The 72089-nt window shown below is 38.1% G+C and overlaps 1 protein-coding gene across 2 annotated transcripts; it reads left to right on the forward strand.

The window, feature by feature from the left end:
• The first annotated feature begins 18597 nt into the window (after positions 1-18597).
• Positions 18598-38362, forward strand: stard3 (StAR-related lipid transfer (START) domain containing 3). 2 transcript variants are annotated; one of them, XM_058377813.1, is made up of 16 exons: positions 18598-18722; positions 20945-21061; positions 25325-25465; positions 25586-25663; positions 25826-25903; positions 25989-26042; positions 26222-26339; positions 28777-28878; positions 29241-29296; positions 29624-29716; positions 29881-29943; positions 30049-30144; positions 36587-36666; positions 36795-36899; positions 37106-37199; positions 37377-38362. In XM_058377813.1, exons 2-16 carry the CDS (start codon positions 20984-20986, stop codon positions 37470-37472), a joined length of 1332 nt encoding a protein of 443 aa, XP_058233796.1. In that variant the 5' UTR covers positions 18598-18722; positions 20945-20983; the 3' UTR covers positions 37473-38362. The 2 variants fall into 2 exon arrangements, 1 of the variants encoding a protein (XP_058233796.1); XR_009203448.1 differs by lacking the exons at positions 18598-18722; positions 20945-21061; positions 25325-25465; ... (9 more) ...; positions 37106-37199; positions 37377-38362 and adding an exon at positions 30151-34849 and having other exon boundaries at positions 36795-36855.
• Positions 38363-72089: the final 33727 nt, after the last annotated feature.

Consider the following 72089-nt stretch of genomic DNA (forward strand, 5'->3'; position numbering starts at 1 on the left):
CAATACACCACACCACACCACACTACAATACACCACACCACACTACAATACACCACACCACACTACACCACACTTCAATACACCACACTACACCACACTACCCCACACTACACTACACCACACCACACTACACTACACCACACCACACTACAATACACCACACTGCACCACACCACACCACACTACAATACACCACACTACAATACACCACACCACACTACAATACACCACACCACACTACAATACACCACACCACACCACACTACACTACAATAGACTACACCACACTACACTGCAGTACACCACACCACACTACACTACGCCACACAACACTGCACTACACCACACTTCACTACACCACACCATACTACAATACACCACACCACACTACAATACACCACACTGCACCACACCACACCACACTACAATACACCACACCACACTACAATACACCACACTACACTACACTACACTTCACTACACCACACCATACTACACTACGCTACACCACACTACACTGCACTACACCACACTACACTACACTACACCATACTACACTACACCACACCACACCACAATACACCACACCACACCACACTACACTACACTACACCACACCACACCACACCACACCACACCATACTATACTACACTACACTACACCACACCATACTACACTACACTACAATAGACTACACCACACTACACTGCACTACACCACACCACACTACACTGCACTACACCACACTTCACTACACCACACCATACTACACTACGCTACACCACACTACACTGCACTACACTACGCCACACTACACCACACTACACTACACTACACTACACTACACTACACCACACTACACTACACCACACTACACTACAGCACACCATACTACACTACACTACACCACACCACACTACACTACAGCACACCACACTACACTACATCACACCACACTACACTACGCCACACCACACCACACTACACTACACCACACTACACCACACCACACTACACTACACCACACCACACCAGACTACACCACACCACACTAGACTACACTACACCACACTACACTATACCACACCACACCACACCACACTACACCACACCACACCACACTACACCACACTACACTACACCACACCACACTACACCACACCACACCACACTAGACTACACCACACCATACTACACCACACCACACCACACTAGACTACACCACACCACACCACACTACACTACACCACACTAGACTACGCCACACCACAGTACACCACACAACACTAGACAACACTACACAAAACCACACCACACTACACTACACCACACCACACTACACCACACCAAACCACACTACACCACACTACACTACACCATACCACACTACACCAACCACACTACAATAAACCACAATACACCACACTACAATACACCACACCACACTACACCACACTACACTACACCACACTACACCACACTACACTACACCACACTACACCACACCACACTACACTACGCCACACTACACTACACCACACCACACCACACTACACCACACCACACCACACCACAGTACAATACACCACACCACACTACAATACACCACACCACACGACAGTACAATACATCACACCACACTACACTACACTACACCACACCACACCACACCACACCACACTACAATACACCACACCACACCACACTACACCACACTACAATACACCACACTACACTACACCACACCACACTACAATACACCACACTACACCACACTACACCACACCACACTACACCACACTACAATACACCACACTACACTACACCACACCACACTACAATACACCACACTAGACTACAATACACCACACTAGACTACACCAGACTACACTACGTCACACTACACTGCACTACACCACACCACACCACACTACAATACACCACACTACACCATACTACACTACACTACGCCACACTACACTACACCACACCATACTACACTACACTACGCCACACTACAATGCACTACACCACAACACAATACACCACACCACACCACACTACAATACACTACACCACAATACACCACACCACACCACACTACACCACACCACACCACAACACAATACACCACACCACACCACACCACACTACACCACACTAAACTACGCCACACTACACCACACCACACAATACACCACACTGCACCACACCACACTACAATACACACCACACTACACCAAACCACACTACAATACACCACACTACAATACACCACACTACACCACACTACCCCACACTACACTACACCACACCACACTACAATACACCACACCACACTACACCACACTACACTACAACACACTACACTACGCCACACTACACCACACCACACTACAATACACCACACTGCACCACACCACACTACAATACACCACACCACACTACACCAAACCACACTACAATACAGCACACTACACCACACCACACCACACTACACTACACCACACCACACCACACTACACCACACCACACCACACTACACCACACCACACCACACCACACTACAATATACCACACTACACCACACCACACTACACTACACTACACCACACTACACCACACCACACTACAACACACTACACCACACCACATCCCACCACACCCCACCCCACCACACCACACCCCACCCCACTACACTACACCACACTTCACCACACCACACCAAACCACACCACACTACACCACACCACACCACACTACAATACACCACACCACATCACACTATGCCACACTACACTACACCACACCACACTACAATACACCACACCACACTACACCACACCACACTACAATACACCACACCACACCACACTACAATACACCACACCACACTACACCACACTTCAATACACCACACCACACTACAATACACCACACTGCACCACACCACACTACAATACACCACACCACACTACACCACACTACAATACACCACACCACACCACACTACACTACACCACACTACACCACACCACACTACACTACGTCACACTACACTGCACTACACCACACCACACCACACTACACCACACCACACCACACTACAATACACCATACTACACTACACTACACCACACAATACTACACTACACTACGCCACACTACAATGCACTACACCACACCACAATGCACCACACCACACCACACTACACTACACCACACCACACTACACCACACCACACCACACTACACTACACCACACTACACTACGCCACACTACACCACACCACACTACAATACACACCACACTACACCAAACCACACTACAATACACCACACCACACCACAATACACCACACTACACCACCCCACCCCACACTACACCACACCACACTACAATACACCACACCACACTACACCACACTACACTACACCACACTACGCCACACTACACCACACCACACTACAATACACCACACTGCACCACACCACACTACAATACACCACACCACACTACACCAAACCACACTACAATACACCACACTACACCACACCACACCACACTACACTACACTACACTACACTACACCACCCCACACTACAATACACTACACTACACCACACTACACCACACCACACCACACTACACCACACCACAATACACCACACCACACCACACTACACTACACCACACTACACCACACCACACTACAATACACCACACTGCACCACACCACACCACACTACAATACACCACACCACATCACACTATGCCACACTACACTACACCACACCACACTACAATACACCACACCACACTACACCACACCACACTACAATACACCACACCACACTACAATACACCACACCATACTACACCACACTTCAATACACCACACCACACCACACTGCACCACACCACACTACAATACACCACACCCCACTACAATGCACCACACCGCACCACACTACAATACACCACACCACACTACACCACAACACACTACAATACGCCACACCACACCACACTACAATACACCACACCACACTACACCACACTTCAATACACCACACCACACCACACTACAATACACCACACCACACTACAATACACCACACTGCACCACACCACACCACACTACAATACACCACACCACACCACACCACACTACACCACACTACAATACACCACACTACACTACACCACACCACACTACAATACACCACACTACACCACACTACACCACACTACACCACACCACACTACACCACACTACAATACACCACACTACACTACACCACACCACACTACAATACACCACACTAGACTACAATACACCACACTAGACTACACCAGACTACACTACGTCACACTACACTGCACTACACCACACCACACCACACTACAATACACCACACTACACCATACTACACTACACTACGCCACACTACACTACACCACACCATACTACACTACACTACGCCACACTACAATGCACTACACCACACCACAATACACCACACCACACCACACTACAATACACTACACCACAATACACCACACCACACCACACTACACCACACCACACCACACCACAACACAATACACCACACCACACCACACCACACTACACCACACTAAACTACGCCACACTACACCACACCACACAATACACCACACTGCACCACACCACACTACAATACACACCACACTACACCAAACCACACTACAATACACCACACTACAATACACCACACTACACCACACTACCCCACACTACACTACACCACACCACACTACAATACACCACACCACACTACACCACACTACACTACAACACACTACACTACGCCACACTACACCACACCACACTACAATACACCACACTGCACCACACCACACTACAATACACCACACCACACTACACCAAACCACACTACAATACAGCACACTACACCACACCACACCACACTACACTACACTACACCACACCACACCACACTACAATACACCACACTACACCACACCACACCACACTACACCACACCACACCACACCACACTACAATATACCACACTACACCACACCACACTACACTACACTACACCACACTACACCACACCACACTACAATACACCACACTGCACCACACCACACTACACCACACCACAATACACCACACCACACCACACTACACTACACTACACCACACTACACCACACCACACTACAATACACCACACTGCACCACACCACACCACACTACAATACACCACACCACATCACACTATGCCACACTACACTACACCACACCACACTACAATACACCACACCACACTACACCACACCACACTACACTACACCACACCACACCACACTACAATACACCACACCACACTACACCACACTTCAATACACCACACCACACTACAATACACCACACTGCACCACACCACACTACAATACACCACACCAAACTACAATACACCACACTACACTACAATACACCACACCACACTACACCACACTTCAATACACCACACTACACCACACTACCCCACACTACACTACACCACACCACACTACAATACACTACACCACACTACACTACGCCACACTACACCACACCACACTACAATACACCACACTGCAACACACCACACTACAATACACACCACACTACACCAAACCACACTACAATACACCACACCACAATACACCACACTACCCCACACTACACTACACCACACCACACTACAATACACCACACCACACTACACCACACTACACTACAACACACTACACTACGCCACACTACACCACACGACACTACAATACACCACACTGCACCACACCACACTACAATACACCACACCACACTACACCAAACCACACTACAATACACCACACCACACCACACTACACTACACTACACCACACCACACCACACTACACCAAACCACACTACAATACACCACACTACACCAAACCACACTACAATACACCACACTACACCACACCACACCACACTACAATACACCACACTACACCACACCACACCACACTACACTACACCACACCACACTACAATACACCACACTACACCACACTACACTACACCACACCACACCACACCACACTACAATATACCACACTACACCACACCACACTACACCACACTACACTACACCACACCACACCACACTACAATATACCACACTACACCACACCACACTACACTACACTACACCACACTACACCACACCACACTACACCACACCACAATACACCACACCACACCACACTACACTACACCACACTACACCACACCACACCACATCACACTATGCCACACTACACTACACCACACCACACTACAATACACCACACCACACTACACCACACTACAATACACCACACCACACTACAATACACCACACCACACTACACCACACTTCAATACACCACACCACACCACACTACAATACACCACACCACACTACAATACACCACACTGCACCACACCACACTACAATACACCACACCACACTACACCACACCACACTACACTACAATACACCACACCACACTACACCACACTTCAATACACCACACTACACCACACTACCCCACACTACACTACACCACACCACACTACACTACACCACACCACACTACAATACACCACACTGCACCACACCACACCACACTACAATACACCACACTACAATACACCACACCACACTACAATACACCACACCACACTACAATACACCACACCACACCACACTACACTACAATAGACTACACCACACTACACTGCAGTACACCACACCACACTACACTACGCCACACAACACTGCACTACACCACACTTCACTACACCACACCATACTACAATACACCACACCACACTACAATACACCACACTGCACCACACCACACCACACTACAATACACCACACCACACTACAATACACCACACTACACTACACTACACTTCACTACACCACACCATACTACACTACGCTACACCACACTACACTGCACTACACCACACTACACTACACTACACCATACTACACTACACCACACCACACCACAATACACCACACCACACCACACTACACTACACCACACCACACCACACCACACCATACTATACTACACTACACTACACCACACCATACTACACTACACTACAATAGACTACACCACACTACACTGCACTACACCACACCACACTACACTACGCCACACTACACTGCACTACACCACACTTCACTACACCACACCATACTACACTACGCTACACCACACTACACTGCACTACACTACACTACGCCACACTACACCACACTACACTACACTACACTACACTACACTACACCACACTACACTACACCACACTACACTACAGCACACCATACTACACTACACTACACCACACCACACTACACTACAGCACACCACACTACACTACATCACACCACACTACACTACGCCACACCACACCACACTACAATACACCACACCACACTACAATACACCACACCACACCACACTACACTACAATAGACTACACCACACCGCACTACAATACACCACACCACACTACACCACACCACACCACACCACACTACACCACACTACAATACACCACACCACACTACACCACACCACACTACAATACACCACACTACACTACAATACACCACACCACACTACACCACACTACAATACACCACACCACACCACACTACACTACACCACACCACACTACAATACACCACACCACACTACAATACACTACACCACACCACACCACACTACACCACACCACAATACACCACACCACAATACACCACACCACACTACAATACACCACACCACACTACAATACACCACACCACACCACACCATACTATACTACACTACACCACACCACACCATACTATACTACACTACAATAGACTACACCACACTACACCACACTACACTACAGTACACCACACCACACTACACTACACTGCACTACACCACACTACAGTACGCCACACCACACTGCACTACACCACACCACACTACAGTACACCACACCACACTACACCACACTACACTACACTACAGTACACCACACCACACTATGCCACACTACACTGCACTACACCACACCATACTACACTACACTACACCAGACTACACCACACTACACCACACCACAGTACACTACACCACACTACACTACACTACACCACACCATACTACACCACACTACAATACACCACACCACACCACACTACACTGCACCACAATACACCACACCACACTACACCACACCACACCACACTACACCAGACCACACCACAACACACTAGACTACACTACACCACACTACACTACACCACACCACACCAGACTACACCACACCACACTAGACTACACTACACCACACTACACTACACCACACCACACTACACCACACCACACTACACCACACCACACTAGACTACACCACACCATACTACACCACACCACACCACACTAGACTACACCACACCACACCACACTACACCACACTACACTACACCACACTACACGACACTAGACTACAGCACACCACAGAACACCACACAACACTAGACAACACTACACAAAACCACACCACACTACACTACACCACACCACACTACACCACACCACAGTACACCAACCACACTACAATACACCACACCACACCACACTACAATACACCACACCACACTACACCACACTACACTACACCACACTACACTATACCACACTACACCACACCACACTACACCACACTACACTACACCACACCACACTACAATACACCACACCACACTACAATACACCACACCACACCACACCACACTACAATACACCACACCACACCACACTACAATACACCACACCACACGACACCACACCACACTACACCACACTACACCACACCACACTACACTACACCACACCACACCACACTACACCACACCACACCACACTACACTACACCACACTAGACTACACCACACCATACTACACCACACCACACTAGACTACACCACACCACACGACACTAGACTACAGCACACCACAGTACACCACACAACACTAGACAACACTACACAAAACCACACCACACTACACTACACCACACCACACTACACCACACCACACTACACCAACCACACTACAATACACCACAATACACCACACCACACTACAATACACCACACCACACTACACCACACTACACTACACCACACTACACTATACCACACTACACCACACCACACTACACCACACTACACTACACCACACCACACCACACTACACCGCACCACACTACAATACACCACACCACACTACACTACACTACACCACACCACACTACAATACACCACACCACACCACACCACACTACACCACACTACAATACACTACACTACACCACACTACACTATACCACACCACACTACACCACACTACACTACACCACACTACACTATACCACACTACACCACACCACACTACACCACACTACACTACACCACACCACACCACACTACACCGCACCACACTACAATACACCACACCACACTACACTACACTACACCACACTACAATACACCACACCACACTACAATACACCACACCACACCACACTACACTACACCACACCACACTACAATACACCACACCACACTACAATACACTACACCACACCACACCACACTACACCACACCACAATACACCACACCACAATACACCACACCACACTACAATACACCACACCACACTACAATACACCACACTACAATACACCACACCACACCACACCATACTATACTACACTACACCACACCACACCATACTATACTACACTACAATAGACTACACCACACTACACCACACTACACTACAGTACACCACACCACACTACACTACACTGCACTACACCACACTACAGTACGCCACACCACACTGCACTACACCACACCACACTACAGTACACCACACCACACTACACCACACTACACTACACTACAGTACACCTCACCACACTATGCCACACTACACTGCACTACACCACACCATACTACACTACACTACACCACACCACAGTACACTACACCACACTACACTACACTACACTACACTACACCACACCATACTACACCACACTACAATACACCACACCACACCACACTACACTGCACCACAATACACCACACCACACTACACCACACCACACCACACTACACCAGACCACACCACAACACACTAGACTACACTACACCACACTACACTACACCACACCACACCAGACTACACCACACCACACTAGACTACACTACACCACACTACACTACACCACACCACACTACACCACACCACACTACACCACACCACACTAGACTACACCACACCATACTACACCACACCACACCACACTAGACTACACCACACCACACCACACTACACTACACCACACTAGACTACACCACACCACACCACACTAGACTACAGCACACCACAGTACACCACACAACACTAGACAACACTACACAAAACCACACCACACTACACTACACCACACCACACTACACCACACCACAGTACACCAACCACACTACAATACACCACACCACACCACACTACAATACACCACACCACACTACACCACACTACACTACACCACACTACACTATACCACACTACACCACACCACACTACACCACACTACACTACACCACACCACACCACACTACACCACACCACACTACAATACACCACACCACACTACAATACACCACACCACACCACACCACACTACAATACACCACACCACACCACACTACAATACACCACACCACACTACACCACACCACACCACACTACACCACACTACAATACACCACACCACACTACACCACACCACACTACAATACACCACACCACACCACACCACACCACACCACACCACACCACACTACACCACACCACACTACAATACACCACACCACACTACAATACACCACACCACACCACACCACACTACACCACACCACAATACACCACACCACAATACACCACACCACACTACAATACACCACACCACACTACAATACACCACACTACAATACACCACACCACACCATACTATACTACACTACACTACACCACACCATACTACACTACACTACAATAGACTACACCACACTACACCACACTACACTACAGTACACCACACCACACCACACTACACTACACTGCACTACACCACACTACAGTACGCCACACCACACTGCACTACACCACACCACACTACAGTACACTACAGTACACTACACTACAGTACACCTCACCACACTATGCCACACTACACTGCACTACACCACACCATACTACACTACACTACACCACACTACACCACACTACACCACACCATACTACACTACACTACACCACACTACACTGCACTATACCACACTACACTACACCACACCATACTACACTACACTACACTACACCACACTACACTACACCACACCATACTACACTGCACTATACCACACTACACTACACCTCACCACACTACACTACACTACTCCACACTACACTACACCACACCATACTACACTACGCTACACCACACTACACTGCACTACATCACACTACACTACACTACATCACACTACGCTACACCACACTACACTACACTACATCACACCACACTACACTACACCACACCATACTACACTACACCACACTACACTACACTACACCACACTACACTACACTACACCACACTACACTACACCACACTACACTACACCACACTACACTACACTACACCACACTACACTACACCACACTACACTACACTACACCACACTACACTACACCACACCATACTACACTACACTACACCACACTACACTACACTACACCACACTACACTACACCACACCATACTACACTACACCACACTACACTACACTACACTACACCACACTACACTACACTACACCACACTACACTACACCACACTACAGTACGCCACACCACACTGCACTACACCACACCACACTACAGTACACTACACTACAGTACACCTCACCACACTATGCCACACTACACTGCACTACACCACACCATACTACACTACACTACACCACACTACACCACACTACACCACACCATACTACACTACACTACACCACACTACACTGCACTATACCACACTACACTACACCACACCATACTACACTACACTACACTACACCACACTACACTACACCACACCATACTACACTGCACTATACCACACTACACTACACCTCACCACACTACACTACACTACTCCACACTACACTACACCACACCATACTACACTACGCTACACCACACTACACTGCACTACATCACACTACACTACACTACATCACACTACGCTACACCACACTACACTACACTACATCACACCACACTACACTACACCACACCATACTACACTACACCACACTACACTACACCACACTACACTACACTACACCACACTACACTACACCACACTACACTACACCACACTACACTACACTACACCACACTACACTACACTACACCACACTACACTACACCACACTACACTACACTACACCACACTACACTACACCACACCATACTACACTACACTACACCACACTACACTACACCACACCACACTACACTACACCACACCATACTACACTACACCACACTACACTACACCACACTACACTACACTACACCACACTACACTACACCACACCATACTACACTACACCACACTACACTACACCACACTACACTACACTACACCACACTACACTACACCACACCATACTACACTACACCACACTACACTACACCACACTACACTACACTACACCACACTACACTACACTACACCACACTACACTACACTACACTACACCACACTACACTACACCACACCATACTACACTACACTACACCACACTACACTACACCACACCATACTACACTACACTACGCTACACCACACCACACTACACTACACCACACTACACTACACTACACCACACCACACTACACTACACCACACTACACTACACTACACTACACCACACTACACTACACTACACTACACCACACCACACTACACTACACCACACCATACTACACTACACTACGCTACACCACACCACACTACACTACACCACACCACACTACACTACATCACACCACACTACACTACACCACACTACACTACACTACACTACACCACACTACACTACACCACACCATACTACACTACACTACGCTACACCACACCACACTACACTACACTACACTACACTACACCACACTACACTACACTACACTACGCCACACTACACCACACTACACTACACTACACTGCACTACACCACACTACACTACACTACACCACACTACACTACACCACACTACACTACAGCACACCATACTACACTACACTACACCACACCACACTACACTACAGCACACCACACTACACTACACCACACCACACCACACTACACCACACTACACTACACCACACTACACTACACTACACTACGCCACACTACACCACACTACACTACACTACACTGCACTACACCACACTACACTACACTACACCACACTACACTACACCACACTACACTACAGCACACCATACTACACTACACTACACCACACCACACTACACTACAGCACACCACACTACACTACACCACACCACACCACACTACACCACACTACACTACACCACACCACACCACACTACACTACACTACGCCACACTACACCACACTACACTACACTACAGTACACTACACCACACTGCACTACACCACACTACACTACACCACACTACACTACACTGCACTACACTACACTACACTACACTACACCACACTGCACTACACCACACTACACTACACCACACTACACTACTCTACACTACACTACACCACACTACACTACACTACACTACACTACGCCACACTACACTACACCACACTGCACTACACCACACTACACTACACCACACTACACTACACCACACTACACTACACTACACTACACTACGCCACACTACACCACACTACACTACACTGCACTACACCACACTACACTACACTACACCACACTACACTACACCACACTACACTACAGCACACCATACTACACTACACTACACCACACCACACTACACTACAGCACACCACACTACACTACACCACACCACACTACACTACACCACACTACACCACACTACACTACACCACACTACACTACACTACAGTACACTACACCACACTGCACTACACCACACTACACTACACTGCACTACACCACACTACACTACACTACACTACACTACACCACACTGCACTACACCACACTACACTACACTACAGTACACTACACCACACTACACTACACCACACTACACCACACTACACTACTCTACACTACACCACACCACACCACACTACACTACACTACACCACACCACACTACACTACACTACAATACACTACGCCACACTACACCACACTACACCACACTACACTACACCACACTACACTACACTACAGTACACTACACCACACTGCACTACACCACACTACACTACACCACACTACACTACACCACACTACACTACACTGCACTACACTACACTACACTACACTACACTACACTACACCACACTACACTACACCACACTACACTACACTACAGTACACTACACCACACTGCACTACACCACACTACACTACACCACACTACACTACACTGCACTACACTACACTACACCACACTGCACTACACCACACTACACTACACTACACCACACTACACCACACTACACTACACCACACTACACTACACCACACTACACTACTCTACACTACACCACACCACACTACACTACAGTACACTACACCACACTACACTACACCACACCACACTACACTACACTACACTACAATACACTACACTACAATACACTACACCAGACTACACTACACCACACCACACTACACTACACCACACTACACTACACTACACCACACTACAGTACACCACACCACACTACACTACAGTACACCACTTCACACTACGCCACACTACACTACACCACACCACACTACAGTACGCCACACCACACTGCAGTACACCACACCACACTATGCCACACTACACTGCACTACACCACACCACACTACACTACACTACGCCACACCACACTACACCACACCACACCACACCACACCACACCACACCACACTACACTACGTCACACTACACACCACACCATACTACACTACACTGCACTACACCACACCACAATACACCACACCACACCACACTACACTACACCACACCACACCACACCATACTATACTACACTACACTACACCACACCATACTACACTACAATACAATAGACTACACCACACTACACTGCAGTACACCACACCACACTACACTACGCCACACTACACTACACCACACTACACTACACTACACCACACTTCACTACACCACACCATACTACACTACGCTACACCACACTACACTGCACTACACCACACTACACTACACTACACCATACTACACCATACTACACTACACCACACTACACTACAGCACACCACACCACACTACACTTCACCACACTACACTTCACCACACTACACTACACCACACTACACTACACCACACTACACTACACTACACTACACCACACCATACTACACTACACTACGCTACACCACACTACACTACACCACACCACACCACACTACACTACGCCACACTACACCACACTACACCACACCACACTACACTACACCACACTACACCACACTACACTACACTACACTACACCACACTACACTACAGTACACTACACCACACTACACTACACTACACCACACCATACTACACTACACTACCCTACGCCACACTACACTACACTACACTACACCACACTACACTACACTACACCACACCACACTACACTACAGTACACTACACCACACTACACTACACTACACCACACCATAGTACACTACACTACCCTACGCCACACTACACCACACCAGACTACACTACAATACACTACACCAGACTACACTACACCACACCACACTACACTACACTACCCTACGCCACACTACAATACACCAGACTACACTACAATACACTACACCAGACTACACTACACCACACTACACTACACTACACTACACCACACCACACCATACTACACTACACTACAATAGACTACACCACACTACACTACACTACACTACACCACACTACACCACACCACACCACACTACACTACACTACAATAGACTACACTACACCACACTACACTACACTACACCACACTACACCACACCAGACTACACTACAATACACTACACCAGACTACACTACACCACACCACACTACACTACACCACACTACACTACACCAGACTACACTACACCACACTACACTACACCAGACTACACTACACCACACTACACCACACCAGACTACACTACAATACACTACACCAGACTACACTACACCACACCACACTACACTACACCAGACTACACTACACCAGACTACACTACACCACACCACACTACACTAGACTACACTACACCACACTACACTACACCAGACTACACTACACCACTCCACACCACACCACACCACACTACACTACACCAGAGTACACTACACCACACTATAATACACCACACCACACCAGACTACACTACACATAAGAATGTGTTCTTATATTATATAACACGATGCTGGACTCGTTGCTGGATTCGTGGATCAGGTGGTGATTAATTCTCTCTATCAGCAGCTCTGTAGTGCAGGTTCATATTAATGCACTCACTCTGATACCTTATCGTTTCCATAGCAACAGCTCCTTCACAGGGTTGTGTACAGCTCAAACTCCACTGATAATAAACAGTGAAGTTTTCTTTCAGGAGAAATGTGTGTGTGTGTGTGTGTGTAAGGAGTCTCCAGTGTCAGTGCTGTGTAACAGTCAGAGGTAAAGCTGCAGCTTCTTTACCATGTAAAAAGCTGTGATTTTTTTTCCTTATTAACTGTAAGAGAGAGAGAATAGAGAGAGTGTGGTGAGAGAGCGATTGTTTAAAGCAGCTGTAATAGAAGAGAGAACAGGAACTCACTCGTTTCACAGACATTAGACGTGAAAAGTAAAGCTGAGTGCTCTGGTGTGAGAGGAAGAAAACACTGTGGGTTAGGCTGTTAGCTGAAAATAATCACTTCAGGGTGATAACAATGGTGTTCTCCACTTCATCACATCACTCTGTCGTCTATTGATCTCTGATAACATCAACACAGACTTTTATTCCTCATTAAAGTTTAAAACTCTAACTGCTGGAGTTTTATTAGAGACCAGCCGCTTCACCAACAGCTTCACTTCCTCTTTTCACACCTACTCTGGTTCTGACGTTATTTATATAGATGTAGTGATGTGTGGTTTCTCTCAGATCTGTGTGTGTGTGTGTAGATCTGAGGAAACTCCTGACCTTTCACACTCTTTCTGATAAACAGCTGATGGAAGGTTCAAGGTTTTGTTTTGGTTTAATCGGATTCTGGATTTTTTTCTTTTACAGGACGTTTATTCCATATAAGGGATGGATTAAATGCTGATTTGGGGATTATTATATATTTTTATATTTAGATGTGATTATTGTATCATTCTTCCTCTTCAGTTTGACTATTTATTAATGTGATGAATTGATTTATTTTCCTTCACCTCTAATATGGAGTTGTCCCGCCCTGCTTCAACAGCTTCAACTCTTCTGGGAAGGCTTTCCACAAGGTTTAGGAGTGTGTTTATGGGAATTTTTGACCGTTCCTCTAGAAGTGCATTTGTGAGGTCAGGCACTGATGTTGGACGAGAAGGTCTGGCTCACAGTCTCCACTCTAATTCATCCCAAAGGTGTTCTATGGGGTTGAGGTCAGGACTCTGTGCAGGCCAGTCAAGTTCCTCCACACCAAACTCACTCATCCATGTCTTTATGGACCTTGCTTTGGTCACTGGTGTGCAGTCATGTTGGAACAGGAAGGGGTCATCCCCAAACTGTTCCCACAAAGAGCATGAAATTGTCCAAAATGTCTTGGTATGAAGCTGAAGCATTAAGAGTTCCTTTCACTGGAACTAAGGGGCCGAGTCCAACCCCTGAAAAACAACACCTGAACTCTGGAGGGGTGTCCCAATACTTTTGGCAATATAGTGTAGATATACAGAAATAAAGAAAAAAAGACATTAGTTTACTTTGACTGAACTCCTCAAGCTGTTGGAAAGAGAAACAACAAATTATTATCTAATAGAAATATGTTTCCGTTAATTGAATTAATATTAATTTTCGCTGTATGTTTTTCCCTAAAAAAGTCCCGACACGGACCAATCAGCGAAGTGCTCGTGACTTAGTCTATCCAGCCAATCATCACGCAAGGGGAGAAAAGCCCAGCCAATCATAGCGCAGGGGGCGGGGTTTGTTGTACGGAGAGGAAAAATAAGGCGGAACTAGCGCACAGAGGCTAACAGGCGGAGAAAATAATGGCTTTGTTTAGCTAATTTCGGTGAGTATGATTTTATTTAAAATGACTCACTTGTTAAAAGGAAGCATTCTGAACGGATATGTGATGAAATGAGTTTGGCGATGTCTTAGTGAACACTAACAAAGCTCGTTAGTTGAGAGATTTACCTCAGTAAGGCTAGTTATTTATTCAGTTGTCAGCTCGAGCTGCCGGCGCACAATCTCTGATCTTTAAATCATCGATACCGGAAGTGGTGATGCAGTTTCGGTATACACATCGATGACTTTTTCAAGTTTTGGCTATTAACTTTCGGTTTATTGAACCTTGTTGTGTATTTAAGATGTTGTTGTTGTTGTTGTTGTTGTTTTAAGGCTGATGTTTAATCTCTGTAGGATCTGCATGAAACACTGAAATGTGCTGAACTGATGGACTGAGGAGAGGTCAGCTATTGATTCGGTCAAAGTGCACTAGATAGGGTGAAGATAGTGACCTAAGTAGTTTAGAAATATTTTTTATTAAAAAGCTACATTTACATGTTCATTACAGTCTTCTCTGATGTCTGAACTTGTACTGGAATTTCCTCATCCGTGGATGATTGTTTATTCAAATCAGGCTTCATTATAGCTCATTAAATATGCTAATTAGCACAACTGCATTTATCAGCTATTTTTTAGGTTACTAACCCAAAACTTCATGTGATTGGAGTCTGAGAATTTCTCAGTTTACTCATGTCAATTATTTATGATAACAGGACAAGCAAATGACTGCTGTGAATTCCTCTTGTGTGTGTGTGTGTGTGTGTTTATTTTTTTCTGTTTCCTTTAAACACAGTGTTACTCTTTGGTCATGAGGTCAGATATTAAAGATTGATTACTGTATTGTTTCAGTCTGCACATCCTCTCTGTGTGTGTGTGTGGTTTTCCTGTTAGATTGAGATATCTGTGTATATTTTTGTTGTGTGTTATGTGAGTGGAGTTAAGAGAAAGTGAGTAATGTAAATAATCAGTTCCACTTGTGCAGATGGACTGGACTAACGTCTCAGCTGATGCAGCGGGTCACTTCCCTTATTCTCACCTCAGGTGGTTGCTCTGGGTCACTGCTCTTACTTTCATTTTGTCCACCCTATAATCCTGCTCTTTTCTGTAGTTTTTACTGTGTTCATCAGCTGGAGTCATCTCTCTGGTCATCTTTTGATCTGAGTCACTTTTTCACTTTCATGACCGTGTGATTGGGTGATTTGGGTCACTCTTGGTGTCCTGGGCCACTTCTGTTACATCTCTAATGTGGATTCGGTCATCATCTCTTCCTAGAGCTGACTGGACAACTGCAGGAAACAGTAATGAGGCAGCGGCAGGGACCGAGGCAGAGACTGAGACAGAAGCAGAGACTGAGACAGGGACTGAGGCAGAGACTGAGACAAAGGCAGGGACTGAGAATGAGGCAGAGACTGAGGCAGAGAAATGAAATCTCTCACGCTTTTCAACATATTTTACTGCACTGTGTGTGTGTGTGTGTGTGTGTGTGTGTGTGTGTGTGTGTATATGTGTGAGTGTGTGTGTGTGTGTGTGTATGGGTGTATATGTGTGAGTGTGTGTGTATGTGTGAGTGTGTATGGGTGTATATGTGTGAGTGTGTGTGTATATGTGTGAGTGTGTGTGTGTGAGTGTGTCATTGTTGTGTCATTGTGGTTGGGAACAAAGAGCACTTGAAGAGAGAAGTGTAGCATGTGACTGATTTACTTAAAGTGTGAGATTAGTGTTAAATCACTCTGTTTATCACTGAAATACCGACACAGGACCCGCAATAAATTACACAAACGTTACAGAAACAACCTTTTAGTTGATAAGTTCATAAAACTGAGTTCATAAAAAATGATAAAAATGAGTTATAAAAATGACAGATTTAAACCATTTGCTTGGATCACTATGATGACAACACTGTGGGGGATATAGGGGTGGGGTTAAGAACAGAGTTGGGGGTTTAGTTAAGAACAGAGTTGGGGTGGGGTTAAGAACAGATTTAGGGGCGGGGTTAAGATCAGGGTTAGGGAGGGTTAAGATCAGAGTTGGGGCAGGGTTAAGAACAGGGTTGTGGTGGGGTTAAGATCAGAGTTGAAGGTGGGGTTAAGATCAGAGTTGAAGGTGGGGTTAAGATCAGAGTTGGGGGTGGGGTTAAGAACAGAGTTGAGGGTCACATTAAAGAATAACGTTCAGCAGAAATATTCTCACCAAAGTGATTTGATGTGATTCTGTGTTTTTTCCCAGAATTCCATTTGGCTTTGTTGTGTGTTGTTGTGGTGAGGAATGCCAAGCGGTGTGGAGTACGGAGAGTTGGGGGAGAGTCTACCCGCCATCTCCACTCTCAACTCCTCCTACTCACAGGTAACCACACCCCCTGAGCATCACATTTATACACCATCATCACTATCATTACCACTATCATCATCACCATCACCACCATCATCATCACCACCATTACCATCATCACCACCATCATCATTATTACCACTATCATCATCATCACTATCACTGTTATTACCACCATCACTATCATTACCACTATCACCATCACCACCATCATCACCATCATCATCACTATCATCACCATCACTATCATTACCACTATCATCATCATCATCACTATCATCATCATCATCACTATCATTACCACTATCATCATCACCATCACCACCATCATCATCACCACCATTACCATCATCATCATCACCACCATCATCACTATTACCACTATCATCATCATCACTATCACTGTTATTACCACCATCACTATCATTACCACTATCATCACCATCACTATCATTACCACTATCATCATCATCATCACTATCATCGTCACTGTTATTACCACCATCACCACCACCATCACTATCATCACCACCACCATCACTATCATCACCACCACCATCACTATCATCACCACCACCATCACTATCATCACCATCACTGTCATTACCACTATCATCATCACCACCATCATCACTGTCATTACCACTATCATCATCATCATCACTATCACCACCATCAGCACTATCATCACTGTCATTACCACTATCACCACCACCACCATCATCACTGTCATTACCACCACCACCACCATCATCACTATCACCACCACCATCATCACTGTCATCACCACTATCATCACCATCATCACTATCACCATCATCACTATCACCACTATCATCATCACCACCATCACTATCATCATCATCACCACCATCACCACCATCACTATCATTACCACTGTCATCATCTTCACCATCACCACCATCATCACTATCATCACTATCATTACCACTATCACCATCATCACTATCATCATTATCATCACCACCATCACTATCATTACCATCACCACCATCACTCATTACCACTATCACCATCACCACCATCACTCATTACCACTATTACCATCACCACCATCATCACTATTACCACCATCATCACTATCATCACCATCATCACTATCATCACCATCACCACTATCATCACCATCACCACCATCACTATCACTATCATTACCACCACCACCACCACCATTACCATCACCATTACCACTATCATTACCACTATCATCACCACCATCATCACTATCATTACCACTATCACCACCATCATTACCACCATCACTATCATCACTATCATCATCACCACCATCACTATCATCACTATCATTACCACCACCATTACCACTATCATTACCACTATCATCACCACCATCATCACTATCATTACCACCACCATTACCACTATCATTACCACTATCATCACCACCATCATCACTATCATTACCACTATCATTACCACTATCATCACTATCATTACCACTATCATCATCACTATCATTACCACCATCACCACCATCACTATCATTACCACCATCATCACCACCATCACCACCATCATCACCACCATCATCACTATCATCATCACCACCATCATCACTATCATTACCACTATCATCATCACTATCATCACCACCATCATCACTATCATTACCACCATCATCACTATCACCACCATCATCACTATCATCACCACCATCATCACTATCATTACCATCATCACCACCATCATCACTATCACCACTACCATCACTATCATTACCACCATCATCACTATCATTACCACTATCATCACCCCCATCATCACCATCACCACCATCACTATCACCCCCATCATTACCATCATCACCACCATCACTATCATTACCATCATCACCACCATCATCGCTATCATTACCACCATCACTATCATTACCGCTATCACTATCATCACCACCATCACTATCATCACCACCATCACTATCATTACCATCATCACTATCATTACCACTATCATCACCACCATCACTATCACCACCATCACTATTACCATCATCACCACCATCACTATCATTACCATCATCACCACCATCACTATCATTACCACTATCATCACCATCACTATTACCACCATCACCACCATCATCACCATCATTACCACCATCATCACCACCATCATTATCATTACCGCTATCACCACCATCATTACCACCATCACCACCATCACTATCATCACTCATTACCACCACCATCATCACTATCACCACTATCACCACCATCATCACTATCATTGCCACTATCATCATCACTATCATCACCACCATCAACACTATCACCACCATCATCACTATCACCACCACCATCACTATCATTACCACCATCACTACCATTACCACCATCACCACCATCATCACTATCATCACCACCATCATCACCACCATCATCACTATCATCACCACCATCATCACTATCATCACCACCATCACCACCATCATCACCATCATCACTATCATTACCACTATCACCACCATCACTATCATTACCACCACCATCACCACCATCACCACCATCATTACCACCACCATTACCACTATCATTACCACTATCATCACCACCACCATCATCACTATCACCACCATCATTACCACCATCACTATCATCACTATCATTACCACTATCATTACCACTATCATCATCACCACCATCACTATCATTACCACCATCATCACCACCATCATCACTATCATTACTGCTATCACCACCATCATTACCACCATCACCACCATCACTATCACTATCACCACCATCATCACTATCACCACCATCATCACTATCATCACCACCACCACCACCATTACCACCACCATTACCACTATCATCACCACCATCATCACTATCATTACCACTATCACCACCATCATTACCACCATCACTATCACTACCATCACCACCACCATCACCACTATCACTATCATCACTATCATTACCACCACCATTACCACTATCATTACCACTATCATCACCACCATCACTATCATTACCACCATCATCACCACCATCACCACCATCATCACTATCATTACCACTATCATCATCACTATCATCACCACCATCATCACTATCATTACCACCATCACTATCACCACCATCATCACTATCATTACCACCATCACCATCACCACCATCATCACTATCATTACCACCATCACCACCATCACCACCATCATCACTATCATCACCACCATCACCACCATCATCACTATCATCACCACCATCATCACTATCATTACCACCATCACCACCATCACTATCATTACCACCATCATCACTATCATTACCACTATCATCATCATCACTATCATCACCACCATCACTATCATTACCACTATCATCATCACTATCATCACCACCATCATCACTATCACCACCATCATCACTATCATTACCACCATCATCACCATCACCACCATCATCACTATCATCACCACCATCACCACCATCACTATCATCACCACCATCATCACTATCATTACCACCATCATTACCACCATCATCACCATCACCACCATCATCACTATCATTACCACTATCATCATCATCACTATCATTACCACTATCATCATCATCACTATCATCACCACCATCATCACTATCATTACCACTACCATCATCACTATCATTACCACTACCATCATCACTATCATCACCACCATCATCACTATCATTACCACCATCATCACTATCACCACCATCACTATCACCACCACCATCACTATCATTACCACCATCACCACCATCATCACCATCATCACTATCATCACCACCATCATCACTATCATCACCACCATCACCACCATCATCACCACCATCACTATCATTACCACTATCACCACCATCATCACTATCATTACCATCATCACTATCATTACCACCATCACTATCATTACCACCATCACCACCATCACCACCATCATCACTATCATCACCACCATCATCACTATCATTACCACCATCATCACTATAATTACCACTATCATCATCATCACTATCATCACTATCATTACCATCATCACCACCACCATCACCATCATCACTATCACCACCATCATCACTATCATTACCATCATCACCACCACCATCACCATCATCACCACCATCATCACTATCATTACCACCACCATCACCACTATCATCACCACTATCATCATCATCATCACCATCATTGGCTAAATGTTTTAGCACCATTGTGAACATTATTCTCATATTTGATATCTTGTGTGTGTGTGTGTTATTGTGGTAGGCGTCTCTGTCACACTCGGGTCATTACCTCCCTCTGCCCCCTACTGAGAGAAGAAGCATCTCAGATGTCCGGCGCACCTTCTGTCTCTTCGTGACCTTTGACCTCCTCTTTGTGTCTCTGCTCTGGATCATTGAGCTGAATGTGAGTCTTATAACAATGTAATAACACTTTTGGCACTAAATACCACTATAAGACCTCATGTTACACCTTTACACATAGTGTGTATTTGTTAATAAATGTGTGTGTGTGTGTGTGTGTTAGATCAATAAGAGTATCTGGCTGAATCTGGAGAAGGAAGTCGTTCGCTACGATTTCAGATCCTCCTTCTTTGATATATTTGTAAGTAGATTTTATTTATTCATTAAAAAGTTATAAAAATATATGTGATTGATGAGATAAAAAAAATAAATGTTGATGAGACACAGGATTGTACTGTGTCTGTACCTCGACTGTCACAGCTCCATTCACTCATTTACCTGTGTGTGTGTGTGTGTGTTTTAGCTGTTGGCAGTTTTCAGGTTTTTGTGTTTACAGATTGCGTACGCTGCTTTTAAACTGAGACACTGGTGGGTCATTGCGGTAAGACACACACGCGCACACACAGGCCCACACGCCCACACACACACTAGTGTATACTCACATGTGATGTTTTCTCCTTCTGTAGATCACGACTCTGGTGACGAGCGCCTTCCTTATTGCCAAAGTCATCCTTTCAGATGTGAGTCGTGTGTGTGTATGTGTTGGTGTGCGTGTGTTGGGGTGTGTGTATGTGTTGGGGTGTGTGTGTTTTTAACAGAACACTCAGTAGCAATTATGTTATAATTAGTTGTACTATAGATTCAAAATACTGATCCTTATCATGATTGACCCAGCCTCTCTCTCTCACTCTCTCCGTAGTTGTTTACAGAGAATGCATTCGGTTATGTTCTCCCCATCACCTCGTTCATCGTGGCCTGGCTGGAAACCTGGTTCCTCGACTTCAAGGTGCTCACACAGGAAGCTGAGGATGAGAGAGGTGAGACACCAGAGAGAGAGAGAGAGAGATAGATGATAGTACTCTCAGGCCTGTGCTGGTAACAGGAGCATGTGGGGAGCTGTGTGGAAAGTTACTGGGGTAAAAGGGTAATGTGGGGTAACAGCCCTCCACCCCTTAGTGATACAGGAAGTGTGCGTCCGCATCAGCACTGTCCTCCATGCAGAGCAGAACACTCTCATCAATTTCTTTGAGTAACTGCCATTACCATGGTAACCTGGTTACCTGTCGCCATGCACAGGCCTCTGTACTTGTCTTTATACAGTCTGGTGTGTGTGTGTGTGTGTGTGTGTTAAATGTGAGGTTGAGTGTGTGGTGTGTAATAATGTGTTCAGCGTGTTTATAATATTTTTTCCTAAACAAACCCCTGACCTCTTACCGTTTTTCGGTTGCCATGTGACTAACCAGTAGGTTGATGCGAACGCTAGTGCTAGCGGTGTGTGTGAGTGTGGTGAGAGTAACGCGTGGTGTGTTCACTCTGTAAGGAATAGACACGGCCGCCGCTCGCTCCGCCGCTCCCAAGAAGAACACGCTGAATGCTGAAATCCACTTAAACAGCTTTCATCCTGCGTCCAGAAGATCCTCCATCATCACCGACGATCGCCTCATCTAGTAAACTAACTAACCTTTCACTTAACTAACCCGTGCTCTGGGGGTCACTGCACCCCCTAGCAGTCACTCTCACCTGCACATGAGAGAGAGAGAGACAGGCGGGTAGAGAGACAGACAGAAAAAGTGAGAGTGATGCAGACAGAAAACCAGTGAGAGTGATGCAGACAGACAGAGAGAGAGAGACAGGTGGGTAGAGAGACAGACAGAAAAACAGTGAGAGTGATGCAGAGAGAGAGAGAGAGAGACAGACAGACAGACAGACAGACAGACAGACAGAAAACCAGTGAGAGAGTGTGAGTGATGCAGACAGACAGATGGACAGGCAGACACAGAGAGAGAGAGAGAGTGCTGCAGATAGAGAGAGACAGACAGGTGGACTGTGAGGAGAGAGAGAGAGATGTGTATATGGTTATGTCCTGCTCCGTGATTAAACCTCAGACTCTCGGCACATGCGTATGTATAAACGTGTAAAAAACAGCCCGAGTGGCTTGATCCTGACTAACGTCAATAACTACCTCATTAATATTCATTAACAAGAGGAAGTGGGCGGTGTCCAGGGTCAACTTTTGTGATGTCATCAGCTGGTGAGTTTCCAGTGATGAAGAGAAGAGGGAAGACTCAGAGACACACTTCATGTGTAACACACTGTGTTTATTCCATGTTTACTGTCATGTTTATTATTATTATTATTATTATTATTATTATTATTATTATAAGTCTAAATGATTGACCCTCTAACGAGAGAGCCGTGTTAATCCACTCCTCTGAGGAGTTCATCACTGATCTGGGAGTGACTTCTTCATCAATATGTCTTTATAAGATTATTAATAAATAAAGGATCAAATATTAATTTATGTACACCTGTGTGTGTGTGTGTGTGTGTGTGTGAGTGTGTGAGTGAGTTTTGCTTTAGACTTCATAAAGGTCTCTATGATGTAATAAAATATTTCCAGAGTTTTCAGTGTCTGGTGTTTATTCAGACGTGTTCACACACTGTTTCCACACGAACCTCACGCGTGTTTTAGCCTCATTTCTGAGTGAAACTGACCGTCACTGAAGGTCAGACCACAGAGTGCAGAGTTATTGCATCATCAGCTGTGAGAGCTAATCACATTCATTATGCAAATGATGCTGTTTGATTGAGTCACATGACTCATTTGCATATTCATATTCATCCACTCTGGATTTCTGTATGAAGGTAAACGATTCCTCACGTCTCATACTGATTACAGTTTTTAAAAAGTCAGACGCTGCTGGGGGTTTTCATTTGTGTGTGTGTGTGTGTGTGTGTGTGAGAGAGATGAGTGTCCAACCCACACCTTGCTCAGCACTGATAACAGAGGAGGCTTTGATTATCATCACGTCAACAGTGATGCAGAAACGAGTCACTAAACTGAGAGAAGAGAAATGTAGGAGTCATGAAACAGAGGGTGCATTGATACACACACACACACACCCCTCGAGAGCATGAGTAATGGATGTACCAATTCGTTACTTATTTACTTCTCTCGGTTGTCTCTGTCATGTCTGTGCTGTATGTATTTGTTATTTTTATCCAAAATGTAATGTCCTACTTTATGTACAGTGTGTGTGTGTGTGTGTTTTATTACACATTATTAACCCTTTTATTACACCGCACTTCAGGATTAATAATACAGTAATTACTGAGGTCACATATAATGTGCTGCATGATCTGATTAAACTGATTCCAAATCAAGAGCTAGAAACATAAACCTGTGTGATGTTAAAAAAAATATAATAAAATGTAAAAATGTTAAAAATATTTTGTGTGTTTGTGTCAATATAGCGTACCTGGCGGCAGTGAACGCAGCTTGTGAGAGCGGCCGTCTGTTTTACCCCCGAGCCGTCTCAGATGGACAGTTTTACTCTCCACCAGAGTCGCTCGCAGGTATGGCATCACTTCCTGTCTCACCTGATACACTTCCTGTAGGAGACCCAGTACAGTTACAGTCTTATAATCACCAGGAACTCAGAAAGTGTTTCAGAATGAGCTTCAGGTACATTCTGTTTAGGAAACCTCAGCACATTCACAATAATGATAATAATTAATATTAATTAAATAAATAAATAAAAAATAATAATTAATAATAATAATGCTGTGTTCATATTTCTTGTAATTAAATGTATAAATGTGTTAAATATTACTATATTGATAAAAATAATTTCAATCATTGGTTTGCATTAATGCATTAGTGAATGATTTAATAAAATTGTAAGTTTGAAGATGAACTGTGTGTGTGTTTGTATCAGGCTCTGATGAAGATCTTGATGAAGAAGGTCTGGGCAGAAGAGCAGTGACAGCACAGGTCAGTATATATAAAATAATTCTGTACTCTTGTGTTTAATTGCAGATTGATTGCCTTTTCTGGTGTGATTATATTTAAAAATAATAACAAATAATAATAATAACAGTTATAATATCAATAACATGGATTCTGTTTGCTTTGAATCAAACGAGTCAAAGCTCTCAGAGTTACATTAATCGATTCACTGAATCAATGAATCACTGAATCTATGAATCACTGAATTCATGAATCACTAAATCAATGGCGCATTATAGACTTACAGTTACTTTGTTCAATAAAGCTTCACTTAACTTGTACTCTGTGTGTGTGTGTGTGTGTGTGTGTCAGGAGAAGGAGTATGTGCAACAGGGTCGTGAGGCGATGACGATAGTGGAGCAGATCCTCACACAGGAGGAGAACTGGAAATTTGAGAAGAACAATGTGAGTCTTGCTAAATATTATTATTGTTATTATTATTATTGTTGTTGTTGTTATTATTATTTGTGAATGTTATAAACAGGACATTAAAGCATATTTTTTCAGAGTTTGTAAATGCTGATCATGCATTCAGCACAAAACCTTGTTGATGGTGTGTGTGTGTGTAGGATATTGGTGACTGTGTTTATACACTGGAAATTCCTTATCATGGAAAAACCTTCATTCTAAAGGTACTAAAACTTATTCTGTATTATTTGATGATTATATATGTTTTTATTGTCTATTTGTGTATAGCTTCTGTTTGTGTGTGTGTGTGTGTGTGTGTGTGTGTGCAGGCGTTACTCCAGTGTCCAGCTGAGTTGGTGTATCAGGAAGTAATCCTGCAGCCAGAGAAGATGGTACAGTGGAACAGAACGATCTCAGCATGTCAGGTTTCAAATTCAATTTTAATTCAGTTTTATTTTTGTAGCGTTTTTAACAATGAACATTGTCTCAAAGCAGCTTTACAGAACATAGGAAACAAAAAACATACAAAGTCCTAGATGTTAGACAAAATCATCCCTAGTGAGAAGCCTGAGGCGACTGTGGCAAGGAAAAACTCCCTTAGATGGTATGAGGAAGAAACCTTCATGATTAACCAGACTCAAAAGTGAACCGACCCTCATTTGGGTGACAATGGAGTATGATTATAAATTATTCTAAACACCGGAGAGTGTGATTATAAATTATTCTAAACACCGGGGAGTGTGATATGAACAATGTCCTTTCTGCAGTTATGTACAGTCTACAGTGTGATACAGATACAGCAGATGTAGAATGTTAGTGTGTATTAATTAGGAGGTTGTTGTCATCCTTGAAGTCCACATAGGGTCAGCAGCGTTGCTTTGATATTCCCAAATCCTCACGAAGCAGAACCCAGCTGGAGCTGGTCATCTCTGGATGCTTCAGGATCCTCGCAGGGTTGGCCTCTGTCTACTGGAGCTGGTACAATCTTCAGATGCCTTGGGATGGGTAGAAAAAGGAACAGCTGGAAAGGAATTAGCGTAGCTGCTGTTCATGATATTAGCAGCACTACATGATGATGTGCATTTGATCAGATGTACTGGAGTACGAGGTTATGGGATGAATTATGTGTATGCCTGGATAAAGAGATAATCTACGTTTAAACTGGGAGACTGGGAAACACTGTCAGGAAGACTATCCTAAAGTTTAGGAGCTAAATACGAAAACACCCTACCCCCTTTTGTAGACTTTAATATTCTGGGAACTACCAGAAGTCCAGAGTTTTGTGATCTTAAAGAGCGTGATGGATTGTAGCGTGTTAGAAGACTGGAGAGATAGGTGGGAGCTAAACCATTTAGAGCAGGGGTATTCAACTAAAATTTAAGTTAGAGAAAATTTCTTGAAGCAAAGGTCCAGAAGATCATAATGTCTAACTAGTTAGTGTGCTATATATTTAAGTAACCTAGTAGTTTTATCAACATCTGCATGTAATCAATACCTGACTGTCAAATCAAATGAATTCAGTACAATTCAAAAACTTTCTGACAATATTTATTGTCATGTAACATACAACTGAACAGATATGTATGACTGTAGATATGTATAATGTTCTCTCATTAACTAAATAAAAGTAGGGCTGCATTTCATAATAAGAGAAAATAAATAAAATGTGAAAATTGTGTGTTCAAATAAAGTGCTTAACTTCAGAAAAATAAAATAAAGGGAGGAAATCTTGAATTTCCCCTTTTCTGTTTTACATCTTGACTCAAAAGTCTCAACCAATTTTACAAATAATAAATCTTAACACATCTTAACAGTTGAACAGTTTTAGAGTATCACTTTCTTCCCCTCTTATATCCCACTCCCCCACTTTTTTGCTCAGTGAGAGAATTGAGCTCTAGCTTGTGTTCCCAGGATTTTAAACCTGGGCTTGAATGGAGTCAGGGCAATTCTCATACACATGTGGAGGTGCTCATTGGTGAGCCTGGAACGATATTTAGTTTTGATTATGTTCATTGTGGAGAAAGCTGCCTCGCAGTTGTATGTGGAGCCAAACATGGTCAAGATGTACAGGGCTACTTTCCTTAGACCTGGGAAAGCTGTCTGAGGGACCATTTGGAGCCAGAAAGTGGAAGGGTCAGTTCTTACAAACTGCTCTTTCAGGGCCACATCTGCTTGGAGATCAACCAATTGCATCTGGAGAGGCCCAGCATTTACCCATTTAAAGTGCTGTGTGACTTCCGTTGAGAACCCTCTGACATCTGTGATGAGAAATGGGTTCTGAATGAACATGGTGAGCTGCTGTCCAAAGCTGAAGCTGTCAAAACGGTTGATGAAGTTTACAATCAGCTTATCAATAAAGTCAAGTCAACAAAAGAAGAGACATCTCTCTGTCCCTGAACCTGTTCCTGCACTGCTGGGAAGTGTCTCCCTGCAGGTCTTCCTTGAACACCTCAAGTGTCCTCTGAAAGGAGTGGACACCTGACAAATTGAAATGTCCTTGCCCTGTAGCCTCAAATTCAGTTCATTCAGATGTGAAGTGATATCAACCAAAAAGGCCACATTATCCATCTGTTTCTCATTTTCTAAAAAGAGAGAAAACTGTGTTGCTTTCTGACTTATTAGCCCTGTCAAAAAAGATGCTACTTCCCTCCTGATGGACCAAAAGCGTGCTAACACCCTGCCTTTGCTGAGCCATCTCACATTGTTGTGCAGCAAAAGATCATCAGCATTGGCATTAACTTCTCTGAGGAATTCCATAAGCATGTGATGCTGGTAGGAAGAGGTTGCCCTGAGAAAACTGATCATTTTCATCATTGTATTCATCACCTCAGCATGCTCATCTGACAGGGAGGCACAGAGGACAGACTGATGAATGATGCAGTGGTAAGCTATAAGCTCAGGATTGTCCTCTTTCAGTCTGGCTACAGCTCCTTTATCTCTTCCTATCATAGCAGGGGCTCCATCTGTGGCTATTGAAACTACTTGTTTTGGCTTTATTCCTCTCTTTGTTAACATCTCCTTAATGGCCAGGTAGATGTCTTCTCCTCTTGTACTGGTCTGAAGGGGACTGACACCTAACAGGTCTTCACAGAATGCTTTCTGGTCTGTGTTGAAAAACCGACATACACTAACAGCTGAGCATTGTCACACGTCAGTGGACTCATCCACAGCTAAACCTACACATGATGCCTTATGTATGGCTTCATCTAGCTGGGTTAGCACAGCTTGAGCTAATATTTCACTTTTCTTTGTGGCAGATGATGCTGACATGGGAATTCGCTTTATTTTATTACAAAGCTCTTCTTTTTGTTTTCCCTCAAGTATTGTTTCAGCTACTGCACTCATGCATTCTTTGACAACCCCTCCATCAGTAAATGGCTTTTTGTGTTGACCCAAAATCCAAGCAACTCTGAGGGAACACTGAAGAGCACGTTGTTGGGCAGTGAATGTGTGGCTCAGGATCCTGGTGGACTGGTCATATTGGGCTCTGAGACTACTTATTTTCTGTGATCTCACTTCAGATCTGAGTGGGTATGTTTGTTCATAATCTTTGTTTTGTCTCATAATGGCACTTTTAATAAGTGCCACGGTTTCTGAACATATGAGACACACTGGTTTAGTGCTCCAGTGGGAAGTATGAACAGAAACGAGTCCATTCCCGATTAAATGCTCTATTTTCGCGGTCCACTTTTCTTTTTTTGGAGGGCGCCATTTATTCCTTATTTTTCTCTCCCTTTCTCCGTCTCACCCGTCTGTTTCTCTCCCTTTCTCCGTCTCACCCGTCTGTTTCTCTCCCTTTCTCCGTCTCACTCGTCTGTTTCCCTCCCTTTCTCCATCTCACTCGTCTGTTTCTCTCCCTTTCTCCATCTCACTCGTCTGTTTCTCTCCCTTTCTCCATCTCACTCGTCTGTTTCTCTCCCTTTCTCCATCTCACTCGTCTGTTTCTCTCCCTTTCTCCATCTCACCCGTCTGTTTCTCTCCCTTTCTCCATCTCACCCGTCTGTTTCTCTCCCTTTCTCCGTCTCACTCGTCTGTTTCTCTCCCTTTCTCCGTCTCACTCGTCTGTTTCCCTCCCTTTCTCCGTCTCACTCGTCTGTTTCTCTCCCTTTCTCCGTCTCACTCGCCTGTTTCTCTCCCTTTCCCCATGTCACTCGTCTGTTTCTCTCCCTTTCTCCGTCTCACTCGTCTGTTTCTCTCCCTTTCTCCGTCTCACTCGTTTGTTTCCCTCCCTTTCTCCGTCTCACTCGTCTGTTTCTCTCCCTTTCTCCGTCTCACTCGTCTGTTTCCCTCCCTTTCTCCGTCTCACTCGTCTGTTTCTCTCCCTTTCTCCGTCTCACTCGTCTGTTTCTCTCCCTTTCTCCGTCTCACTCGTCTGTTTCCCTCCCTTTCTCCGTCTCACTCGTCTGTTTCTCTCCCTTTCTCCGTCTCACTCGTCTGTTTCCCTCCCTTTCTCCGTCTCACTCGTCTGTTTCTCTCCCTTTCTCCGTCTCACTCGTCTGTTTCTCTCCCTTTCTCCGTCTCACTCGTCTGTTTCTCTCCCTTTCTCCGTCTCACTCGTCTGTTTCTCTCCCTTTCTCCGTCTCACTCGTCTGTTTCTCTCCCTTTCTCCGTCTCACTCGCCTGTTTCTCTCTCTTTCTCCGTTTCATTCGCCTGTTTCTCTCCCTTTCTCCGTTTCATTCGCCTGTTTCTCTCCCTTTCTCCGTTTCATTTGCCTGTTTCTCTCCCTTTCTCCGTTTCATTCGCCTGTTTCTCTCCCTTTCTCCGTTTCATTCGCCTGTTTCTCTCTCTTTGTTTTCTACATGTATTGCTATCTTCCTTTTTCTTTCTACCGTCTTTTCATGTGTAACTTGCCTCTAGCTCTCTTATCTGTTTACACTGTAGAGTCGTAATGTTTATGTGGGATGGCTTAACTCGCATGCAGTTGGTCTGTGCGTTTCCACTACCACTATCGTAAAGTCTACAAAAAGCTTTCTACAAAAGCTGCGCCGGGGGAAATAGAAGCACCCCGTCAGGTTTTAAATCATAACCTTCTGTTTTGGCTGTAGGTCTGGGTCCGTATGGGGCGGCTTCTGGGTCTGCACACGGACCGTGGTCCGCCTGTTAGTGACCTATGATTTAGAGCCTTGTACGTGAGTAGAGCTAATTTATAGTCACTTCTAAACTTCACAGGTAGCCAGTGCAGGGATGATGATATTGGGGTTATATGATCATATTTTCTTGATCTGGTAAGAACTCTGGCGGCTGCATTCTGGACTAACTGTAGCTTGTTTATTGAAGATGCAGGACAAACACCTAGTAATGCATTACAGTAGTCCAGTCTGGAGGTCAGGAATGCATGAACTAGTTTTTCTGCATCAGTTACAGATAAAATGTTCCTAAGCTTGGCAATATTTCTAAGATGGAAGAAGGCTGTTTTTGTGATATTGGAAATATGATTTTTAAAGGATAAGTTGCTGTCTAATATTACACCCAGGTCTTTCACTGTAGAGCTAGTAGTAACAGTGCATCCTTCTAGATGCAAGCTGAATTGTGAGAGCTTCTGTGTACTGGTTTTTGGACCAATAAGTAATATATATAAGTATATAGTATAATTTAGTAATAGAAAATTATTGGTGATCCAATCTCTAATATCTTTAACACACTCAGTTAATCTAGACAAATTAGATATTTCATCTGGTTTTGATGAGATATATAACTGGGTATCGTCAGCATAACAATGGAAACTAATCCCATGCTGTTGTAATGGAACGTTCTGTTTCTGGTAATGATGTTACCCAATGGAAGTATGTATACTGAGAAAAGCAGAGGTCCTAAAACTGACCCTTGTGGGACCCCGTATTTCACTGGCACTACACTGGACAGTTCTCCATTTAAATCTACAGAGTGGTATGGATCAGACAGGTAGGATCTAAACCATTTTAATGCCTGTCCCTGCATACCTGTGATTTTGTAAGTGATCTATGAGAATATTATGATCTATAGTGTGGAATGCAGCACAAAGATCAAGCAGGACTAAAATGGAGATGCAGCCTTGGTCCGAAGCTAAAAACAAGTCATTAGTGATTTTAACTAGTGCAGTTTCTGTACTATGATGGGGCCTAAAACCTGACTGAAATTCTTCATGGATATTGTTTTCCTGTAGGAAGGAATTGAGCTGACACCTTTTCTAATATTTTAGATATAAACGGAAGGTTTGAAATCGGTCTCTAATTTGTTATTTCATTAGGGTCTAGTTTCGGTTTCTTAAGAAGAGGCTTAATGACGGCTAACTTGAGAGGTTTTGGGACATGACCTAAATATAGTGAGGAATTAATAATGTTTAGAAACGGTTCTCCAGCTGCATGTATCACTTCTTTCAGTAATCTAGTTGGAATTGGATCTAACAAACATGTTGTTGATTTAGCCGTGGTGATAAGTTTATACAGCTCTTCCTGCCCTATACTGGTAAAGCATTGTAGCTCTAGATGTCAAGCTTTAGGCTGGACTGGATCATGGGATACTGTCAGAGGTTGAACATCCATTATTTTGTTCCTGATATTATCAAGTCCTCACTACTAAACTGTGCTGAAATACTCTCTTCAGGAATCTGATGTTTTGTTAGTCTAGCCACAGTACTGAATAAGAATCTGGGATTGTTCTGGTTTATTTCTATCAGTTTGCTCAGATGCTCAGCCCTAGCAGCTTTTAGAGCCTGTCTATAGTTGGACAAACTGTCTTTATATGCAATTCTAAAAACAAATCACTTCATCATAACCTTCATCAGCCCTCTGTGGGTCATGTCCTAAACCACACCCCCTACTGACTGTGTACACTCGCTCTGTCCTAAACCACACCCCCTACTGACCGTGTACACTCTCTCCCTTTAGATATTACAGAGGGTGGATGATAACACCAGTGTGTCTTATGATGTGTCTTCAGGAGCAGCAGGAGGAGTCGTGTCTCCCAGGTACACACAAACACACACACACACACACACACTCTCACAGTGACTGAGTTACTTACAGGATGTATCCCGGAGGGGTCGCTGACTCTCAGTCTGATGTTTGTTGTTAATCTTTCTCTAAACTGTTTCAGGGATTTTGTGAATGTGCGCAGAGTGGAGAGGAAGCGGGATTGCTACGTTTCTGCTGGAATGTCAACTGTTCACGTCTCTAAACCCCCTCAGCCTCGCTACGTCCGGTAATCAGACTAATCACCAAACCCCCTCACCCTCACTATGTCCAGTACTCAGACTAATCACTAAACCCTCCACCCTCACTATGTTCATTAATCAGACTAATCACTAAACCCCCTCCCTCTAACTGCATCCAGTAAACAGACTAATCACTTTCATATTTAAAAATATGCATTACATTATTGTGTGCGTGTGTGTGTGTGTGTTACAGAGGTGAAAACGGTCCTGGTGGGTTTGTGGTGTTGAAGTCCAGCTCCAATCCTTCAGTCTGTACCTTCATCTGGGTTCTGAACACAGACCTCAAGGTTCCTTCTTCTTTTACTTTTATTCAGTTTTCAGTATTTATAACTATTTGTTAGTTAATTAAACCTCTATGAAAAGTAACTGGTGTGTGTGTCTATGTGTGTGTGTCTGTGTGTGTGTGTGTGTGTCTGTGTGTGTGTGTCTGTGTGTGTGTGTGTGTGTGTATGTGTGTGTCTCAGGGTCGACTTCCTCGTTATCTGATCCATCAGTCTCTGGCTGCCACCATGTTCGAGTTCATGTCTCACCTACGACAACGCATCGCTTCCCTACGATAAACCCAGACCAGGAGACAGGACCACACACACACACACTCTCTCTCTCTCTCTCTCTCTCTCTCTCTCTGATGATATTGAAGAAGGAAGAAACTGTGAAGACTGCATACGATCATGAAGGAACATTTCTCATCAACTTCTCATATTTTCTCTTGTTGAATAAATCTCATTCCTGCCGAGTGTGTGTGTGTGTGCTGTGAGATGATAAACTCTCATCATTATTAAATACCTACAGGAAGAGTAGTTCTACAAGAGAGACCATGCTTTATTATTATTATTATTATTATTATTATTATTATTATTACTATTATTATTATTACTATTATTATTATTATTATTACTATTATTATTATTATTATTATCTACAATAGACATCTAAAGATTTTAAACACCTAATAAATATGGAAAATCGGAGCCATTAAAATATTTTACTAATTTCTCTCAGAATTAACAACACTGTATAGATGCAGGGAAAAAAACATTTTATTCATGAGTCATTTGTAATATTTCATCCTTAGATTTTTTTGTGATGAACTTCAAAATAGGAAAAAAATTAATAATAATTAAATAATTATAGAATAATAATAATTCAGAAAATAATAATAATAATTTTTAAAAAGATAATTATACTTTTTAATTTTTTTCTTTTCTTTTTTTCTCTTGCTTGTTTTTCTCCTTCATGTCTTTAAATCAGTTTTATCTGAACATACCCACACTGTGATGTAAGTTTGCCTGTAACGAGTTCACTAACCAATCAACTTGCCATAATTTCTCTTGAAGATTTTATTGGTTTTGTTTACTTGTATTTGTCCTGAACAGCATCCTGACCTCCAGCTCATCCTCAGTGACAGATACATGCACTTTTCACTCTAATAAACTCTTTTTCTGGAAGATTCTGGAATGAGCCATGTCTTCTCCTCAGTAACATGTGTGGTGGTGGTATGTCAAGTGGTTAAGGCTCTGGGTCGTTGACCAGAAGATCGGGGTTCAAGCCCAAGCACCACCAAGCTGCCTCTGTTGGGCCCATGAGCAAGGCCCCTAGCTCACCCTGCTCCAGAGGCACTTTATCATGGCTGCCCCTGCGCTCTGACCACAACCCCCAAGGATGGTATATGCGAAGAGAGAATTTCACTGTGCTGTAATGTTTGTGACAAATACAGACAACTTAACAGGACACGCCCCCTTACCTGAACTCCACAAGACTTCCGTCTCCCATGATGCCTAGCGAGAGCTGGATGGAAATAATCAGTGCCTTATCATTGGATGGACATCACGCATCACAGCATTCTGCAGGAGAGGAAATCGCTTCAGAACGGTTCTGATCCACTTCAGAACCACTGGGTGTAATGTCAGATCAGAGTCTGATAGCTGATTAGAAATGAGAAGAACAGCAGTTCTTGGTGTAAATCTCCTCTACATGATAAACTGAAGCATTAAAAACATTGATGTGTTTCCTCACAGGATGGTGGTGACAGACGTTGTGTATAATACTGCACACTACAGGGTGTGTTATGTTTGTGTACGTTTTTTGTATATTGTGTGCCTTTTCATGCTGAAATCTCTCTCTCTCTCTCTCACACACACACATACACACTCATCCAGCACGTTAGCTCTTTTTTATGTTTTCCCACATCTTTCCCCACATTTTATTTAGTTTTTATTTAAACCCAGCGTTGGTGTTCTTACAGACTGTTGATGATGAGACCTGATGCTGAAAATGTCACATCTGAAATATGATTTTTTTTTTTAATGAACGACCTCTTGGACTGAACTGCTAATAAACTAACACTGTAAACTCTCTCCCGGTTTGTCGTCTCTTCGTATCGGTCTCGTGAATAAAAACAATCCTGATGGAAACGGTTTTATGGGATGAAGTCGTCATGGAGACCATCAGGGCTTCACCTCATTCGAGTTGCTCTTTGGAACGAGGCTTCGAAGACTGATGGGTGTGGCCAAAGAAGCCTTGGAGGAGCCCTCAGTGTACCATACCCTCATGGAGTATGTCCAGTGGATACAAGAACAGATCAACCATCTGACTCTGATTGTCCAGCAGCTCAACCCCAACCTCTGCTCCTCCTCCTCCAGCTCCAGTCAGTCACCTGCAAGTTGATGTGCCACTAGCTTCAGACTTCCAGATGCTCACCAAGGTTTTAGGTGACGTGGAGATGAGACTAGAGAAGGCATGGTATATCTCCACCCTCGACCTTACAAAGGGGTACTGACAGGAAGCCCTAGCCCTAGTACTGCACTTAGCTCCACCTTCCTTGGGGGTCCCTCAGCATTCCAAAGCCTCATGAACATCATCTTAGCAGTATCTAAGTTTATCTAGAACTGCTGAAACCCAGCAAAATGTGACACACCTAGATGTTCTGAGGAAATCTCTTACACTGGAACTGTGAGAAATATTCATGTCATTCTGTGCGTCTGCTGCCTATTCATCAGAACTCCTCTTGTTCTAGGTTTGATGTTCCAGGAAGAAGGTTATTTTTTATTACACTGTGTACTGTATTAGCTCTACACGGTTAAAAAGACAATAAAAGATTCTTGACTTGAATTGAAGAACCTGCTCTGCTTCCTCAGACCTGGTTAAGTCTGAGAGGGTTCCAGAGCAGAAGCCTGAATCTCCTGTAGGACCCTGCCAGCCCAAAACTAGCACATGCCATAATTCACTCCACCACCTGATTGGATCATCTACAATAAGTCAGGTAGCTTCTGAATGAGCTCTTCTGGCTGAAAACACATGAAAGTGGCACCTGGAGCACAGAAACCAGGGTACTGAATCGACCAGGGACTGAGGAAACCTCAGGAGAAGAAGATGCAGGTGGTGAAAAGGTACCATGTCCCACAACAAAGTGATATGAATGTGCTGTCTTTGGGCTGGCAGGGTCCTACAGGAGATTCAGGCTGAACTGCTGCTCTCAGACCTCGCCTGTTCTCAGGAAACAGAGCAGGTTGCTTCAAGTTAAGTCACACCTAGAGTTCTGATGAAAAGAGAGCAGTAACCTCATTGCTTACATTTCCAGTTAATCTGAATGCCTCAGAACATCACCATCTGGAGTAAACAGACCACCTGAAAAGAACTAAACTGGCTTTCTGTGGGGTTTTATCTAAAGATTTTTTTACTCTCTTAATTGAATTTGTATCTAGTGAATGTTCTCAGACTGGATGATCTCATTGCTAGGTTTCAGGTGGTTTAGTTTGTGTTCGTGTTCTTGAATGAGTGTAATACCATCAGGAACATAACTGCTGTTAAAGTTGTATGATCGAAGGTGTGGTTAAAATACTGCAGGAGGAATGAGCTTGTGTAGGCGAGGTTCATGAATTTCCACATTTTGTTTGTGTAACACTCTAACATCTACATTTACATCTACATCAGCATCTATATGTACATCTACATCTGCATCAGCATCTACATCTACATCTACATTTATATCTGCATTTACATCTACATCTACATCTACATCAGCATCTATATCTACATTTACATCTGCATCAGCATCTACATCTACATCTACATTTACATCTACATCAGCATCTATATCTACATTTACATCTGCATCAGCATCTACATCTACATTTACATCTACATCTACATCAGCATCTATATCTACATCTACATCTACATTTACATCTACATCTACATCTACATAAGCATCTATATCTACATTTACATCTGCATCAGCATCTACATCTACATTTACATCTACATTTACATCTACATCTACATCTACATTTACATCTACATCTACATCTACATCAGCATCTACATCTACATTTACATCTACATCTACATCAGCATCTACATCTACATTTACATCTACATCTACATCTACATCTACATTTACATCTACATCTACATCTACATCTACATCAGCATCTATATCTACATCTACATCTACATCAGCATGTACATCTACAGTTAGATCTGCATCAGCATCTACATCTACATCTACATATACATCTACATCTACATCAGCATCTATATCTACATTTACATCTGCATCAGCATCTACATCTACATCTACATCTACATCAGCATCTACATCTACATCTACATCTACATCTACATTTACATCTACATTTACATTTACATTTACATCTACATCTACATCTACATCAGCATCTACATCTACATCTACATTTACATCTGCATCAGCATCTACATCTACATCTACATCTACATCTACATATACATATACATCTACATTTACATCTACATCTACATCTACATCTACATCAGCATCTATATCTACATTTACATCTGCATCAGCATTTACATCTACATCTACATTTACATCTGCATCAGCATCTACATCTACATCTACATTTACATCTACATCAGCATCTACATCTACATCTACATTTACATCTGCATCAGCATCTATATCTACATTTACATCTGCATCAGCATCTACATCTACATCTACATCTACATCAGCATCTACATCTACATCTACATCTACATCAGCATATACATCTACATTTACATCTACATTTACATCTACATCTACATCTACATCAGCATCTACATCTACATCTACATTTACATCTACATCAGCATCTATATCTACATTTACATCTACATTTACATCTACATCTACATCTACATTTACATCTAAATCTACATCTACATCAGCATCTACATCTACATTTACATCTGCATCAGCATCTACATCTACATATACATCTACATTTACATATACATCTACATCTACATCTACATCTACATCTACATCTACATTTACATCTACATCTACATCTACATCAGCATCTACATCTACATCTACATCTACATTTACATCTACATTTACATCTATATCTACATTTACATCTACATCTACATCTACATCTACATTTACATCTACATCTACATCTACATTTACATCTGCATCAGCATCTACATCTACATCTACATTTACATCTACATCTACATCTACATCTACATCTACATTTACATCTACATCTACATCTACATTTACATCTGCATCAGCATCTACATCTATATATACATCTACATCTACATCTACATTTACATCTACATCTACATCTACATTTACATTTACATTTACATCTACATCTACATTTACATCTACATCTACATTTACATCTGCATCAGCATCTACATCTACATTTACATCTGCATCAGCATCTACATCTACATTTACATCTACATTTACATCTGCATCTACATCTACATCTACATCTACATATACATTTACATCTACATCTACATCTACATCTACATCTACATCTACATTTACATCTGCATCAGCATCTACATCTACATCTACATATACATCTACATTTACATCTACATCAGCATCTATATCTACATCTGCATCTACATCTACATCTACATCTACATTTACATCTGCATCAGCATCTACATCTACATCTACATCTACATCTGCATCTGCATCTGCATCTACATCTACATCTACATTTACATCTGCATCAGCATCTACATCTACATCTACATCTACATCTGCATCTACATCTACATCTACATTTACATCTGCATCAGCATCTACATCTACATTTACATCTACATCAGCATCTACATCTACATCTACATCTACATCTACATCTACATATACATCTACATTTACATCTGCATCAGCATCTACATCTACATCTGCATCTACATCTGCATCAGCATCTACATCTGCATCTGCATCTGCATCTGCATCAGCATCTACATCTGCATCAGCATCTACATCTACATTTACATCTACATCTACATCTACATTTATATCTACATCAGCATCTACATCTACATCTACATCTGCATCAGCATCTACATCTACATTTACATCTACATCTACATCTACATCTACATTTATATCTACATCAGCATCTACATCTACATCTACATCTGCATCAGCATCTACATCTACATCTGCATCTACATCTGCATCAGCATCTACATCTGCATCTGCATCTGCATCTGCATCAGCATCTACATCTGCATCAGCATCTACATCTACATTTACATCTACATCTACATCTACATTTATATCTACATCAGCATCTACATCTACATCTACATCTGCATCAGCATCTACATCTACATCTACATTTACATTTACATCTACATTTACATCTACATCAGCATCTATATGTACATCTACATCTGCATCAGCATCTACATCTATATCTACATTTACATCTGCATCAGCATCTACATCTACATCTACATCTACATCTACATCAGCATCTATATCTACATTTACATCTGCATCAGCATCTACATCTACATTTACATCTACATTTACATCTACATCTACATTTACATCTACATCTACATCTACATCTACATCTACATCTACATCAGCATCTATATCTACATTTACATCTACATTTACATCTACATTTACATCTACATTTACATCTACATCTACATCTTACATCAGCATCTATATCTACATTTACATCTGCATCAGCATCTACATCTACATCTACATCTACATCTACATCAGCATCTACATCTACATTTACATCTACATCAGCATCTACATCTACATCTACATCTACATTTACATCTACATCTACATCTACATCTATATCTACATTTACATCTACATCTAAATCTATATCTACATTTACATCTACATCTACATCTACATCTACATTTACATCTACATCTACATCAGCATCTACATCTACATTTACATCTACATCTACATCAGCATCTATATCTACATTTACATCTACATCTACATCTATATCTACATTTACATCTACATCTACATCTACATCTACATTTACATCTACATCTACATCTACATCAGCATCTACATCTACATTTACATCTACATCTACATCAGCATCTATATCTACATTTACATCTGCATCAGCATCTACATCTACATTTACATCTACATCTACATTTACATCTACATCTACATCTACATCTACATCTATATCTACATCTACATCTACATCTACATCAGCATCTACATCTACATTTACATCTGCATCAGCATCTACATCTACATCTACATCTACATCTACATTTACATCTACATCTACATCTACATCTACATCAGCATCTATATCTACATCTACATCTACATCTACATCTACATCAGCATCTACATCTACATTTACATCTGCATCAGCATCTACATCTACATCTACATCAGCATCTACATCTACATCTACATTTACATCTACATCTACATCTACATTTACATTTACATTTACATCTACATCTACATCTACATCAGCATCTGCATCTACATCTACATCTACATCTACATTTACATCTGCATCAGCATCTACATCTACATTTACATCTACATCTACATCTACATCAGCATCTATATCTACATTTACATCTATATCTACATTTACATCTGCATCAGCATCTACATCTACATCTACATCTACATCAGCATCTACATCTACATTTACATCTGCATCAGCATCTATATCTACATTTACATCTGCATCAGCATCTACATCTACATCTACATCTACATCAGCATATACATCTACATTTACATCTACATTTACATCTACATCTACATCAGCATCTACATCTACATTTACATCTGCATCAGCATCTACATCTACATATACATCTACATTTACATCTACATCTACATCTACATTTACATCTACATCTACATCTACATCAGCATCTATATCTACATCTACATCTACATCTACATTTACATCTACATTTACATCTACATCTACATCTACATTTACATCTGCATCAGCATCTACATCTATATATACATCTACATCTACATCTACATTTACATCTACATCTACATCTACATTTACATTTACATTTACATCTACATCTACATTTACATCTACATCTACATTTACATCTGCATCAGCATCTACATCTACATTTACATCTGCATCAGCATCTACATCTACATTTACATCTACATTTACATCTGCATCTACATCTACATCTACATATACATTTACATCTACATCTACATCTACATCTACATCTACATCTACATTTACATCTGCATCAGCATCTACATCTACATCTACATATACATCTACATTTACATCTACATCAGCATCTATATCTACATCTGCATCTACATCTACATCTACATCTACATTTACATCTGCATCAGCATCTACATCTACATCTACATCTACATCTGCATCTGCATCTACATCTACATCTACATTTACATCTGCATCAGCATCTACATCTACATCTACATCTACATCTGCATCTACATCTACATCTACATTTACATCTGCATCAGCATCTACATCTACATTTACATCTACATCAGCATCTACATCTACATCTACATCTACATCTACATATACATCTACATTTACATCTGCATCAGCATCTACATCTACATCTGCATCTACATCTGCATCAGCATCTACATCTGCATCTGCATCTGCATCAGCATCTACATCTGCATCAGCATCTACATCTACATTTACATCTACATCTACATCTACATTTATATCTACATCAGCATCTACATCTACATCTACATCTGCATCAGCATCTACATCTACATCTACATTTACATCTACATCTACATCTACATTTATATCTACATCAGCATCTACATCTACATCTACATCTGCATCAGCATCTACATCTACATCTGCATCTACATCTGCATCAGCATCTACATCTGCATCTGCATCTGCATCTGCATCAGCATCTACATCTGCATCAGCATCTACATCTACATTTACATCTACATCTACATTTATATCTACATCAGCATCTACATCTACATCTACATCTGCATCAGCATCTACATCTACATCTACATTTACATTTACATCTACATTTACATCTACATCAGCATCTATATGTACATCTACATCTGCATCAGCATCTACATCTATATCTACATTTACATCTGCATCAGCATCTACATCTACATCTACATCTACATCTACATCAGCATCTATATCTACATTTACATCTGCATCAGCATCTACATCTACATTTACATCTACATTTACATCTACATCTACATTTACATCTACATCTACATCTACATCTACATCTACATCTACATCAGCATCTATATCTACATTTACATCTACATTTACATCTACATTTACATCTACATTTACATCTACATCTACATCTTACATCAGCATCTATATCTACATTTACATCTGCATCAGCATCTACATCTACATCTACATCTACATCAGCATCTACATCTACATTTACATCTACATCAGCATCTACATCTACATCTACATTTACATCTACATCTACATCTACATCTATATCTACATTTACATCTACATCTAAATCTATATCTACATTTACATCTACATCTACATCTACATCTACATTTACATCTACATCTACATCTACATCAGCATCTACATCTACATTTACATCTACATCTACATCAGCATCTATATCTACATTTACATCTACATCTACATCTATATCTACATTTACATCTACATCTACATCTACATCTACATTTACATCTACATCTACATCTACATCAGCATCTACATCTACATTTACATCTACATCTACATCAGCATCTATATCTACATTTACATCTGCATCAGCATCTACATCTACATTTACATCTACATCTACATTTACATCTACATCTACATCTACATCTACATCTACATCAGCATCTATATCTACATCTACATCTACATCTACATCTACATCAGCATCTACATCTACATTTACATCTGCATCAGCATCTACATCTACATCTACATCTACATTTACATCTACATCTACATCTACATCTACATCAGCATCTATATCTACATCTACATCTACATCTACATCTACATCAGCATCTACATCTACATTTACATCTGCATCAGCATCTACATCTACATCTACATCAGCATCTACATCTACATCTACATCTACATTTACATCTACATCTACATCTACATTTACATTTACATTTACATCTACATCTACATCAGCATCTGCATCTACATCTACATCTACATCTACATTTACATCTGCATCAGCATCTACATCTACATTTACATCTACATCTACATCTACATCAGCATCTATATCTACATTTACATCTATATCTACATTTACATCTGCATCAGCATCTACATCTACATCTACATCTACATCAGCATCTACATCTACATTTACATCTGCATCAGCATCTATATCTACATTTACATCTGCATCAGCATCTACATCTACATCTACATCTACATCAGCATATACATCTACATTTACATCTACATTTACATCTACATCTACATCAGCATCTACATCTACATTTACATCTGCATCAGCATCTACATCTACATATACATCTACATTTACATCTACATCTACATCTACATTTACATCTACATCTACATCAGCATCTATATCTACATCTACATCTACATCTACATTTACATCTACATCTACATCAGCATCTATATCTACATTTACATCTGCATCAGCATCTACATCTACATTTACATCTACATTTACATCTACATCTACATCTACATCTACATCTACATTTACATCTACATCTACATCAGCATCTACATCTACATTTACATCTGCATCAGCATCTACATCTACATTTACATCTACATCTACATCTACATCTACATTTACATCTACATCTACATCAGCATCTACATCTACATCTACATCTACATCTACATTTACATCTACATTTACATCTACATCTTCATCTACATCTACATTTACATCTACATTTACATCTACATCTACATCTACGTTTACATCTACATTTACAACTACATCTTCATCTACATCTACATTTACATCTACATTTACATCTACATCTACATCTACATCTACATTTACATCTACATCTACATTTACATGTACATCTACATCTACATTTACATCTATATCTACATTTACATTTACATTTACATTTACATTTACATTTACATCTACATCTACATTTACATTTACATCTACATTTACATCTACATCTACATTTACATCTACATTTATATCTACATCTACATTTATTTTTACATCTACATTTATATCTGCATCTACATCTACATTTACATGTACATCTACATTTACATTTACATCTACATCTACATTTACATCTACATCTATTTTTACATCTACATCAACATTTACATCTACATCTACATCTGCATTTACATCTGCATTTACATCTACATCTACATCTACATCTACATTTACATCTACATTTATTTTTACATCTACATCAACATTTACATCTACATCTACATCTGCATTTACATCTGCATTTACATCTACATCTACATCTACATTTACATTTACATCTACATTTACATCTACATCTACATTTACATCTACATCTACATTTACATTTACATCTACATTTACATCTACATCTACATTTACATCTACATTTACATTTACATCTACATCTACATCTACATTTACATCTACATCTACATCTACATTTACATCTACATTTACATTTACATTTACATCTACATTTACATTTACATCTACATCTACATTTACATCTACATCTACATTTACATTTACATCTACATCTACATTTACATCTACATCTACATCTACATTTACATCTACATTTACATTTACATCTACATCTACATCTACATCTACATCTACATTTACATTTACATCTACATTTACATCTACATCTACATTTACATTTACATCTACATTTACATCTACATCTACATCTACATCTACATTTACATCTACATTTACATTTACATCTACATTTACATCTACATCTACATTTACATTTACATCTACATTTACATCTACATCTACATCTACATTTACATTTACATCTACATTTACATCTACATCTACATTTACATCTACATTTACATTTACATTTACATTTACATCTACATTTACATTTACATCTACATCTACATCTACATTTACATCTACATCTACATTTACATTTACATCTACATTTACATCTACATCTACATCTACATTTACATCTACATCTACATTTACATCTACATCTACATTTACATCTACATTTACATTTACATTTACATCTACATTTACATTTACATCTACATCTACATCTACATTTACATCTACATCTACATTTACATTTTCATCTACATCTACATCTACATTTACATCTACATTTACATTTACATTTACATCTACATTTACATCTACATCTACATCTACATTTACATCTACATCTACATTTACATCTACATCTACATCTACATTTACATCTACATTTACATTTACATCTACATCTACATCTACATCTGCATTTACATTTACATCTACATCTACATTTACATCTACATCTACATTTACATTTACATCTACATTTACATCTACATCTACATTTACATCTACATTTACATTTACATTTACATCTACATCTACATCTACATTTACATCTACATTTACATCTACATCTACATCTACATTTACATCTGCATTTACATCTACATTTACATCTACATCTACATCTACATTTACATCTACATCTGCATTTACATCTACATCTACATTTACATCTACATCTGCATTTACATCTACATGTACATCTACATCTACATTTAAATCTGTATTTACATCTACATTTACATCTACATTTACATCTACATCTACATCTACATCTGCATTTACATCTACATTTACATCTACATCTACATTTACATCTACATCTATATCTGCATTTTCATCTACATGTACATCTACATCTACATTTACATCTACATCTACATCTACATTTACATCTACATCTGCATTTACATCTGCATTTGCATTTACATCTACATCTACATCTACATCTACATCTACATTTACATCTACATCTACATTTACATCTACATTTACATCTACATTTACATCTACATCTACATTTACATCTACATTTACATCTACATCTACATTTACATCTACATTTACATCTACATCTACATCTACTTGTACATTTTCATCTACCTTTACATCTACATCTACATCTACATTTACATCTGCATTTACATCTACATTTACATCTACATCTACATCTACATCTACATTTACATCTACATCTACATTTACATCTACCTTTACATCTACATTTACATCTACATCTACATCTACATTTACATCTACATCTGCATTTACATCTACATTTACATCTGCATCAGCATCTACATCTACATTTACATCTACATCTACATTTACATCTACATCTACATCTACATCTACATTTACATCTACATCTACATTTACATCTGCATTTACATCTACATTTACATCTATATTTACATATACATCTGCATTTACATCTACATTTACATCTACATCTACATCTACATTTACATTTACATCTGCATTTACATCTACATTTACATTTACACCTGCATTTACATCTGCATTTACATCTACATTTACATCTATATTTACATATACATCTGCATTTACATCTACATTTACATCTACATCTACATCTACATTTACATTTACATCTGCATTTACATCTACATTTACGTCTACATCTACATCTGCATTTAAATCTACATTTACATCTACATCTACATTTACACCTGCATTTACATCTGCATTTACATCTACATTTACATCTATATTTACATATACATCTGCATTTACATCCAAATTTACATCTACATTTACATCTACATCTACATTTACACCTGCATTTACATCTACATTTACATCTACATCTACATTTACGTCTACATCTACATTTACATCTGCATTTACATCTACATTTACATCTACATCTACATTTACATCTGCATTTACATCTACATCTACATTTACATCTACATCTACATTTACATCTACATCTACATTTACATCTGCATTTACATCTACATTTACATCTATATTTACATCTACATCTACATTTACATCTACATCTACATCTACATCTACATTTACATCTACATCTACATTTACATCTACATCTACATCTACATTTACATTTACATCTACATTTACATCTACATCTACATTTACATCTACATTTACATCTATATTTACATCTACATCTACATTTACATCTACATCTACATCTACATCTACATTTACATTTACATCTACATTTACATCTACATCTACATCTACATTTACATCTACATCTACATTTACATTTACATTTACATCTACATCTACATCTACATCTACATTTACATGTACATTTACATTTACATCTACATCTACATCTACATCTACATCTACATTTATATCTACATTTACATCTATATCTACATGTACATTTACATCTACATCTACATCTACATTTTCATCTACATCTATATCTACATTTACATTTACATCTACATTTACATCTACATCTACATTTACATCTACATCTACATCTACATTTTCATCTACTTTTACATTTTCATCTACATTTACATCTACATTTACATCTACATTTACATCTGCATTTACATCTACATTTACATCTACATCTACATCTACATTTACATCTACCTTTACATCTACATTTATATCTACCTTTACATCTACATTTACATCTACATCTACATCTACATTTACATCTACATCTACATCTGCATTTACATCTACATTTACATCTACATCTACATCTATATCTACATCTACATCTACATCTACATTTACATCTACATTTACATCTACATCTACATCTACATTTACATCTGCATCAGCATCTACATCTATATATACATCTACATCTACATCTACATTTACATCTACATCTACATCTACATTTACATTTACATTTACATCTACATCTACATTTACATCTACATCTACATTTACATCTGCATCAGCATCTACATCTACATTTACATCTGCATCAGCATCTACATCTACATTTACATCTACATTTACATCTGCATCTACATCTACATCTACATATACATTTACATCTACATCTACATCTACATCTACATCTACATCTACATTTACATCTGCATCAGCATCTACATCTACATCTACATATACATCTACATTTACATCTACATCAGCATCTATATCTACATCTGCATCTACATCTACATCTACATCTACATTTACATCTGCATCAGCATCTACATCTACATCTACATCTACATCTGCATCTGCATCTACATCTACATCTACATTTACATCTGCATCAGCATCTACATCTACATCTACATCTGCATCTACATCTACATCTACATTTACATCTGCATCAGCATCTACATCTACATTTACATCTACATCAGCATCTACATCTACATCTACATCTACATCTACATCTACATATACATCTACATTTACATCTGCATCAGCATCTACATCTACATCTGCATCTACATCTGCATCAGCATCTACATCTGCATCTGCATCTGCATCAGCATCTACATCTGCATCAGCATCTACATCTACATTTACATCTACATCTACATCTACATTTATATCTACATCAGCATCTACATCTACATCTACATCTGCATCAGCATCTACATCTACATTTACATCTACATCTACATCTACATTTATATCTACATCTAGCATTTACATCTACATCTACATCTGCATTTAGCATCTACATCTACATCTACATCTACATTTACATCTAGCATCTACATCTACATCTACATCTACATTTACATTTAGCATTTACATTTACATCTAGCATCTACACCTACATTTACATTTACATCTACATTTACATCTACATCTACATTTACATCTACATCTAGCATCTACATATACTTGTACATTTTACATCTACATTTAGCATCTACATCTACGTCTACATTTACATCTGCATTTACATCTACATTTACATCTACATCTAGCATCTACATATGTACATCTACATCTACATCTACATCTAGCATTTACATCTACATATCTACATCTACATCTGCATTTACATCTACATTTACATCTACATCTACATCTACATCTGCATTTACATCTACATTTACATCTATATTTACATATACATCTACATCTACATCTACATCTACATCAGCATATACATCTACATTTACATCTACATTTACATCTACATCTACATCTACATCAGCATCTACATCTACATCTACATTTACATCTACATCTACATCTACATCAGCATCTATATCTACATTTACATCTGCATCAGCATCTACATTTACATCTACATTTACATCTACATCTACATCTACATTTACATCTACATCTACATCTACATCTACATTTACATCTACATCTACATGTACATCTACATCTACATCTACATCTACATCTACATTTACATCTACATTTACATCTATATTTACATATACGTCTACATTTACATCTGCATCAGCATCTACATCTACATTTACATCTACATCAGCATCTACATCTATATCTACATTTACATCTACATCTACATTTACATCTACATCTACATCAGCATCTATATCTACATTTACATCTACATCTACATCTATATCTACATTTACATCTATATCTACATCTACATCTACATCTACATTTACATCTACATCTACATCAGCATCTACATCTACATTTACATCTACATCTACATCAGCATCTATATCTACATTTACATCTGCATCAGCATCTACATCTACATTTACATCTACATCTACATTTACATCTACATCTACATCTACATCTACATCAGCATCTATATCTACATCTACATCTACATCTACATCAGCATCTACATCTACATTTACATCTGCATCAGCATCTACATCTACATCTACATCTACATCTACATTTACATCTACATCTACATCTACATCTACATCAGCATCTATATCTACATCTACATCTACATCTACATCAGCATCTACATCTACATTTACATCTGCATCAGCATCTACATCTACATCTACATCAGCATCTACATCTACATCTACATCTACATCTACATTTACATCTACATCTACATTTACATTTACATTTACATCTACATCTACATCAGCATCTGCATCTACATCTACATCTACATTTACATCTGCATCAGCATCTACATCTACATTTACATCTACATCTACATATACATCTACATCTACATCTACATCAGCATCTATATCTACATTTACATCTGCATCAGCATCTATATCTACATTTACATCTGCATCAGCATCTACATCTACATCTACATCTACATCAGCATCTACATCTACATCTACATTTACATCTACATTTACATCTACATCTACATCAGCATCTACATCTACATTTACATCTGCATCAGCATCTACATCTACATATACATCTACATTTACATCTACATCTACATCTACATCTACATTTACATCTACATCTACATCTACATCAGCATCTATATCTACATTTACATCTACATCTACATTTACATCTACATCTACATCAGCATCTATATCTACATTTACATCTGCATCAGCATCTACATCTACATTTACATCTACATTTACATCTACATCTACATCTACATTTACATCTACATCTACATCTACATCAGCATCTACATCTACATTTACATCTGCATCAGCATCTACATCTACATATACATCTACATTTACATCTACATCTACATCTACATCTACATTTACATCTACATCTACATCTACATCAGCATCTACATCTACATCTACATTTACATCTACATTTACATCTACATCTACATCTACATCTACGTTCACATCTACATTTACAACTACATCTTCATCTACATCTACATTTACATCTACATTTACATCTACATCTACATCTACATCTACATTTACATCTACATCTACATTTACATCTACATCTATATATACATTTACATGTACATCTACATCTACATCTACATCTACATTTACATTTACATCTACATCAACATTTACATCTACATCTGCATTTACATCTACATTTACATCTACATCTACATCTACATCTACTTGTACATTTTCATCTACATCTACATCTACATTTACATCTGCATTTACATCTACATTTACATCTACATCTACATCTACATCTACATTTACATCTACATCTACATTTACATCTACATCTACATCTACATCTACATCTACATCTACATTTACATCTACATCTACATTTACATCTACATCTATATATACATTTACATGTACATCTACATCTACATTTACATCTATATCTACATTTACATTTACATTTACATTTACATTTACATCTACATCTACATCTACATTTACATTTACATCTACATTTACATCTACATCTACATTTACATCTACATTTATATCTACATCTACATTTATTTTTACATCTACATTTATATCTGCATCTACATCTACATTTACATGTACATCTACATTTACATTTACATCTACATCTACATCTACATTTACATCTACATCTACATTTACATCTACATTTATTTTTACATCTACATCAACATTTACATCTACATCTACATCTGCATTTACATCTGCATTTACATCTACATTTACATCTACATCTACATCTACTAGTACATTTTCATCTACATCTACATCTACATTTACATCTGCATTTACATCTACATCTACATCTACATTTACATCTACATCTACATTTACATCTACGTCTACATCTACATCTACATCTACATCTACATTTACATCTACATCTACATTTACATCTACGTCTACATCTACATCTACATCTACATTTACATCTACCTTTACATCTACATTTACATCTACCTTTACATCTACATTTACATCTACATCTACATCTACATTTACATCTACATCTGCATTTACATCTACATTTACATCTACATCTACATCTACATCTACATTTACATTTACATCTGCATTTACATCTACATTTACATCTACATCTACATTTACACCTGCATTTACATCTACATTTACATCTACATTTACATCTACATCTACATTTACATCTGCATTTACATCTACATTTACATCTACATCTATATCTGCATTTACATCTACATGTACATTTACATCTACATTTACATCTACATCTACATTTACATCTACATCTACATCTGCATTTACATCTACATCTACATCTACATTTACATCTACATTTACATCTACATCTACATCTACATTTACATTTACATTTACATCTACATCTACACCTACATTTACATTTACATCTACATTTACATCTACATCTACATTTACATCTACATCTACATATACTTGTACATTTTCATCTACATTTACATCTACATCTACGTCTACATTTACATCTGCATTTACATCTACATTTACATCTACATCTACATCTACATTTACATCTACATCTACATCTACATCTACATCTACATTTACATCTACATTTACATCTACATCTACATCTGCATTTACATCTACATCTACATCTACATTTACATCTACATTTACATCTACATCTACATCTACATTTACTTTTACATTTACATCTACATCTACACCTACATTTACATTTACATCTACATTTACATCTACATCTACATTTACATCTACATCTACATATACTTGTACATTTTCATCTACATTTACATCTACATCTACGTCTACATTTACATCTGCATTTACATCTACATTTACATCTACATCTACATCTACATTTACATCTACATCTACATCTACATTTACATCTACATTTACATCTGCATTTACATCTGCATTTACATCTACATTTACATCTACGTCTACATTTACATCTACATCTACATCTACATCTGCATTTACATCTACATCTACATCTACATTTACATCTACATCTACATCTACATTTACATCTACATTTACATCTACATTTACATCTACATCTACATTTACATCTACGTCTACATCTACATCTACATCTACATCTACATCTACATTTACATCTACATCTACATTTACATCTACATCTACATCTACATCTACATCTACATTTACATTTACATCTGCATTTACATCTACATTTACATCTACATCTACATTTACACCTGCATTTACATCTACATCTACATCTACATCTACATTTACATTTACATCTACATTTACATCTACATCTACATTTACATTTACATCTACATTTACATCTACATCTACATTTACATCTACATTTACATTTACATCTACATCTACATCTACATCTACATTTACATTTACATCTACATTTACATCTACATCTACATCTACATTTACATCTACATTTACATTTACATTTACATTTACATCTACATTTACATTTACATCTACATCTACATTTACATTTACATCTACATTTACATCTACATCTACATTTACATTTACATCTACATTTACATCTACATCTACATTTACATCTACATTTACATTTACATCTACATCTACATCTACATCTACATCTACATCTACATTTACATCTACATTTACATTTACATTTACATCTACATTTACATTTACATTTACATCTACATCTACATCTACATCTACATTTACATCTACATTTACATCTACATCTACATCTACATTTACATCTACATTTACATTTACATTTACATCTACATTTACATTTACATCTACATCTACATCTACATTTACATCTACATCTACATTTACATTTACATCTACATTTACATCTACATCTACATCTACATTTACATCTACATTTACATTTACATCTACATCTACATTTACATCTACATCTACATTTACATCTACATTTACATCTACATCTACATTTACATCTACATTTACATTTACATTTACATTTACATCTACATCTACATCTACATTTACATTTACATCTACATTTACATCTACATCTACATCTACATTTACATCTGCATTTACATCTACATCTACATTTACATCTACATCTACATCTACATTTACATCTACATCTGCATTTACATCTACATCTACATTTACATCTACATCTGCATTTACATCTACATGTACATCTACATCTACATGTAAATCTGTATTTACATCTACATTTACATCTACATTTACATCTACATCTACATCTGCATTTACATCTACATTTACATCTACATCTACATTTACATCTACATCTATATCTGCATTTTCATCTACATGTACATCTACATCTACATTTACATCTACATCTACATTTACATCTACATCTGCATTTACATCTGCATTTGCATTTACATCTACATCTACATCTACATCTACATTTACATCTACATCTACATTTACATCTACATCTACATTTACATTTACATCTACATTTACATCTACATTTACATCTACATCTACATTTACATCTACATTTACATCTACATCTACATTTACATCTACATTTACATCTACATCTACATCTACTTGTACATTTTCATCTACCTTTACATCTACATCTACATCTACATTTACATCTGCATTTACATCTACATTTACATCTACATCTACATCTACATCTACATTTACATCTACATCTACATTTACATCTACCTTTACATCTACATTTACATCTACATCTGCATTTACATCTACATCTGCATTTACATCTGCATTTACATCTACATTTACATCTACATCTGCATTTACATTTACATCTACATCTACATCTACATTTACATCTACATTTACATCTACATCTACATTTACATCTACATCTACATCTGCATTTACATCTGCATTTACATCTACATTTACATCTACATCTGCATTTACATCTACATTTACATCTACATCTACATTTACATCTACATCTACATCTGCATTTACATCTGCATTTACATCTACATTTACATCTACATCTGCATTTACATTTACATCTACATCTACATTTACATCTACATTTACATCTACATCTACATTTACATCTACATCTACATCTGCATTTACATCTGCATTTACATCTACATTTACATCTACATTTACATCTACATCTACATCTACATTTACATCTGCATTTACATCTACATTTACATCTACATTTACATCTACATCTACATTTACATCTACATCTACATTTACATCTACATCTACATATACTTGTACATTTTCATCTACATTTACATCTACATCTACGTCTACATTTACATCTGCATTTACATCTACATTTACATCTACATCTACATCTACATTTACATCTACATCTACATCTACATCTACATTTACATCTACATTTACATCTACATCTACATCTGCATTTACATCTACATCTACATTTACATCTACATTTACATCTACATCTACATCTACATTTACATTTACATTTACATCTACATCTACACCTACATTTACATTTACATCTACATTTACATCTACATCTACATTTACATCTACATCTACATCTACATCTACATTTACATCTACATCTACATCTACATTTACATCTGCATCAGCATCTACATCTACATCTACATTTACATCTACATCTACATCTACATTTACATCTACATCTACATCTACATTTACATCTGCATCAGCATCTACATCTATATATACATCTACATCTACATCTACATTTACATCTACATCTACATTTACATTTACATCTACATCTACATCTACATTTACATCTGCATCAGCATCTACATCTACATTTACATCTGCATCAGCATCTACATCTATATTTACATCTACATTTACATCTGCATCTACATCTACATCTACATCTACATATACATTTACATCTACATCTACATCTACATCTACATTTACATCTGCATCAGCATCTACATCTACATCTACATATACATCTACATTTACATCTACATCAGCATCTATATCTACATCTGCATCTACATCTACATCTACATCTACATTTACATCTGCATCAGCATCTACATCTACATCTACATCTGCATCTGCATCTGCATCTACATCTACATCTACATTTACATCTGCATCAGCATCTACATCTACATCTACATCTACATCTGCATCTACATCTACATCTACATCTACATTTACATCTGCATCAGCATCTACATCTACATTTACATCTACATCAGCATCTACATCTACATCTACATATACATCTACATTTACATCTGCATCAGCATCTACATCTACATCTGCATCTACATCTGCATCAGCATCTACATCTGCATCTGCATCTGCATCAGCATCTACATCTGCATCAGCATCTACATCTACATTTACATCTACATCTACATCTACATTTATATCTACATCAGCATCTACATCTACATCTGCATCAGCATCTACATCTACATCTACATCTAAATTTACATCTACATCTACATTTACATCTACATCTACATCTACATCTACATCTACATCTACATTTACATTTACATCTACATTTACATCTACATCAGCATCTATATGTACATCTACATCTGCATCAGCATCTACATCTACATCTACATTTACATCTGCATTTACATCTACATCAGCATCTATATCTACATTTACATCTGCATCAGCATCTACATCTACATTTACATCTACATTTACATCTACATCTACATTTACATCTACATCTACATCTACATCTACATCAGCATCTATATCTACATTTACATCTACATTTACATCTACATTTACATCTACATTTACATCTACATCTACATCTTACATCAGCATCTATATCTACATTTACATCTGCATCAGCATCTACATCTACATTTACATCTACATCAGCATCTACATCTACATCTACATTTACATCTACATCTAAATCTACATTTACATCTACATCTACATCAGCATATATATCTACATTTACATCTACATCTATATCTACATTTACATCTATATCTACATCTACATCTACATCTACATTTACATCTACATCTACATCTACATCAGCATCTACATCTACATTTACATCTACATCTACATCAGCATCTATATCTACATTTACATCTGCATCAGCATCTACATCTACATTTACATCTACATCTACATTTACATCTACATCTACATCTACATCTACATCAGCATCTATATCTACATCTACATCTACATCTACATCTACATCTACATCAGCATCTACATCTACATCTGCATCAGCATCTACATCTACATCTACATCTACATCTACATCTACATTTACATCTACATCTACATCTACATCTACATCAGCATCTATATCTACATCTACATCTACATCTACATCTACATCAGCATCTACATCTACATTTACATCTGCATCAGCATCTACATCTACATCTACATCAGCATCTACATCTACATCTACATCTACATCTACATTTACATCTACATCTACATTTACATTTACATTTACATCTACATCTACATCTACATCAGCATGTGCATCTACATCTACATCTACATTTACATCTGCATCAGCATCTACATCTACATTTACATCTACATCTACATCTACATTTACATCTACATCTACATCTACATCAGCATCTATATCTACATTTACATCTGCATCAGCATCTATATCTACATTTACATCTGCATCAGCATCTACATCTACATCTACATCTACATCAGCATATACATCTACATTTACATCTACATTTACATCTACATCTACATCAGCATCTACATCTACATTTACATCTGCATCAGCATCTACATCTACATATACATCTACATTTACATCTACATCTACATCTACATCTACATTTACATCTACATCTACATCTACATCTACATCAGCATCTATATCTACATTTACATCTACATCTACATCTACATTTACATCTACATCTACATCAGCATCTATATCTACATTTACATCTGCATCAGCATCTACATCTACATTTACATCTACATTTACATCTACATCTACATCTACATTTACATCTACATCTACATCAGCATCTACATCTACATTTACATCTGCATCAGCATCTACATCTACATATACATCTACATTTACATCTACATCTACATCTACATCTACATTTACATCTACATCTACATCTACATCAGCATCTACATCTACATCTACATCTACATTTACATCTACATTTACATCTACATCTACATCTACATCTACGTTTACATCTACATTTACAACTACATCTTCATCTACATCTACATTTACATCTACATTTACATCTACATCTACATCTACATCTACATTTACATCTACATCTACATTTACATCTACATCTATATATACATTTACATGTACATCTACATCTACATCTACATCTACATTTACATTTACATCTACATCAACATTTACATCTACATCTGCATTTACATCTACATTTACATCTACATCTACATCTACATCTACTTGTACATTTTCATCTACATCTACATCTACATTTACATCTGCATTTACATCTACATTTACATCTACATCTACATCTACATCTACATTTACATCTACATCTACATTTACATCTACATCTACATCTACATCTACATCTACATCTACATTTACATCTACATCTACATTTACATCTACATCTATATATACATTTACATGTACATCTACATCTACATTTACATCTATATCTACATTTACATTTACATTTACATTTACATCTACATCTACATCTACATTTACATTTACATCTACATTTACATCTACATTTACATCTACATTTATATCTACATCTACATTTATTTTTACATCTACATTTATATCTGCATCTACATCTACATTTACATGTACATCTACATTTACATTTACATCTACATCTACATCTACATTTACATCTACATTTACATTTACATCTACATTTATTTTTACATCTACATCAACATTTACATCTACATCTACATCTGCATTTACATCTGCATTTACATCTACATTTACATCTACATCTACATCTACTTGTACATTTTCATCTACATCTACATCTACATTTACATCTGCATTTACATCTACATCTTCATCTACATTTACATCTACATCTACATTTACATCTACGTCTACATCTACATCTACATCTACATCTACATCTACATTTACATCTACATCTACATTTACATCTACGTCTACATCTACATCTACATCTACATCTACATTTACATCTACCTTTACATCTACATTTACATCTACCTTTACATCTACATTTACATCTACATCTACATCTACATTTACATCTACATCTACATCTGCATTTACATCTACATTTACATCTACATCTACATCTACATCTACATTTACATTTACATCTGCATTTACATCTACATTTACATCTACATCTACATTTACACCTGCATTTACATCTACATTTACATCTACATTTACATCTACATCTACATTTACATCTGCATTTACATCTACATTTACATCTACATCTATATCTGCATTTACATCTACATGTACATTTACATCTACATTTACATCTACATCTACATTTACATCTACATCTACATCTGCATTTACATCTACATCTACATCTACATTTACATCTACATTTACATCTACATCTACATCTACATTTACATTTACATTTACATTTACATCTACATCTACACCTACATTTACATTTACATCTACATTTACATCTACATCTACATTTACATCTACATCTACATATACTTGTACATTTTCATCTACATTTACATCTACATCTACGTCTACATTTACATCTGCATTTACATCTACATTTACATCTACATCTACATCTACATCTACATTTACATTTACATCTACATCTACATCTACATCTACATCTACATTTACATCTACATTTACATCTACATCTACATCTGCATTTACATCTACATCTACATTTACATCTACATTTACATCTACATCTACATCTACATTTACATTTACATTTACATCTACATCTACACCTACATTTACATTTACATCTACATTTACATCTACATCTACATTTACATCTACATCTACATATACTTGTACATTTTCATCTACATTTACATCTACATCTACGTCTACATTTACATCTGCATTTACATCTACATTTACATCTACATCTACATCTACATTTACATCTACATCTACATCTACATTTACATCTACATTTACATCTGCATTTACATCTGCATTTACATCTACATTTACATCTACGTCTACATTTACATCTACATCTACATCTGCATTTACATCTACATCTACATTTACATTTACATCTACATCTACATCTACATTTACATCTACATCTACATTTACATCTGCATCAGCATCTACATCTACATTTACATCTGCATCAGCATCTACATCTACATTTACATCTACATTTACATCTGCATCTACATCTACATCTACATCTACATATACATTTACATCTACATCTACATCTACATCTACATCTACATTTACATCTGCATCAGCATCTACATCTACATCTACATATACATCTACATTTACATCTACATCAGCATCTATATCTACATCTGCATCTACATCTACATCTACATCTACATTTACATCTGCATCAGCATCTACATCTACATCTACATCTGCATCTGCATCTGCATCTACATCTACATCTACATTTACATCTGCATCAGCATCTACATCTACATCTACATCTACATCTGCATCTACATCTACATCTACATCTACATTTACATCTGCATCAGCATCTACATCTACATTTACATCTACATCAGCATCTACATCTACATCTACATCTACATATACATCTACATTTACATCTGCATCAGCATCTACATCTACATCTGCATCTACATCTGCATCAGCATCTACATCTGCATCTGCATCTGCATCAGCATCTACATCTGCATCAGCATCTACATCTACATTTACATCTACATCTACATCTACATTTATATCTACATCAGCATCTACATCTACATCTGCATCAGCATCTACATCTACATCTACATCTAAATTTACATCTACATCTACATTTACATCTACATCTACATCTACATTTACATTTACATCTACATTTACATCTACATCAGCATCTATATGTACATCTACATCTGCATCAGCATCTACATCTACATCTACATTTACATCTGCATTTACATCTACATCAGCATCTATATCTACATTTACATCTGCATCAGCATCTACATCTACATTTACATCTACATTTACATCTACATCTACATTTACATCTACATCTACATCTACATCTACATCAGCATCTATATCTACATTTACATCTACATTTACATCTACATTTACATCTACATTTACATCTACATCTACATCTTACATCAGCATCTATATCTACATTTACATCTGCATCAGCATCTACATCTACATTTACATCTACATCAGCATCTACATCTACATCTACATTTACATCTACATCTACATCTACATTTACATCTACATCTACATCAGCATCTATATCTACATTTACATCTACATCTACATCTATATCTACATTTACATCTATATCTACATCTACATCTACATCTACATTTACATCTACATCTACATCTACATCTACATCAGCATCTACATCTACATTTACTTTCACATCTGCATCAGCATCTACATCTACATTTACATCTGCATCAGCATCTACATCTACATTTACATCTACATCTACATTTACATCTACATCTACATCTACATCAGCATCTATATCTACATCTACATCTACATCAGCATCTACATCTACATTTACATCTGCATCAGCATCTACATCTACATCTACATCTACATCTACATTTACATCTACATCTACATCTACATCTACATCTACATCAGCATCTATATCTACATCTACATCTACATCTACATCAGCATCTACATCTACATTTACATCTGCATCAGCATCTACATCTACATCTACATCAGCATCTACATCTACATCTACATCTACATCTACATTTACATCTACATCTACATTTACATTTACATTTACATCTACATCTACATCTACATCTACATCAGCATCTGCATCTACATCTACATCTACATTTACATCTGCATCAGCATCTACATCTACATTTACATCTACATCTACATATACATCTACATCTACATCTACATCAGCATCTATATCTACATTTACATCTGCATCAGCATCTATATCTACATTTACATCTGCATCAGCATCTACATCTACATCTACATCTACATCAGCATATACATCTACATTTACATCTACATTTACATCTACATCTACATCAGCATCTACATCTACATTTACATCTGCATCAGCATCTACATCTACATATACATCTACATTTACATCTACATCTACATCTACATTTACATCTACATCTACATCTACATCAGCATCTATATCTACATTTACATCTACATCTACATCTACATTTACATCTACATCTACATCAGCATCTATATCTACATTTACATCTGCATCAGCATCTACATCTACATTTACATCTACATTTACATCTACATCTACATCTACATTTACATCTACATCTACATCTACATCAGCATCTACATCTACATTTACATCTGCATCAGCATCTACATCTACATATACATCTACATTTACATCTACATCTACATCTACATCTACATCTACATTTACATCTACATCTACATCTACATCAGCATCTACATCTACATCTACATTTACATCTACATTTACATCTACATCTACATCTACATCTACGTTTACATCTACATTTACAACTACATCTTCATCTACATCTACATTTACATCTACATTTACATCTACATCTACATCTACATCTACATTTACATCTACATCTACATTTACATCTACATCTATATATACATTTACATGTACATCTACATCTACATCTACATCTACATCTACATTTACATTTACATCTACATCAACATTTACATCTACATCTGCATTTACATCTACATTTACATCTACATCTACATCTACATCTACTTGTACATTTTCATCTACATCTACATCTACATTTACATCTGCATTTACATCTACATTTACATCTACATCTACATCTACATCTACATTTACATCTACATCTACATTTACATCTACATCTACATCTACATCTACATTTACATCTACATCTACATTTACATCTACATCTATATATACATTTACATGTACATCTACATCTACATTTACATCTATATCTACATTTACATTTACATTTACATTTACATTTACATTTACATTTACATTTACATCTACATCTACATTTACATCTACATTTACATCTACATCTACATTTACATCTACATTTATATCTACATCTACATTTATTTTTACATCTACATTTATATCTGCATCTACATCTACATTTACATGTACATCTACATTTACATTTACATCTACATCTACATTTACATCTACATCTACATTTACATCTACATTTATTTTTACATCTACATCAACATTTACATCTACATCTACATCTGCATTTACATCTGCATTTACATCTACATTTACATCTACATCTACATCTACTTGTACATTTTCATCTACATCTACATCTACATTTACATCTGCATTTACATCTACATCTACATCTACATTTACATCTACATCTACATTTACATCTACGTCTACATCTACATCTACATCTACATCTACATTTACATCTACATCTACATTTACATCTACGTCTACATCTACATCTACATCTACATTTACATCTACCTTTACATCTACATTTACATCTACCTTTACATCTACATTTACATCTACATCTACATCTACATTTACATCTACATCTACATCTGCATTTACATCTACATTTACATCTACATCTACATCTACATTTACATTTACATCTGCATTTACATCTACATTTACATCTACATCTACATTTACACCTGCATTTACATCTACATTTACATCTACATTTACATCTACATCTACATTTACATCTGCATTTACATCTACATTTACATCTACATCTATATCTGCATTTACATCTACATGTACATTTACATCTACATTTACATCTACATCTACATTTACATCTACATCTACATCTGCATTTACATCTACATCTACATCTACATTTACATCTACATTTACATCTACATCTACATCTACATTTACATTTACATTTACATCTACATCTACACCTACATTTACATTTACATCTACATTTACATCTACATCTACATTTACATCTACATCTACATATACTTGTACATTTTCATCTACATTTACATCTACATCTACGTCTACATTTACATCTGCATTTACATCTACATTTACATCTACATCTACATCTACATCTACATTTACATCTACATCTACATCTACATCTACATCTACATTTACATCTACATTTACATCTACATCTACATCTGCATTTACATCTACATCTACATCTACATTTACATCTACATTTACATCTACATCTACATCTACATTTACATTTACATTTACATTTACATCTACATCTACACCTACATTTACATTTACATCTACATTTACATCTACATCTACATTTACATCTACATCTACATATACTTGTACATTTTCATCTACATTTACATCTACATCTACGTCTACATTTACATCTGCATTTACATCTACATTTACATCTACATCTACATCTACATTTACATCTACATCTACATCTACATTTACATCTACATTTACATCTGCATTTACATCTGCATTTACATCTACATTTACATCTACGTCTACATTTACATCTACATCTACATCTGCATTTACATCTACATCTACATCTACATTTACATCTACATCTACATCTACATTTACATCTACATTTACATCTACATTTACATCTACATCTACATTTACATCTACGTCTACATCTACATCTACATCTACATCTACATTTACATCTACATCTACATTTACATCTACATCTACATCTACATCTACATCTACATTTACATTTACATCTGCATTTACATCTACATTTACATCTACATCTACATTTACACCTGCATTTACATCTACATCTACATCTACATTTACATTTACATCTACATTTACATCTACATCTACATTTACATTTACATCTACATTTACATCTACATCTACATTTACATCTACATTTACATTTACATCTACATCTACATCTACATTTACATTTACATCTACATTTACATCTACATCTACATCTACATTTACATCTACATTTACATTTACATTTACATCTACATTTACATTTACATCTACATCTACATCTACATTTACATCTACATCTACATTTACATTTACATCTACATTTACATCTACATCTACATCTACATTTACATCTACATTTACATTTACATCTACATCTACATCTACATTTACATTTACATCTACATTTACATCTACATCTACATCTACATTTACATTTACATCTACATTTACATATACATTTACATTTACATTTACATCTACATTTACATCTACATCTACATTTACATCTACATTTACATCTACATCTACATTTACATCTACATTTACATTTACATTTACATTTACATCTACATCTACATCTACATTTACATTTACATCTACATTTACATCTACATCTACATCTACATTTACATCTGCATTTACATCTACATCTACATTTACATCTACATCTACATCTACATTTACATCTACATCTGCATTTACATCTACATCTGCATTTACATCTACATGTACATCTACATCTACATGTAAATCTGTATTTACATCTACATTTACATCTACATTTACATCTACATCTACATCTGCATTTACATCTACATTTACATCTACATCTACATTTACATCTACATCTATATCTGCATTTTCATCTACATGTACATCTACATCTACATTTACATCTACATCTACATTTACATCTACATCTGCATTTACATCTGCATTTGCATTTACATCTACATCTACATCTACATCTACATCTACATTTACATCTACATCTACATTTACATCTACATCTACATTTACATTTACATCTACATTTACATCTACATTTACATCTACATCTACATTTACATCTACATTTACATCTACATCTACATTTACATCTACATTTACATCTACATCTACATCTACTTGTACATTTTCATCTACCTTTACATCTACATCTACATCTACATTTACATCTGCATTTACATCTACATTTACATCTACATCTACATCTACATCTACATTTACATCTACATCTACATTTACATCTACCTTTACATCTACATTTACATCTACATCTACATTTACATCTACATCTGCATTTACATCTACATTTACATCTGCATCAGCATCTACATCTACATTTACATCTACATCTACATTTACATTTACATTTACATCTACATCTACATCTACATCTACATCTACATTTACATCTACATCTACATTTACATCTGCATTTACATCTACATTTACATCTATATTTACATATACATCTGCATTTACATCTACATTTACATCTACATCTACATCTACATTTACATTTACATCTGCATTTACATCTACATTTACATTTACACCTGCATTTACATCTGCATTTACATCTACATTTACATCTATATTTACATATACATCTGCATTTACATCTACATTTACATCTACATCTACATCTACATTTACATTTACATCTGCATTTACATCTACATTTACATCTACATCTACATGTACGTCTACATCTACATCTGCATTTAAATCTACATTTACATCTACATCTACATTTACATCTGCATTTACATCTACATTTACATCTATATTTACATATACATCTACATTTACATCTACATTTACATTTACATCTGCATTTACATCTACATTTACATCTACATCTACATTTACATCTGCATTTACATCTACATCTACATTTACATCTACATCTACATTTACATCTACATCTACATTTACATCTGCATTTACATCTACATTTACATCTATATTTACATCTACATCTACATTTACATCTACATCTACATCTACATTTACATCTACATTTACATCTACATCTACATCTACATCTACATTTACATTTACATCTACATTTACATCTACATCTACATCTACATTTACATCTACATTTACATCTATATTTACATCTACATTTACATCTACATCTACATCTACATTTACATCTACATTTACATCTACATCTACATCTACATTTACATCTACATCTACATTCACATTTACATTTACATTTACATTTACATTTACGTCTACATCTACATCTACATTTACATGTACATTTACATCTACATCTACATCTACATTTATATCTACATTTACATCTATATCTACATGTACATTTACATCTACATCTACATCTACATTTTCATCTACATCTATATCTACATTTACATTTACATCTACATTTTCATCTACTTTTACATTTTCATCTACATTTACATCTACATTTACATCTACATTTACATCTGCATTTACATCTACATTTACATCTACATCTACATCTACATTTACATCTACCTTTACATCTACATTTACATCTACCTTTACATCTACATTTACATCTACATCTACATCTACATTTACATCTACATCTACATCTGCATTTACATCTACATTTACATCTACATTTACATCTATATTTACATCTACATCTACATTTACATTTACATCTGCATTTACATCTACATTTACATCTACATCTACATTTACACCTGCATTTACATCTACATTTACATCTACATTTACATCTACATCTACATTTACATCTGCATTTACATCTACATTTACATCTACATCTATATCTGCATTTACATCTACATGTACATTTACATCTACATTTACATCTACATCTACATTTACATCTACATCTACATCTGCATTTACATCTACATCTACATCTACATTTACATCTACATTTACATCTACATCTACATCTACATTTACATTTACATTTACATCTACATCTACACCTACATTTACATCTACATTTACATCTACATCTACATTTACATCTACATCTACATATACTTGTACATTTTCATCTACATTTACATCTACATCTACG

Source organism: Hemibagrus wyckioides, linkage group LG24, assembly GCF_019097595.1.
Source record: "Hemibagrus wyckioides isolate EC202008001 linkage group LG24, SWU_Hwy_1.0, whole genome shotgun sequence".
NCBI lineage: Eukaryota > Metazoa > Chordata > Actinopteri > Siluriformes > Bagridae > Hemibagrus > Hemibagrus wyckioides.

What these genes read in the sequence shown, in the direction of transcription:
- stard3 (XM_058377813.1), top strand. Translation starts at nt 20,984, where the DNA reads ATGCCAAGCGGTGTGGAGTACGGAGAGTTGGGGGAGAGTCTACCCGCC. An exon ending in GGAAGCTGAGGATGAGAGAG is followed by an intron (nt 26,340 to 28,776) that starts GTGAGACACCAG and finishes GTGTCAATATAG; the next exon opens with CGTACCTGGCGGCAGTGAAC. An exon ending in TTCTGAACACAGACCTCAAG is followed by an intron (nt 37,200 to 37,376) that starts GTTCCTTCTTCT and finishes TGTGTGTCTCAG; the next exon opens with GGTCGACTTCCTCGTTATCT.